Genomic DNA, 72,089 nt, shown 5'->3' on the forward strand with positions numbered 1-72,089 from the left:
AGTTTGAGAACTACCAGCCTGACCCATTTTCCAAAAAGACCTGTCTTCTAGTTATCAGGATAATACCTCGTTTTTTTAATTAAAGCATCTTATAGTCACTTTCGCTTGACATTTAAATTTTAGCATTACCTTCTGATGGCTAGAAAAGTGGCTTATTGAGAGCAATTTATTAAAACCTGTGAGTAGATATGGTTGGCCAACATTCCTACCAGTTTCTCATTGGAGATTTAAAATTTTCTTGGGTACTGCATGAAATGTCAGATACTTACAAGTCACTGTCTTGCTGCAATTTTGCATACCAGGGAGGCTCAAGGATATCAAATATTTATACATAGTCTGTTCAATCATCTGTCTTTCCCTTCAAGAGAGAGGGTGAGTGAGAGAGCTTCTTCCGGTAACCTTACTTCCTCTTTTAACAGAGGGAGAATACAGTGCTTTTTAGAAAGTGCCCTCCCTGCTTCTTCTATGAAAATGGCTATGTCCACAGGCTCTTGAACACTTCTAAGTAGTTATATATTTTTTAGCTGTTGAAATAAGTGTAGGCGTGTGATTTAAGAGAAAGTAAAAAATAAATTGTTCAATTAAAAGTACAGGGGAAATTTGGGGAGAAAGTAATTCCCTGGGCTGGCACCCGCCAGGATGGCAGTTAGTGCTGCAGCCACATTACAGCAGGGACATGGGAAGTAAGTAATTTTCCAGTCTGTCCCACCCCGTCCCCCGAGTCGGAATGCACTGCGTTTATGTTCTTGTTGCCATGTAGAACTCAGATGGGAGAGAAATTTATTGCCAAATTTATAGAAAAAGGCATGTGGGTAGTTTGTACCTTATAATTCAAAAGCCACAGAAGCTAGAAAATGTCACCAAACAGAAATCATTTCCCTGTCCCACGATACGGGAACCCGTCAGGCTTCGTGTTCTACACTATCTACTAGACACGAAAAATGCTCCATCGGTATTCACAGGAAATAATGCATGGTTTTATATCGTTATCACGGCAGGCATAATAGCCATTATGCCATCACTTCAGTGCGTGTTATTTCTGTCATCCCCACATTGCTGGTCATTGATCTCACATTTACTCATCTTAATTTTGTCATTATATGGCAAAACTAGCTACTTTTTGGTTCTAAGAACTGTAACAGCAGCGCAGCTCTGTGTGGTCACCCTTCCACCTTCAGGAGGGGAGGGTTTATTGAGCCCCTTCAGACACCCCTGAACCCCGCCATGTGTGTTTTCATAACTATGCTCTGAAAGCCCCAAATCCCTAGCAACCATGCACGTGTTTTCCAACACTGTGATTCTGTCTTCTGGACAATGTTGTGAAGTGGAATCACTGGATGTGTAGCCTCTGACGCTGGCTTGGTGCACCAGCTCAGGGAGCAAGAGGCCGGTCTGTGCCGTGTGCATCAGTAGGCTGTGTTTCAGGTTATCAAGCAGTGTTCCTTCCTACGAACGTAGCCCGTTTCGAGCATTCATTTATTCAAGGGCCTTCGGATGGTTTCACAGCTCGGTCAGGAACCCAAAGCCGCACTATGTGTTTCTTTTTTTTTTAGCCATTTTATTTTTTTTAAAGCTTTTTTATTTATAAAAAAGATTAAAATAAAAGAGGACATAACAAAACAGGTCAGAACAGAACAATTTAAGCAACATAGTGTTTCTGATGTAACAACCTGATGTAACAGTAGCTGCCACAGTGTCTCTTTCCTTGAAATATTTGAGTACACCTTCATACACTATAGTATCAAACATAACAAGACAGTGTAGAACCATTCAAGAGAATGAAAGTATTATAGGCTATTCAGAACCAACTAACAGAAAATGAACAGTGGTTACTATATTTTATCTCCTTGTCCATAAAAAACTTTGTTTATACTATCACATATAATAAAATCCAGTAAGATACAACGTGATAAAACCGATGGAGACAGAAGAACAAAAGTTTGGTGGGACTTCAAAAAAAGATGATATTAAATCAGCACTAGCTATTACAATGGCTTATTTTCTTCAAAATAGCTGTTCATACCATCATAGACAATAGAATCAAACAACTCAGAATAAAACCATTTTAACTAATGAATGATAACATTGTAAGACATTAAAGCAATATAATGGGGAATCATGATCACCACATAATTTTATGTATTCTTACCATTTCATACATTAGGGAAACTATTCAGTATTTATACATGTGAGTTTGATTTATTTTGCTTATGAGTATGGTCTCAAGCAGTGTCCACTTATTTACAAATATATCAATGTGATCATTCTTTATAGGTGAGTAGTATTCCATTGTATGAAAATACCACATCTTTTTTATCCATTCCTCAGTTGATGGACACTTAGGTTGTTTCCAAGATCTGGCTGTTACAAATTGTGCTGCTATAAACATGGGTGTACATATATCACTGTGGCATGATGTTTTCAGTTTTTCTGGGAATATGCCTAGAAGTGGAATAGCTGGAACAAATGGGACTTCCAATCCCAGCTTTTTGAGAAATCTCCAGACTGACCTCCACAATAGTTGCACCAGTCTACACTCCCACCAACAGTGCAGGAGAGTTCCCTTTTCCCCACAGCCTCTCCAGAATTTGTTGTTGGTAGTTTCTTGATCCTGGCAATTCTTTCAGGAGTGAGATAGAATCTCAGTTTGGTTTTAATTTGCATTTCTCTAATGAGTAATGATGGTGAACATTTTTTCATGTATTTATTTGCCATTTGTATTTCTTCATCTGAGAATTGTGTATTCATCTCAGATGCCCATTCTTGGATTGGATCTTTGAATTTTGGGGGTCTGATTTTTTAAAATTCTTTATGTTTTAGACATAAGTCCTTTGTCTGAGGGACAGTTCACGAAGATTTTTTCCCAGTTTGTGGGTTTAATTTTCACTATGCTGAGATTTCTTTTGACGTGAAGAAACTTTTTAATAAGACGTGATCCCAGTTACTGATTCTGGGAAGTATATCCTGTGCGGTTTGATTCCTGTTCATGAATTCTCTACCTATCCCTATGTCTTCAAGGTTTTTACTCAAATTGTCTTTCAATAGACTTAGTGTTTCTGTTTTAATATTCAGATCTTTGACCCATTTAGATTTTAATTTAGTACATGGTGATAGACATGGGTCTAGCTTTAGTTTTCGGCAAATGGAGAGCCAGTTTTTCCAGCACCATTTATTAAAGAGACTGTTGCCCTTCCAGTGAACCTGCTTGGCTCCTTTATCAAAGATAAGGTGGTTGAGTGTGTTTGTAGTTGTGGTTGTGTCTTCTAATCTATTCCATTGATCTTTGGCTCTGTTTTGATACCAGTACCATGTTGATTTTACTACTGTTGCTTTGTAGTATAACTTCAAGTCAGGGATTGTGATGCCTCCTGCTTTGCCTTTGCTGCTTAGAATTGCCTTTGCTATTCTAGGTCTCTTCTGGATCCAGATGAACTTTAGGAGTGATTTCTCTAGATCTATAAGGTATGTTGATGGTATTTTTATTGGGATTGCATTGAATCTGTATAGCAGTTTTGGGAGAATGGCCATTTTCACAATGTTTGTTCTTCCTACCCATGAACAAAGAATGTCTTTCCATTTTCTGAGATCCTCTTCGATTTCTTTTTCAGGCTATTATAATTTTCCCTAGGTAGATCTTTTGCTTCTTTTGTGAGATTAATTCTTAAGTATTTTTTTTTTATTCTAGTGTGAAGATTGTGGCTTCTCTTATTTCTCTCTCAGTGATTTTGTTGTTAGTGTATAGGAATGCTATTGATTTTTGAGTATTGGTTTAGTATCTAGCTACATTGCTGAAATTATTTATTATATCTAGGAGATTTTCCATGGAGTTTTGGGAGTCTTCTATGTAGAGTATTATGTCATCTGCAAATAATGATAGTTTAACTTCCTCTTTTCCTATCTTTACCCCTTTTATTCTCTCTCTTGTCTAATTCCTCTGGCTAGTATTCCCAGTACTATATTGAATAGGAGTGGTGATAAGGCACATCCTTATCTTGCGCCTGATTTCAAGGTAAAGGCATTCAGTTTTTGGCCATTTAGTATGATAATGGCTGTTGGTTTGTCATAGATTGCCTTTATTATATTGAGGTAAAGACCACCTATTCCAATTTTCTGTAAGATTCTTATCATGAATAAATGTTGGACCTTATCTAAAGCTTTTTCTGCATCTATAGAAATGATCATGTGATTCTTGTTTTTGGCTTTATTGATATGGTGGATTGCATTTATTGACTTATGTATGTTGAACCATCCCTGCATGCCCGGGATGGATCCCACTTGGTCATGGTGTATAATCTTCTTGATGATTTGCTGCATCCTATTTGCCAATATTTTATTGAGGATTTTTGCATCTGTGTTCATTAGGGAGACTGGCCTTTAGTTCTCTTTTGTAGTTGGGTCTTTCTCAGGTTTTGGTACTAGAGTAATAGTTGCTTCCAGGAATGACTTAGGAAGGATTACTTCCTTTTGATTTCATTGAAGAGTTTGAGGAGTGTCAGCATTAAGTCTTCTTTGTATTTCTTGTAGAATTCTGTGGTGAATCTGTCTGGGCCTGGGCTCTTTTTTGTAGGTAAGGCCTTGATTACATTTTCAATTTCACTAATAGAAATTGGTTTATTCAGCAGTTTTACATCTTTTTGACCTAGCTTTGGTACTTCATATGTTACTAGGAGTCTGTCCATTTCTTCTGTGTTATCGAACCTATGAGAGTAGAGGTTTTCAAAATAGGTGTTGATAATCTTCTGAATTTTTACGGAGTCTGCAATGATTTTGCCCTTTTCATTCCTTATTGCATGAATTTTAGCTTTTTCTTCCCTATTTCAAATAAGGTTGGCTAGGGGCTTATCAATTTTATTTATTCTTTCAAAGAACCAACTCTTCGATTCGTTGATTCTTTGGATTGTTTTCTTAGTCTCTATTGCATTAATTTCTGTTCTGATTTTTATAATTTCCTCCCTTCCTTTGGCTTTAGGCTTGACTTGCTTTTCTTTTTCTAGAAGTTTGAGATATAGCATCAGGTTATTTATTTGTATTCGTTCTGTTTTCCTGATGTGGGAACTCAGTGCAATAAATTTTCCTCTGAGGACCACTTTCATTGCATCCCACAGATTCCAGTAAGTTGTATTTGTATTTTCGTCTGCTTGTACGTGTTGTTTAATTTCTTCTTTAGTTTCTCCTGTGGTACACTGATTGCTCAAGAGTGTGTTATTCAATTTTGATGTGTTTGTGAGACTTTTGCAGTTTATTTTATCATTAATTTCTAGTTTCTTTTTTTTTTTTTTTTGTCTTTTTCCTTTTTATCGATACCAGGGATCGAACTCATGACTGCCTGCTTGCAAGGCAGGCGCTTATGCCGCTGAGCTAAATCCCCAGCCCCCCACGGTGCTACGATCCAATAACATGCATGGGATAATTTCAACTCTTTTGCATTTATTTAAATATGTTCTCTGGGCTAGTATATGGTCTATTTTAGAGAATGTCCCATGTATTGCTGAGAAGAATGTGTATTCTGATGTTGTTGGATGGAACACTCTGTATATGTCTATCAAGTCTATTTGTTCACAGGTGTTCAGTTATTTAGTTCTGTTATTTCTTTGCTGATTTCTGTCTGATTGATCTGTCCCTTGGTGTCAATTGTGTGTTAAGGTTTCCTGCTATAATTGTATTATTGCTTATTTGATTTTTCTTTTCTATCAATGCTTGCTTTGTATAATTGGGTGCTCTGGAATTTGGTGCATATACATTTAAGATTGTTATCTCTTCCTCTTGAAGTTTTCCCCTAACCAGTATGTAATGACTTATTTTATCTCTTCTGATCATTCATGGTTTGAAGTTCACGTTGTCTGCAAATAGAATAGCTACCCCCACTTTTTAAAAGGTTCCTATTGCATAAAGTATTGTTTTCCATACTTTGACTTTCAGTCTATGAGTATCCTTTTGGGTTAGATGGGTTTCTTGTAGACAGAATATGGTTGGATGTTGTTTCTTGATCATTCTGCCAGTCTGTTTCTTTTAATAGGCGAATTGACACCATTTACATTAATGGTTATAACTGTTATATGTTGGTTTATTATTGATATGTTATCTTTCTGCTGTTGCATGTTTCTCTTTCCTTTCTGTTTAATTGTCTGCTTTGCTTAGTGGTTTTTTCCTAAGTGTACCTAAAATGTGTTTCAGTATTCTTTGCAGGGTTGACTTGGTGATCATGAAGTTCTTCAGCTGTCTTTGTCATGGAAGTATCTTATTTCTCCATCCATTTTGAAGGACAGTTTTTCAGGGTACATCAGTCTAGGTTGGAAATCATTTTCCTTTAGGATCTGAAATACTTCACTCCCTGCTCTTCTTGACTTCATTGTTTGTGCTGAGAAGTTTGCTGTGATTCTGATAGGTTGTGATCTGTCTTTTCTCTCTAACAGCTTTTAATATTCTATTCTTATGTAGGATTTCTGGGATGGTGATTATTATATATCTGGGTGTAATTTTATTTTGGTTATGGCTATTTGGAGTTCTATATTCTTCACTGATCCTAATGTCAGTTTCCATTCTCATGTTTGGGAAATTTTCAGCTATTACTTCTCTAAATATCCTCTTGATATCATTTGTGTTGTTCCCTTCTTTTTCATTTATCCCCATCAGTCTTATGTTGTTTTTCTTTGCATCATGTTGCGGCTGTTGAATTGTTATTTCCTGATTCGTTGTTATTTTTAAAAGATCTTTCCTTTCCTGTTCACTAGCTGCAATCTTGTTTTCGAGGTCTGAAATTCTATCTTCACTTTCATTGAGGCAGTTTTGACAACTTTAAATGGAAGTTTTGATTTCCTGTATATCTCTTTGAATCTGCTTCATGTATTCTGTTAGTTTCTTATATTATTTATCCAGGGATTCCATCTTTTTGTTTTGTTCCTATAAATTTTTAACTGTGTCTTCTTTAGATGTGTTCAGCATCTCTTTCATTACTTTTATCATTTCTTCTTTTACCTGGGAGATTATTTCTAGTTTGAATTCCTTTAAAGCTTCCCGGAGTTGCTTCTTTATTTCAGTTGCTATTATTTCAGGTATTTCAGGTGTATGGCATATATTTTCTTCTATGTACATAGCTCCTAAGCTTTCTTTGGATGGGCTGGAGGTTTGAGATTGCATTTTGGTCTTTCACTTTGTCATTTTCCTGTATTTCCATGTTTCAAGTGTTGTTCCAAGGCTTCCTGTGTGCCTCCAGCTGCCCAGTTCCCAAGATTGAGAGAGGGTCTCTCTCTCACTGCCACTGGGGGAGGCACAGGCAGGCTGAAATCCTATGGAACTGGAGCCAGTTGAATGTGGCTGGAAGCTGGGAGGTTCCTTGATCCCTGGGAGTGATGATCTTAAATTCCCAGGGCTTGGGATGGTGCATAGACCCTCATCTCTGGCCACCCAAGTCCCCTGCTGATTATGTACTTTTGATTTCTGCTTTTGTAGGAAAAGGCTGATTTGTTTATGATTTTCCTTTTAAATAAGTACAGTTAAAATATAGTTAGAAAATTAAATCATATATATGATATGTTATATATTATAATATGCATTGTATAATGTATAGCAACTTGCAGCCAGATACATGCATGTGTCAGTTTTTTAATCAGTGTGTTTGGGCACTTTAGTTTATTGTCATCATAATCATTGGTGCCAGGATTTCAATTCAGGGCCTCACCCTTGCTAAGCACACACTACTTCTCAGCCACACACTTACCCAGTTGTATGTTATTATTGGCATGTTGGTTTTAGATCTACCATTTTATTATTTTTTCTTATTTTTGCTACTTTGAGGATTTGTTTTTTTGTTTGTTTGCATTGCCTTTCCCTTCTTGCTTTCCTGTGGGTTATTTGAATGTTCTGAAAACAGTGGTATTTTCCAATTTTGATCATGTTTAATATATATAATATATACATGGGTTTTTTTTTTTTTTTTGGTCTGAGACAGGGTTTCACTATGCAGTAGTATAGACTGACCTTGAACTCACAGCAGTCTTTCTGCCTCAGTCTCCTGAGTGCTGGGATTACAGATATGTGCACCACATCCAGCCTTGACTTTATATTTTCGGTCAATGCCATTTCTGTCATTGAGCTTGGCTCCTGAAGGTGGACTGAAACTTATGGTCCTGTGGGCCAGAGCAAACCTCTCCTCTGCCAAGCCGAGGTGTCACATGTTTTGTCCTGGCAAGGGGAAATTAACTAAGAAAATCATGTAATTGCCCCATTCATATATTGTCCAGTTTTCCATCATAGTAAGTATTCCATTAATTGTTATGCGGTGAAGAGAATGAGTATAGATTAATTTCAACAAAAATATCCAAAATGTGCTTGAAAATGTGCAGTAAGTTGACAAAGAAATAATCCTATATTTATAAATGTATTTTATATTCAACACCTGATCCCACTGAACAAAATGCTTAAACAAGGAAGTAGCAGAAATCCGTAAATCCATAGGAGTCTGCTCTGCAGGACCGTGTCACATGCGGGCTGGCATCTGTTCCCATGTGTCTGAGAGGAGGGAGACAGACGGGTGCCTGAGCTCTGCCTGAGACCATCGTGGCGTGGAGAGGCCCCCAGCAGAGTGGCCGGCAGACCCTGTGGCAGGGGATGCGGCTGGGAGGGAGGAAGGACCACTCTTCACCAACATGGATGGCGGGAGATCCCGCAGCCTCCCGGTCAGCGTGTCCATGCCTTTGCCTTGGGCCTCTCTGTTGGTTTGGGCGCCTACATCAACTATGGACCAATGCGACCTTCATTTTATTATTCTGCATATTAAAATGCTAAATTTCCAACACGCGGCAGGTGTTTCTCCTTCTATTTGCAAAATCAATAAAAGCAAGCATTTGCATCACTTGTAATGTTCTCATATGTTATTAGGCTCAGTGAGTTTCTGAAAGGTATCAGTGAGTTTTTCTAGCTCTAATGAAAAAGATCTCATGTGCAATTGGTGACGTTAACCCTATATTTGTAGAACAGAGCAAATTATAGAGCAGGAAGATTAACAGTCATTAAATTTAATTACATTCTGTGTCATATTTCTGCACTCATTAGAAATAGTAACAAACACACCATAGCTATCTAGAGTATTCTGTAAAGACTGAGTAATGTGCCTTGTTTCTTTAAATATATAATGCTAAATGTTTTAATAATTCTAAAAGAAATGAAAGCAATATTGATTCTTCCAAGTTATACTCTGTGTCTCTTTTTCGTCCCTGAACTCACGACCACACAATTGCAAGGCCGGTGCTTATGCCGCTGAGCTAAATCTCCAGCCCCTCCGTGTCTCTTTTTACTAGATATCTTTGGTTCACTGCTGAGTTCAAAGAATGGGCGACACTTCAGTGTTAAACGTGTTCACGGATTACATAATTCTTACTTTTTAGGTATGAATTAGTCTGACTTGGCCACGGCTTGTGGCAGACTCCTAGTAGGAGTATATTTTGGACAAGACAGTTATTTTTTTCCTTTCCCTTAGATCACCCTCACCAGTGTGGTATGTGCGCTGCTTCATAGGGTATCGCACAGTAGCTCCCTTCTACCTGGTAGCCCCCATGCACCAGGCCAGCTGCACTCTCTGTGTGGCCCTCCTGGTCTTCTGGGGTTGCAGATGACTGGAAGTCTCCACATTGCACGGTTTCACGCTGAGAATTTGTGTCAAAGGGAGAAATCTGCTGCCTAACTCAAGCCTTAGAGAGAATTTCAGTTACCTTGTGTCCATGCGTCTCTGCACCCTTATTTTGAGTGGAAGATGAGGTGGGTGACCCAAGTAGACCCACAGGGACTGTGAAGATGGTCAGCCCCAATTAAACCACACTGGTGGGCCACTAGGAAGAGGGAGTTGTTTGGTAAAGCATCGCTGCTGGATGAAAAGAGAGGAAAACAACCAGGAGGAAAACAATACATTTACATTAAGAAGTGTTACAAGGATGAGTTTCCATGCCAAAACTTCTGTAAATGAAATTTCTAATAACTCTCATCAGAGGTTAAATATTTTACTCTTTTGTTTTTTAGCAAAGGAAATGTCAGATGAACAAATCACCTGAAATCACAGAGACATTGTAAAGAGAGAAGAGCAATGTAATAATCTTGTAAAGGTAGAGATTACATCTTGGGGTCATTTGGGGAAAGTCCTTCCAGGGCTGGTAATAAGAGGTCAGTCTTGATTCGGTTTCCTGAGGAAATGTCTTCTCTGGGGAGTCAGGAGAGCCTGGGGGCCAAGGCTGCGAGGTGGACTCTTGGATGACACGTGACAATGTTTTCACTGACACTAGCACTGCGGGAAAGGTGTGATCAGCTCTGAGGGAGTTCCAGAAATCTGAGCATGAGCCACAAAGGTTTGAATCACAAAACAGAGGTGCTCATCTGCCTAAGAACATCCAGTCCTTGACAGCGACAGTGCACAGTGGCAAAAGCCACTGAATGCAGTTCCTTCTCCTGGTGCACAGGAATTGTTCCCAAAGGCCCTGGGTGTGAGGGGCAGGGCACTGTCGTCCTGCTGCTCCTCTACCCTGAGGCACTCTGGGCTGTTCACCTGTCTTGCAGGAGCTGTCATGGGAAGTGCTATCGTTTGAAAACTGGTGGTCAACTCAACACCAGCTGGATTACATCAGCATGCATTGAGAGAAGATGCTCCACCTGAGGAGGGTTGTCAGGGATAAATAGGTGGGGAAGAAGAGAGGTGTTGGGAGGGATTGAGGTGTTAAGGAGGCATTATGGGTTCTCCTACGAGTTGCTGTCTGAGCTGTTGGTTCTGGAGAACCTCTGGTCTTCACATCGAGCACTGCTTCCTGGCTCCGGAGGGGAAGACGTGCTGCCTGGGCTCCTGGATGAACTCGTCATGCTGCTTCATGGCACTTACCCGACTGTGCTTGTCGTCGGAGGAGCTTGAGGCCTCCGTGTCACTGAGGACAGCTGTGGTGCCCTTCAGGGTAGCCCTGGTCTTTGTTGTGAGTGTGACTTCTTGGCTCCAGCGTAGAACCCTCATCCCACTAGCACAGCTCCTTCATCCTGCTGGCATAGACTTTCTGGCTTCCACCGCTGACCCTTGGGTCTTCCCGGCACGAATCTGTAAAAGAGACTGGCGTGAGTCCTTCTTGTGGGCTCTGGACTTCCAGTTGGACTCATGGAGGCATTGTCCTGAGCTCTGGGTTTTTATCTGGACTCATGTGGGACATTGCCTTGGGGTTTAGACTCTTGACTAATTAATCTATGTCGTTGGTGTTGCGGATAGATTTCCTGCATTCTCCTGTGTTAACTTCCGGTGACCATTATAAAAATATTATAAACTCCATGTCCTGATCTGAATTGTTCTCTGTGTACAACCTCTGACTACAACAGGAAGGAAGCAGGGATGGAGGGAGGAGCAGTCTCTGGAGCCTGGTTGGCTAAGGACGAACGCAGTCTTCCCTGTGCTGAAACTCGGCCATCATGGTGAGGGACGCTGCTGTCAGCACCGACTGTCCATCGATGGGGGAAGCCCTAGACACAGCCTGGCACCATCAGGAGGTGAGACTCACCGCTCCAGTCGGCTTTTCAGCATCTTCACTCTGGGGTTCACAGGTCCAGGGGTATGCACCTGTCCCCACATACCCTCGTTTAGCTGCGAAATTCTCCTCCTCTTCTCCCCCCTGCTTTCTGGTTCGTTTTTCTTGGGAAAAAACCCTCTAAAATATTTACTTTCTCTGTCTCTGTCTCTGTCTCTTTCTGTCTGTCTTTCTCTCTCAGGCTGGGGATGTAGCACAGAGCCTCACTACCATGAGGAAAGTGCTTTCGCATGGAGCTGTGTCTCCCAGCCCTGAAACACTTCTGCTGTGTGTTTAACTCTCAGTTGTTGGAAGCTGACCAGGGCAAAGGCAACAGAGAGCTCTGGGAAACACCTGCTTCACTGGACTCCCCTCATTCCACCACTCTCCCAGTCCTGTTTCTGCTCCCACACAGTAATCAAGAAAGTCAGCGAATCCCGTGGTCATTAAGATGTAGGCAAGGAGACTGGGAAATTGTATGCTGGCTCCTAAGGTTCTGCCTGGTTTGTACGGATGTTACTGCTTTTCCAAAATTCATTACTGGGCACAGAAAATTACATGGTAGTGTGCACAGCAGGAAAGTGTCAGCTACAGAATGTTCAAGGGGACAGAAACACTGGAGTATTTGTGAGCTGTTATGAGTCCTTCCGCAGAACTCAGAGGGACTTATGAATAAGTAATATGATTTAAAAAATGAACTGACAGATTGTGAAACTCATTTGATCATTAGAAAACCCCAACAGAAGTAGTCGCTTGAGAGAGTGTAAAGCAGTTCATGGGAACAGCAGACACTGGAAGGCAGGTCCAGGTGGGCTGTTTTTAAATAAAAGGTTTCACAAGATAGGAAGGAAGGAAGGGACCTTTTCCAGGGAACAGGGAACGTGAGATGGGGGAGCGGGAAGGGAAGGGAGGGCAAAGTGATAGAACAAAAAGAGTAAAAGGAAAAGTGATGAAAATAAGGTTCGCAAATGGGGAGGAAACCAAGCCCCGGAGGAAGAGAGTGGGGTTGGAGGGAAAAGGAGAATCAAGATGCGTTACATGCACGTGCCAGTTCTCCGCAGTAAATGTGATCAGTATATAAAATGGGGCCTAACAAAAAATATACAAAACCAAGTTTATGGTAACACAAGCAAAAGGAGCTGGTGTCTTGATTCAGAAAAGTTTAAGTTCCATGTTGAAAAGGTCCAGTTAATTTTGATGATGAACAGTTGTCAAAATACCGAACTTGAAATGTCCCTCAAATTGCTTTGAAATTTCTGAATTTTAAAGAAAGCTAAATAAGATGAGTGTGTATGAAAGAGAATAAATTTGGGGGAGTCTGATTTTTTAAATTCTTTATATGTTTTAGACAGAAGTCCTTTGTCTGAGGGACAGTTCACTAAGATTTTTTCCCAGTTTGTTGGTTTTCTTTTCACTGTGCTGGAGATTTCTTTTGACGTGCAGAAACTTTTTAATAAGACGTGATCCCAGTTACTGATTCTGGAAAGTATTTCCCGTGCGATTTGAGTCCTGTTCATGAATTCTCTGCCTACCCCTATGTCATCAAGGTTTCTACCCAATTTTGAAGGTTTTATCTTCCAATAGATTTAGTGTTTCTGTTTTAATATTCAGATCTTTGATCCATTTAGATTTTAATTTAGTATATGGTGATAGGCAATGGGTCTATTTTAAGTTTTCGGCATGTGGAGAGCCAGGTTTTTCAACACCGTTTATTAAAGATGCTGTCATTCTTCCAGTGAACATGTTTGGCGCCTTTATCAAAAATAAGGTGGTTGAGTGTGTTTATACTTGTGGTTGTATCTTCTAATGTATTCCATTGATCTTTGGCTCTGTTTTTATTCCAGTACTATGCTGATTTTACTACAGTTGCTTTTTAGTATAATTTCAAGTCAGGGATTGTGATGCTTCCTGCCTTGCCTTTGCTGCTATTCCACTTCTAGGCATATTCCCAGAAAAACTGAAGACATCATACCACAGTGATATATGTGCACCCATGTTTATAGCAGCACAATTTGTAATAGCCAGATCTTGGAAGCAACCTAAGTGTCCATCAACTGAGGAATAGATAAAAAAGATGTGGTATTTTTATACAATAGAGTACTACTCAGCTATAAAGGATGATCACATTGAGATATTGATAAATAAATGGGCACAGCTTGAAACCATACTCATAAGCGAAATAAATCAAACTCACCTGTATAAATGCTGAATAGTTTCCCTAATGTAAGAAATGGTAAGAATACATAAAAGTATGTGATAAACATGATTCCCCATTATACTGCTTTGAAGCCTTATGTTTTCATTAATTGGAATGGTTCTATTCTTGGTTGTTTGATTTTATTGTCTGTGATGGTATGAACAGTTTGAAGAACAAAACCCAATATAATAGCTAGTGCTAATATAATATCTTATTTTGAAGTCCCATGAAGCTTTTGTTCTTCTGTCTCCATCAGTTTATCATGTTGTATCTTACTGGATTTTATTATATGTGATAGAATAAACAAATTTTTTATAGATAAGGAGATAATATAGAAACCATTCATTTTCTGTTAGTTGGATCTAAATACCCTGTAATGCTTTCACTCTCTTAAATGGTTTTACACTGTCATGTTGTGTTTGATGCTATAATATATGAAGTTATACTCAAATATTTCAAGGAAAGAGACACTATGGTAGCTACTGTTATGTCGGGTTATCTTGTGGTGAAACAGTATGTTGCTTAAATTGTTATGTTCTGACCTGTGTTATTATGTTGTTATGTCCTCTTTTATCTTAATCTCCTTCTTTCTTTTAATTTTTTAATAAAAAATTAAAAAAAATAAAGAATAAATTATATTGTGAACTTTTTGAGGGGAAAACATGAAAATAATATAGAAGGTAATACATACAGACATAAAAAGGATGAAAGTCACACACAATACAGTACTGTGCTAATTTTTAAAAATTTATTTATTTATTTTTTTGGTGCCAGGGATTGAACTCACGACCTTGCAATTGCAAGGCAGGTGCTTATGCCACTGAGCTGATTCCCTGGCTCCCAATACTGTGTTTAGATCCATGAACATTTTCATTAAATAGGCCTATTGTTCAAACTGGATGTGTTAGAGAACAAATTGATTTCTCACTTATCAGAAGAAGCTACATTAAAATTAGCAACTATGCTACACATAATTTTAATTCAAATGTAGTTGGTTTCAATTTGGAATAATTAACAAATTACCCAGAAGAATTACAAAAAGTTAATGGAAGGGTGCAGAGGAACCAGCACCACTGAAGGCGAATCATGTGCTGCAAAACTGCCGAAAACAAGGAGAACGATGTTGTCATAGCAATAGAGCCAAGTCAGTGATTAAAAACAAATTCCAGGGGTGAACAAGAAAGTTTACATATAAAGCTGCATATAAAGACTTCATGGCATTTGGTTATAAGGAAAAGCACAATTGTGGAAGCCAGTAGTAGCACACCTTTTCTTAATTTTTCCTGTGAATAAGCTCTCCCTGGGGGAGGTGCAGAGCCCCCCCAGTTAAAGATTAGACTTTGCAGGTCACAGGCGTGGCCATGTGAATAGGGAGCAGGTCCAGCAAGGGAGGAGGAGAGAGCACAGAGCTGCGGTGCTGGGATGGACCCCTGTGAATCTGGCCCTCGGGAGGCTGGGGTGAGGCCTCTCCTGGTCCCTGTCTCTCTGTGGCTAGGAGCTGATGAATCAGAAGTGGCAGGGATTTGATGGAAGTGGCTGGGCTGTTGCCTCTTATCTGAATTAGGCTGAGTGTTTGCATCTCTTTATTTCTATAGCTCAGTTTGCCCTTGAACTAGTATAATATTCAATTGAATAAGTGCTGTAGGCTTTTTACTTGGAACAAGATGGAGGTACATATTTCACCACAAATAAAAATGCATTTCTATTATTCAAAATAAACATCTAATTTAAACAGAAAGCTTAGAAAATATTTGAGTAACCTTCAGAAGGTGAGGTGAAGTAAAGAATCTCTGCTGAGCAAATTTTAAAATCCCAGCAGTCAAAAAATGTTGGAGTGTTTGATGACACACACATTGAGGAGTCTGAGCCAAAGGAAAACAAAAGATGCTCAAACAAAATTCAAAAGCTACTTGTAAAAATAGTGAAAAATATTTGGAGAAAATTAATGTGTTTAAAATGCAGAAGTGTTTTTTTTTTTTTAAAGATGAAGGAAGTCTATGAATCGTTAGCCAGGGAACAAAGAAGAGAGAGACAGAAATTAATATCAGAAATGAAAGAGCCCATCACTGTGAATCCTACAGTTATTAACAGGATGATAAAGGGATTTCACGAACAAGTTCATGACCACACATTCATAGGTTAGGAGAAATGAACCAATTTTTGAGAAACATTAAGTGTCACCTTTTGGAGTAATAATAACGATGAAGTCTAGGCTGATTAAAGAAATACTGAAACCAGCATCTGTGTTTGCTGGCCTTTCCGTAGATACAGAACCAACAAGCTGTCTACACTGAGAGAAAGACTTTTGTACAGAGTTGGTTCACATTCCGAGATGCGTATTCATCCCAGCTCGCTTCCAGCCTGAAGGCTGCAGACTGGGGACCTGGAGAAGCTTTCAGTTCCACTTCTGCTTGAGGAAGGGTGGTGGCCTGGCTCCGTGCTCAGGCCCTCTCATTCGTGGGAAGGCCAGCCATTCTGTGCCAGTCGGACTGGGCCGTCCAGTGTCTGGACAGGGACCACTCAGTTTTAGGGACAGTTTTAGGGACGGTCACCCATTTTCCTTAGCCTACTAAGCCAAGTGTTAGTCTCAGTGTGAAGCACCATCACAGACATGTGAGCAAGAACGCCTCTGCGGTGCCTCGGCCTCTGAGAGCTGCCAGGGAACCATCGCAGCCTCTGCTAAGGAAAGTGCCGGGTGGACAGGTTCGGCGGGGAAGTCTGTCACACCATTAGGGAAGACACAATTCCAGCTCTACACGCTGCGCCACCAAAGTTTGATTCATGAATGGAAAACAATGACAATTTATACTTTTTTACATGCAAAACATACTTAACTAGGAATTCAAAATGTACAATTTCTTGCAGCTCTCAACAAAGAAAACCACATAACTAAGACAAGAGCCAAATTCCAAACACACAATTTCCAATGTAGGTCACACAGGTGGTAAACAAGAGTACAAAAGATGTTCAACCCTGTGTAGCACTAGGAAACTGCTGTTAAAACAACAGCTAGCAGATGAACAGAATCCACTGAAACAGAAAATACCAAATGCCGGTGAGTCAAGGAGCCATGGGAACGTGCCTCCTGCCCTGTGGCTGCAGGACAGAGCGCTGCTTTGGGAGGCAGTTGGAAGTTTCTCATAGGCTAAACGTAATTTTACAATGCGATTCAACCATTACACTCTCAGTATTTACCCAAAGGATCTGAAAACTTACATCAACACACACTTTTCAGTGGTTCCATTGGTAACCTCAGAAGACTGGAAGTACGCAGGATGTAATCTAACAGATGCGGATGTAAATAATATGTGACATACTCCAACAATGAAATGTTACTCACCGACAAGAAATGAGTTTCTAGCCGTCTAGAAAGGTGAAGACAGCTGAGTGCTTGCCTTTAGTGAAAGAGGCCAGTCTAAGAGCTAAACTGTGGGATTCCAACTGCACAAAACTCTGGCAAAACAAACCAGTAGAGAAAATGAAAGGATCCGTGGTCAGGGATGCCAAGGGAGGACACATGGGTGAAAAGGTGAAGCCCAGGAAAGCTTTAGGACAGTGAAATTGTTCTCTATGACACTGTCTCATAAGACAGTGTCTCTGTAACACTTCATCACAGATTGTAGCTAAGCCATTCTGTAAAGGTGGATACATGGCATTATGTATAATTCATACAACTATCAAAATTCATACAACTGTCAACACTGAGCATTGCATTGAAGTGAAACAATGTGAATTACAGGCCTTGTTTTACAAAAATGGGTCTGTATTGGTTCATTAATTGTAACAAGTGTACCACAGAAGGCAGGAGGAGCTAGGTGGCTGGGGCACATGACAGGCCTGTGTAGGACCCTTCCAGTTCTGTACAAATCTTAAATCTTTACATTGCCTATAACAACATCACCAGGATGCCAGCAAAGACTTAAAACATTTTATCATCCTAGAAGGTTCCCATCTGTCTACTACCATTTAATAGTAGCAATTCTTTGGCTGTTTTTGAACTTAATATAGTCTCTTTCTCTCTCTCTCTCTCTCTCTCTCTCTCTCTCTCTCTCTCTCTTGCTCGCTCTGTCTCTGTCTCTCTCACTCTCTCATTTTTGCACTGCAGATTTTAATTGGCTCCTCTGTCTCTGTCTCTGTGTATGTGTGTGTGTGTGTAAAATAGTGCCACCTCTTGTTTTCAGAGTTACTGTGATTCTAACTTCTAATGTATTATTCTGAATTATAACCTATTTGTCTAGTTCTCGGAAAAAAGAAGCTGATAGTAATTTCATTAGAATTGCATTAAATTTTTAAATAAACCCAGAGTTAGTTGATAATTATGATGTTGCTTATTTTTATGCCATAGTGAACTTTTACTTGACAAAGTCTATTTTGTGTACTGTCTATAGCTTTATTTTCATTTTTCATATCTTTCTTTTTCTATATATTTATATTCTATGACACATAGTTTCTCCTACTGACTTCCAGTAATCATTTTCAGATAGAAATTCTGCCTACTTACATGTGTGAAGTGTGTATTCTTACACTTACTTAATTTTCTAGCTTTCACAACTGTATTTTGTTAACATTTTTAATAGAACACTTACACAATTACAGTGACTTCTCCATGAATCTCCTAGATTTACCTTGAACTTTAAAATTTTTGTATTTATTTAATGGTGGTTGGTTATTTCAACTTAATGTTCAAAGGAGATAATGAAACTCTGCTTCCTGTTGCCTGCTGAACAACAGCACCTCTGTGGTTTCACACCGCATGCACCGATACAATGACTGTGCTAAAGAAGTTAGATAGCTCCCTATTTTATTGAAGACCTTCACACAAAAGAATTTGCAGTGTTACCAAGTGTCTTATAAGATTTGAGAAGACGTTCCTAATGCTTTTTGTCTTTGTATCTCTTATAATGATGGACTATATTAATGGTTTCCTTATTGATCTATTCTTGCATTCCTGGAAGAAACCCCTCCTGATCTTTATATATCAATTTTAATATGATGCTGGATTTACTTGGCATTGTTTTAGGTGTCTGCTTTAATATCCACAAGAACAATTGATTAGTAATGTCCTCTCTGAGTGCTCTTGTCATGGTCTTGTATCACTGTCATTTCAAATTTGTTCCATAAAGATAATTTGCAAGTTTTTCTTTTTCTCTCTTGGAACAGCTTACATGGTGATAGAATCACTTGCCTTTCAAATCCTGGTGAAACCAATTTCACCTTTCACTTTCTCATGTTTTTGGCCTGAGAAGTAGGGAAGCCTTTTACAACTTTTACTATTGTCTACTAAAGTCGACGTTATAAATTATTTTAAAACTTTCATATATTTGTGAGGTGACCTGATGTGACCCCGTGAGATCTACCTCACTAATGCTGTGATTAGATCTTCTCTATTCTGAGTCTATAGTTCCCTCACTTCTCTTGTCTTTGAGCAAAAGAAGGTGCATTAGCTACTTTCCTTGCCGCTGACACATGATACCAGACACCTGTAATTTAAAGGAGGGGTTTTTTTTTTTTTTGGCTTCTGTTTGAGTCCCTGGGTGGGCAGCCCAAAAAAGCTCCAAAGAAGGAATAACACTGCAGGGGAGCATGGTGGAGGAAAATTTTCTTATCTCATGGTGCCCAGGAAGTAGTCAAGGGAGAAAGCAGCTAGAGAGATTCACCCTTCCAGCCAGGTTCCAGGGCCTGTTCCTTCCAACCACCCCCTCCTAACACAAAGTCAGCCCTCAGCCCCACAGTGCAGTAACCGTCTGAAGTCTCATGTATGAGTGCACAAAACTCTTACAGGACATCTAGCTGTAAGTCATAGAATTCTGCCCCTCACCCCCCCAAAAGACACATATCTGTTTATACAAAATTCACTTACTTCGTGTCTAAGCATCTCCAAAGTCTTATTAACAGTTTTGGCATTGCTGAAAAGTGAAGTCCATAGTTTTCTCTGAGGTTTAAGGCAAACTCGTATCTGTGAACTCCTATAAAAATAAAAAAGAAGTTAAACCCAGCTAACATACAGTGTCACAGGGAAATCATTTCCATTCCAAAAGGGACAAATACAGAACAGAAACCAATGGGGACCAAAGCAGGACTGAAGCCCAGCAAAGCAGACCTTAAATTTGACAGTCAAAGGTAAGTTGTGTTGGTGAGAGGTAAACCCAAAGGCTTGGGTGGCTCCAACCCTACAAATTTGCAGCTTTCACTCCACATGTCCTCTCTCTCGAGGGCGGCTCCACTCACAGGGCTCTGCAGTTGATGTTCCATGTTTCTGGCAGATTTGCCTTCCTGGGCACATCTGCACATCTGGCTTTACTCTCACAGCTTCATCTACTGCTCTCGGGACATTGCCTATCTTTCCAGCCTTCCTCTGAATTCCAGGTGGAAGCCTCCATGGCCCCACCACTATTGTGTTCTGTATTTCTGTAATACCTACCAACACCATATGGATTATATCAATGTTTTCTGATAGTTTGAACAATAGCTGGGTCCCTTGACTCATGGTGGCAACAGCTTTGTAGTGCCTGCAGAGCTGAGCACTGTGAAATGGATCTCTGGGAACCAAGTTACTCAGGTAGACCTTTCTTAGTACAGTGCCCAAGTGCTGTCTTGTCAAATGAAAGCTTCATAGCCTTGCACCATTGAGCCTTACAATGGGTGGGGTCTTGCTGATTCCTGAGATATCCTCAAGGCATTGCTTCTATTTCTTGCCATGACATACTCAGCTTCTTTTTAATGTTAATCTTTTCAGTAACCAAGCTCTCCTTGATCTAAACTTTACAGGATGGCTATATTACAGGAGCCTCCTTTCTGATGAATCTCAAAACTTTTAAAATCACTCAGCTGCAACATTTGCACTTGGTTTTCAATGCAGAGATGTCTAAAAGTCACCAACTGTACCCACACCATGGCCTGAATGTTCCGTTGAAATTTTCTCTGCTAGTTTTAATCTGTCCGCTATCCTTAATCTCAGACTATCACAAAGCCTCAGAGCATAAAGAAAATGTAGTTAAATTTTCTGCTAGAGTATAACACACATAGTCTGGAATCCTTGTTCCAATCTAAAACTTCCTGAGCCTTCCATTTACTGTTTGAATTCTGCCAGAATTTTGATCTGAATTCTGAATGGAATTTCCCAACAAGCTCAGCTCACAGAAGTCTAGGGATTTTTCTAATTAGAATCTCCAAACCTTTCCAAACTCCCATGAACCACTTCCAACAGTTTCTGAACCACATTTTCAGGCAAAGTCACCACAGCATTCTCATTCCGTACAAAAGCCTGTTACAGGTTTTCTTTATTTCTTTCATGCCCACAGTTTCTGTTACATGAAAGCTGATACTCTTTCACCCCACTGATAAGTAGCAATAATTGCTATTTTTCATAGTAAATTTAAATCTTAGCATTTAATGTGTTTATTTTCATTTTTAATATTTTGTTTTTATTCTAAATTTTATTTTGTTGAGCAGCCAGGCTTTGACTCCTGATTATTATTATTTTTTGCACTATATATCTTTATCCATTTAGCTAGTACTACTACATATGGCTTACAATTAGATTTTGTTTTGTTTGCATATAGAAAAACTTATTTATTCTTTTAATTAGATATATTATGTCAAGTTATATTTGCAGAAATGTTAAATATAATACAATTTCACTCAACTATGCAATATTGTTTTCATTTATTGTGAACTTAAGGCACACACATATGTGTGTATGTGTGTGCACATATCTATGTGTTCCTACTGTCATGGAATTCTGGACCCTCCCCTACCACATTGTAACCACCTTCATATGACCTGTTTTGCCTGCCCCTACCTTGAATCTGATCAACTATTTTGAAAATAACAACATGCATTGCTAATCTCCTATTAGCTTGTTTTGAAATCCTATATCATTTCTATTGTTTGGTTTGGTTTTCTTTTAATCTTTTTAAAATAAAAAAATTTAAAAGGAAGCAAACTTCAGTTCTGTTTTCAATCAGTTTTCTCTGTTTTGGGAATCCTAATTAAAAATAGATTGCTGTCTTTTTAATTTTTCTTATTATTTTAGTTTCCCTATTATTTTCTTTTGAATTTTTATTATTTATATTTTACTTACCAATTTTTGATTATTCAACATTCTGCTTATTATCACTAATAGTTTTTAAATGAGTTCATTGTATTCATACTATCTTTACTGTTCTTGATTTATTTTTCTTCATAATCACTTCTCTAATTTCACAGATGCAATGGTGCTTGCCTCCTGTTGAAAAAGTTAGTTATTTCCTAATTATATTTCTTCCTTGTCCTCTTTTTCACCATTTATCTATTTCACAGGGTTAGACTCCTCTTAAGTACTTTTCCTTGAAATCACAATATTTGTTTGCCTTCTACAAGCACAGAAACTAGCTTGTATTTCTGTATTCTTAAAGGATATCTGAAGATCTGCTCATCCTCAGATCTAGCTGGAAGGAAAGTTTGAATTGAAAACTTCCCCTCAGATTTATGAGGCTCTCATTGTAAATCTAGCACACCAGAAGCCAGAGAGTGTAAAATATGGATTATGTCTCTTTCATGAAATTGCTTTATAAACTTAGTTCCGTGGTGAATTGGAGAGGTCATGTGGTCCAGAATTGAAGCTGGTGTCCATTGAATTTGAAACTTCAATATATTTTTGTTGATTTTTTGCATGTTTGTCGAAGTTTGAAATGGTAGTATTTCTTGATGAATGAGAAAAAAAATTGCTGACTGATGTGTTTTCCTGACAGGTTGACTGTCCACCTTCACCTCTGGTGCAATCTAGGTTTCATATAATGCGTACTGTAATAATGTATTCCACATATTTCTGGGCAGGATATTCCTGCTCAAAATAGGAATTTTGATTCAATCTTTGCTTTTTTCACTGGGCCACTTGACAATTTTGCTAGTGACATACCTCTTTTTTATTTTTATTTTTTTTTAAAATTCTATATGTTTTCTTTGGTTTCTGGTAGGAAAAAACTAGATTTCAACTACCACTCACAAGTTCTAACCAATGAGTTAAGAAAAGTCTCTGAAGTTAGTGATGGAAATATGTGTGATAATACATCCCAGGTAGAAGTATGTGCACTTTTTCAAATTTATTTTTAAGATATCATAGTTTAATTGGAATATCCCATGTATAGACTATAGGAGGTGAAGATTGTAGAAACTGAAATTACAAGTAGTATTACCAAGGATCTAGGTAAATTAGCAAGTCACAGACACACAAGCAATAACTGACATTTTTCAGAAGAATGAATGCGTGTGCTGTAGGTCACCTTTGTGAAATACTATAGGAAAATTGCCACCTCCTTTGAATAGTGCTGAGCCCAGACCATGGCCACTGGGCCTTGGAGGTAGATGCCCATCACCTCATTTGGGTCTTTTCCTTATAAAATTTTATTAGTGCATGTTTGTGACACATAATGAATACGCTCGTGTGTGGTGCGGAAATGCATGCGTGATCCTTCCTGCTTCTCTTTCCTCTTCCCTGCGGCCCACCTTGGCCATGTCCAAGCTGACCAAAGGCCCCTGGATTTGCGGATCATACTGTGTGTTTTTCCTCATCTAGTGTAGAGTTGCATTAACATCATTGGTCAATGGCAGCCAATTTCTTCCAGGTATTTAAGAAAAATCAGCCAATTAATTTATTTTTAGGGTTGGTAGGCCACTCTTCAATAAGAAACATAAAATATTCAAAGCAGAATTCATATGCCTATATGGAAATATGGAGTTTATGAACCAGTATGCTCTGACTTTTTCCCAAATCATGGGACTTCAAAAAGCTATAAACTCATGCTTATTAACCAAATGTGGATCATACTTGCACTTCTTTTCAAGGTTACTGTTTTAACAAACTATAAAAATTACAAAACATAATTCCTATTCTACAATTAATTTTCATTTTCTATTCTTATTTTTAAAATTGTTTATTGGTATATTTTAGGTATACCGAATGATCACGCTCATCATAGTGGATTTGTACCTGTACATGACACAAGCTCTGTTTCCATTCCCCTGCCCTCCCTTATCCTCTCTTCTCCTGTTTACAAAGGCTTTGTTTACATTTTTCCTTTTTTTTCTGGAACCAGGGATTGAACTCTGACCTCACACTTGCCAGGGAAGGGGCACTTATGCCACTGAGCTAAAGGCCTGGCCCTAGTTTTTCCTTCTTTTCTCATTTTTTTCTTTTCCCTTCCTTCCTTTCCCCATCCTTCTTCCCTACTTCCCCTTCCTATTTGAACAATTTCTTTTTATTTCTATTATCTATTATACATTATACATTTATTTCAATATCTATTATACATTTGGGTCCTTGGTTATACTTCCAATTTTCTCACTCCAGAGAACCAGTGCGGTATTTATATATGTTTGTCCAATTTATTTCACTTAACAGTATGATCTCAAGGTGCATCTATTTCCTAGAAGTATCTCAAGTTTATCCTTCTTAATTTTGCTATTCTTAACCATAGATTTCTGTCTTAATCTTTTATGGGAAAATAAAACAAAATTTCATCACAAAATAATAGGAGAATAACAACAATTAGTACATTACATATTGTTATCTTCAAAGTAGTTACTTAGAGTATAAGATATATGCATAAAAATTCCCCAAATGATGTTGACACAAACCTTTCTTTTCAGTGAACTAAGAGAAATTAATAATATAGCTGTCTTGTATTTTTCTTCCTTTTCCCTTCCATCCTTTTCTCTTTCCCCCATCCTAGTTTTTCTTTCCTTTTGAATAATTTCTTTCCATGTCACAATATCTATTGTGCATTTTGGTCCTTATTTACTCTTTCAGTTTTTATGCCAGGAAGACAATATGATGTTTATACAGGTGAGTCTGATTTATTTCACTTACGATTATGGCCTCGAGTTGCATCCATTTGCCTATAAATGTCTTAAAGTTATTCTTATTTGTGGCTGGGTAGTACTCCATTGTATAAAAAGACCACATCTTCTTTATTTATTCTTTGGTGAAGGCATTTGTGTTGTTTCCAAGATTTGCTATTACAAATTGTACAACTGTATGCATGGGCGCACATATGTCACTGTGTTCTGATGTTTTTAATTCTTCTAGGAAGAAGGGAAATAGCCGGGAATGCTACCCATAATCCTACTTTTTGAGGAATCTCCACATTTATGTCTACAGTAGTTGCATCAGTCCACACTCCTACCAATCCAGGAGAAGGGTTCGTTTTTCTCCACAGCCCTGCCAGCATTTGTTATTGATTCTTGATGATATCCATTTGTTTCTGGGTCAGTGTTGTTTTAATTTGCATCTCTCGAATTACCAATGATATTGAACATTTTTTCATATATTTATTTGCCATTTGCATTTCTTCATCTGAGAAGTACATATTCATCTTTGATGCCTATTTTTGGGTTGGATTTTGTATTTGTGGACTCTGATTTTTTCTTAAAGGAAGCAGTTTTTTCTCAGACCTAGAGAATTTTAGGTGAGAAGACACTTTAGAGACCATCAATTTTATTACAAATGAGATATTGTGTTTAATTGAGGAATGAATTTTGGTTAGAAACTTGTGTCTTTTTGTTTAAAAAAATTCCTTAATAAAAAGAAGTGGAAACACAAAATATACTCAGAACTACGTGTGTTAATTGATGTGGGAAACACTCTACTAAGCAATGTATTAATTCCCATTCTTTCCTTTGCAATTTTCATAATTTTTTTAGTGCCAGCTAAATTTATTTAAAGTTCTAGATAGATTTGACTTTATCTTTTATTAACACATAATGATTTGCAGTACATATGTTTACATCTATTTTAGTTCAGAAGTGTATGGATATACTTTGATATAAAATGTCATGCCTTAATCTGCAGACATCTTCTTGTGGTTCTGGAAGATGGAGAATGCATGACCCAGCTGTGACCAAACCTCGTGTGTAGTGATGGCGGCTCCTAGCGTGCAGGAAGGTACATTGCTGGTTGTGTCCCCACATGCAGAACACAGTGCAAACAAGCTTTGCAACTCCTTCCGTGTGAAGGCCTTAATCCTGCAGAGGGCAGAGCCAGCTCCTTCCCAATGGCACCATCTCCAGAGACCCTCATTCTGGAAGGAGGCTTCACGCCCTGGATCCAGCAGAGCAGAAGGTGAGCAGTGCAGTCTGTAAATGTGAATTTAACACTACCACGAGACTAACCACTCTGTGGAGATTACATTGCAAATAGCAATTCCTAGAAACTCTCATTCAGTGTTACCCTGTGGGGCCAGAGCCATCATGTTTATTTGACAGATTGCAAACCTGCGGCAAAGCATCAGGTACGCTACTGGTCTCCACTGGAAAGAAGAGCAGCAGAAGAAGCGGGACACAGCTCCACAGGGGAGATGAGCAGGCTGCCCGAGGGCGAACTGCAGACCTGGCCTTAGCGCACTGACGTTAGGGGAGATGTGCTGATCAGTAATTAACTTACTGAACTGAGGCCATTGGTAAAACTGGGTTCACAATATGTGAACAATTCCGAGAACAGGGAAGCATTTTGCCTTGTGCCAACTCTCTTTCTGTCTCTCTCTGTCTCCGTCTCTTTCTTTCTGTACTTGGGATTGACTACTTTATTGGTGACTTCTGCTAAAAAGGTAACGGAGTTACTAGAATGTTGCGTTTGTACAGTGTTGTACAGTGTGGATATTACACACCCCATATACTTTTACACACCCCATGTACCCCATGTACATGTGTTTGCAAAGTACTTCTAGTTTCCTGTTAGCTGGATCGGCTGACCAGCTAACATGTGCAGGATTGCCCGGGGTAGACAGCACACTTGCAGTCTTTTGGATAGCTTGCAGTGCTGCTTATAATATTAGAGACTCAACAGGACAGCTTGACTTGATCACTTTTTTGGGAAAAAGTCTCACACTTGATAATAATAACTGAAAAACACAGGAGTTTCAAATTTGACAATGTATGGGCTTTTATTTTGCTTTTTAGTAATAAATAGGACTATGCTATTTTCTATTCACAATTGCGAAGGTAAGATATTTTTAAGAATTGTTGCACGTATTGCACATATTAGTTAAGCTACTGGTTAGTATTTCAGGTAAACACTGGCTTGTTCTAAAGGCCTTTGAACATGTTTCTACATCCCCTTTTCTCTGCTTTCTGGGCAAAGAAGACAAAATTCAGTAGCTATATTTTTATTTGTGAAACTAATTAGTATATAGCTGAAGAATTGTATTGTGCTGCTTGCAACACATGTTAGTGCCTTTGCCGCTTTTTCAAACATTAATAAACATTTTAATATTTTATAAGGCAAGCTTTAAATTATGGAAAATAAATCTGAACTCTATTAATACCCAGTGGGGCACATTTGAAAAGGTGGACAGCGTGAACTACAGTGTAGCTGCATGAACTACAGTGTAGCTGAGTATTTAACTCAGGAAATTATAATTTCTGATACTGGAGACCTCAGTGAGGCTCATGAGAGTGCTCGGGCCTTGTAGAAAGCTGGTTTGTCACGGCGCCTGTGAGCACTGTGGAAAGGATCAACAATCATGCTCCATCCAGCTCCCTGGTGCGTCGGTGATAAGCAGTCACAGAGTCTGTCCGAGAGTCACAGGGTCTGACTAATTCTGTCTTGTAATCCGTCACTTGCCAGGATTTTCCCTGAGGCTTAATACAGCATCCCTATTCTCAGTCATATCTTGACAAGTGCTGGGAAGGAGGGCAGCTCATGGACTGAAGATGCTTCAACATACATCTGTTTCCAAAAGGCAGATAGAGAGCTGATGAGAGTGACCACCCTTTGCGCATCCATCAGCCCTCATTCCCATCGGAGGACTTTGTGCGAGGTGAACTTGAATCCGTGTGAGGATGATGTGTAATCAGTGGGCTGAGAGTGAATATTTATGTGTGTGGGAACCAACGAGGCTCAGCTCTGTGTGAGAAATGCATAGAAAATGGTGAGGTGATTCTTCTGTCTCCTTATAATAAAATAAAAGCAGGGAACAATCAGTGTTATTGATTTCATCCGCATCTACTGGATCCAAAAGAAAAGAAGGCCATCCTGCCCTTCTGGTATAAAAACAGAATAATATTCTAGCAAACAATGTTAGACACAAAAATTATGGAGTGGATTTTGCAAATTTTTTCTATGTTTATCATTAGCCAGATCATTTTTATAATGTACTACATTTCTTTTCCATGTTCTTCTGATAATGGCATTTTATAAAAGGTGTATTCGAGTTTTTATTATTTTGTAACTCAAAGCATGCCCTAAATAATATTAGCCAGGTGTGTAAGTAATCCAACCAGATGCTCAGCTGCAACACTCTGGCTTGCCCATAGTCCAAGATGCACATGTGGTTTCTCGTGGAGGCCTTCGTGCTGCTCTGACTCCTGCTCCATTTTTAGAGGCAAACTCTGAGATCTGCTCTGCACTTGCCACAGGGCAAGGAGGCTCTGTGTTCACCTTCCCAAGACTGCTCATGCTCACGGCTGTCACACGGGCATAGAGCGCTGGCAGTCTGTGCGTGCAAGGCTGCTGCTTCTTCTCCGCTTTGCTGTCTCCCTCAGCAACGAAGGCTCCAGCAGAAAGCAGGTCAAGCTTCCAGGTTTTAGCGTCACAGTGTCACCTCTACTGAGTTCACCTAAGATGTTTTGTATCACCATGAGTCTTTCCTTCACAACCCTTGAGCAGCTTAGCAGTCAAAACACACACATATATATGATAATTTTATTTCTCCTCATTAGATTGCATCATAAGGGCAGGACTGTTTCTTGATTTTTCTCCGTCTTGTGCTTCTAAAATTTAAATTAATGAATAGCATTTAGAGATGATGAATAATTTTATTTTATCAGTCAGTTAAACGTATTCAGTGTGCTGAAATTTACTCAAGATAAAAGCCACATTTGTGTGACATTTAATTAGTGTGAACTTCTGATTTTGAGCTGAGTAGAGAAATTCACTTTCTAGATTAGAAAAAAATTTAATTTTTTAAAATTAACTAGGCCATTTTAATTAGAAATTCTATATGTCACTAAATTTTTTCTTTATAAAACGATTCATAGTCCTTAGTCTTTAGGAAAATGAAAGAAGAACTTACAGATGAATTATATATTAATTTAGACTGAATTGTTAATGAGACTGTAAGTGTATTTAATTATATAGAAATTTTAATTTTCCAAAGTATATTCCCTATATTATAGCAATTTATGCTATCAGTCAGATATTTTATACTAGTGATTTTCAACTACAGGTATACAGTGGAAAAAATGAGGAGGTTAAGAAGGTCTTCATGCCTGGATCTTACTCCCAGGAATTCTGGTTGGCCTGGTCTGGGATGTAGCATGGACATTTGTATTTTACATTTCAGTAAGTGATTATAACATTTAACTGAGGTTAAAACTCCAGCTGTGGTCAGTTTTTTTCATCTCAACCCTCCCTCTTTGGCCTTGATTGTTTATATTTTAAAAAATCCCTACCTGGCTCTATTTGTAGTGTGGCTGAGAATTACTTCTTCAAAGGATGTTATTTGCCTGTGAAAATTGCCTCATAACAAGTGATCCTTCATTTTACATCTTTTGGAAGTCATGTTTTCCAAATAATACATTACATGCTTTAACAAACCTACTTACTTGGTAATATGTATTTTATATGATCACAGTACCTCTACTAGACGTTCAATATATGTTTTCCCCCATTGGTAAAATTAAATATAAATCAAATCAATAATCACATTCTTAAAATTACTTGTTTTCACTGCAAATGCGATGAATATACACTTGTACACTGATGGATCACACAGAACACATAGAATAACTGTGGAGACTCACATTGAATTACCTGATTCAGTAACTGAGCATTGTGTCAACTATATTTTAGTTATACAAAGTAGAGAGTCACACATGTAATGTAACCAGAAAGGACAGACATTCCCAGAGATGACAAACAGATGCGGCCATTTTTTCAGAGTCTGAACTGGAAGTTAGTACTTGTCATGGATTCCTTTGTTCAAACAGTCACAGAACTCAGAGTAAGGTGTGTCTTGGGAGATATTTTACCTCTTAATGGAAAGACTGTCAAAGTTTCATATCCATTTTAGAAATTGTCGCCGGCTCGTCCTGAAAGGGTGCATGGAAACTATTGCTTTCCATGCTATATGGCAAACCACTTACCAAGACTGAGCTCTTACAAAGTCAACTGCAGATCTGGACGACATAAAAGAACATCTTATAAACTTGAGATTGCTGCTGAGAAATAATCAGGATGAAACGTCAGTGAAAATGGAGAGCTTGAAAAAGAAATGATTGCAACACTGAAGGTGGGTTTTGAAGTATTTTTGCAAACCTCAGTGTATCTGGGTTTCATGAGTCTAGAAGAAAGGACATAAACCCAAGATAGGAAAACGCACAGGCTACTGAACTACTCAAGAGATGCCTGACAAAATCACCCATCACCAATGTAGATGCTAACTGGAGATTTAAAACAATTAATCCTGATGGTCTGAACTCCCAGAATTATAATTACCTGAAAATGCTGAAACTTTCGTGGGTAAGCAAGTCATAGAATGATCGTAGATTTTTATACAAGTATGATAACAATGATAACAAAAAGCTACAGCTATACTGAACATGAACAAGTAAATTTAGAGAAAGAAACTCTATAGCAGTTATGTGAATTCTGAAAAAAGTTACTCTGTACTGTGTTGTTAAGGATGTGTGATCAACTGGAGCAACCAGAGAAAATCAACTGTGAGCCCATAAAAATACAGAAGGCTAAAAGCCATCGAGGCAAATTCAAAACCTTTACTATTGACTTTAATTCCCCTTTGTTAGTCATTGGCAAATCAAAAGATGAGAGAAACACAGTGAGGCAGCTTGACTCGAGCTCTTTTCACAGGGCAAAAACCCCTCATTGATGCTCTTCCTCCTTATACCTGTGGCTAAAGGGAACTCAACAACTTTTTAATCTGTGACACTGAGATGCTTTTGGTATATTGTTCTGGTTTTTAAAACATAAAAGAACAGAAATTTTTAGAGTAAAGATGAGCAAATATTTTTAAAGATGAGCAAAAAATTTTCTCATAGATTTAAATTCCTCATTATATCACAATAAAAGGTAAAATCTTATATTTTACTTGGAAAAGTGATGGCTGTGGGAAGAAATAAATCTCTATAACCACATATTTCTTGGCTCTGCAGCCACCCCAACATCCCTTCCAGAGAGTAATGAGGACTGAAAGTCCTGACATTTGTAGGGGAGCCCCAGATTGGTGAGATGCAGACCGGATGAGCCCTTGGCAGGGGCTCAGCAGTGGATTGTAGCACATAGCCCTTGCCAGTAAGGCAAAGGCTTGCAGTGTTTCAGAGCAAGCAATACCCTTGGTTGTGTGGATTTTGCTCTTTAAAAATGTGCAAGAATTTCCGTGATAAAATAGAAGGTTGTTCCCTTGGAAGAAGTGCCTTTGTTTTCAGGTGTTCTGCCTTTTCCCCCACAATGGACTTTGAGCCTGCAGATAAATGTGCAGGGAATGCAGGTCTGTCCTTAAGCTACAGTTTGGAAGAAGCTTGGTGGTGTCTGGGAGACGCCCTCACAACTTCAGGGAAAATCAACATTCATACAGGAAGTTTTCCAGAAATGACAGGCAACTAAACAAGCACATGAGAACAAAACAGTGGAAAAAAGTAATGTAGATGAAAATATATTGTCCCAAGAAGGGAAGAAAATTTTCCAAGTATGTTTTGAGCTATAAAGGACTTAATAAAAACACAAAATCAATAAAACACCAGGTCACAGACAAAGCACTAAACAACAATAAAATGAAAGGAGAAATTTCAGAGCTAGTAAAACAAATCAAGTTCAGAACATCAACATTTATGGCTCCAATAAATAAATTAGAAACAAGGAAAGAGAGAGAGACTACGATATTGAATTTCTGTCCTAGGGGAAAGACTTGAGATAATAAATTCAATGAAGAAAAATAAATAAAGAGATTTAAAAATCACTGAAGATGAGCAATTTGGTGGCCAAAGATGATCTAATATGAGAACAACTGTTATCCTTGCAAGAGAGAATCTTCAGTGGGAGCAAAAAGTTATTGAGGTACAAAATGAAGAGATAGCTCTCAAATTTGGACAGATATTAAGACAGATATGTCTTAGTTACTTTTTCTTGTTGCTGAGACAAAATTCCTGACATCCAAGGTTAAAGGAAGAAAGGTTTATTTCACTTCACAGTTTGTAGAGGTTTCAGTCTATACCTGGATGACTCCAGGGCAGGGTAACATGGCAGGGGGGCATTACAGAGGAGGAACAGTCCATGGCAGGCAGAAGAAACAAAAGCAAGCAAGTGACAACACAAGCCTTTATCTGTCTCTTACATCTTGTCTGTTACTGGGGGGGCAGCATCCATGCCCTGAGTCCTAGCATTGCAACATGAATCAATTCCGGTGTCACACACCCTAGATTCAGCCACCTCTGAAAAGCCCAATCTATGACTTCATGAAGCTTTGGGGGGACATTTAGACACAAGCCATAGCATTATCCTAGGTAAATCATTAGCTTATTAAAAAGAGAGACTTATTTAGACATCCAAGCAAGAAAAATTCCTGTCTGCTGCAATGAATGGGAAGCAGGAAACCATAAATATCACAGAGTTTTCCATAACAGCTTTCAATACCATCTGGAAGGTTTTTAAAATTCTGAGGGAAACAAGATGATCCAAGGGTGTTTATCCAGCCAAGTTATCATTTATAGTGACGGCAGGTCTTGGCAGTGACTCTGGGACAAGAAAGAACCCCAAGACTGCGGCCCCAGTGATGCTTCCTTCAGTTGCTCAGTGATGAGGTTGCAGTTTTCAGTAAATGAGTCACATAAAGAAGGAGCCAGGAATAGACACAGTGAGCAGCGAGCATAGAAGGCAAAATCCAGCACCACCCGGCGTCTCGTTGCCCATCTGATGAGCTTGCCATGTCCGCTTCCCTTTGCGCGTGGGCCGCAGGCTGAACGTGATCAGCTCCTCCTGCCCCTGCAGCTCCCTGTGCCCATCCGCTTTCTGTTACTGGAGCAAACACCCAGGATAAAAATGTCTATTCCGCTCAGGGCTGTGAAGGTTTTCTCCCACAGCCAGGTGCTCTTCTGCTTAGGTTCTGTTCTGGGGCTGGGACTGAGCGGTGGCGGAAGCTGCTCATCTCAATGGCCCAGAAGCATCAGGTGGAGAGGAGGAGCCAATGACCTCTTCAAGGGCGCGCACCCCCGGGGCCTCACACCTCCCTGTCCCCGCTACTTCAAAGCTCCACCGCAGGCTGGAGAGCAAGCCGTTAGCAGGGGGTCCTGGGGAGCAGGTAGTTAAACGTGTAAGACACTCATCACTTTGACTTTGCGTTACTCCAAAGGGCACCTAACTGGCGGGGCCTGCCCTAGAGGGTGCTTTAGAGACTGTGAGGTTTCAGAGAGGCCTTCTGCGAGGAGCCCAGAGGAGTCAACAGACTGCGATGGACGATTCGCTCCGGAGAGGAGAGCCAAGGACTGGCCATCAGCTGGAGAGAACGAGGGGACCGGAGTGCCCAGGCACTGTGGCCGGTGAGTCCTGTGGGGCATCGCATGTGCTGAGGGGAGGCCACGCCGCACGCGAGGCGGGAACTGGGCAGCTGCCCTGGACCCGGCTTGGGAGAGCCGGGTGGAGGCCAGGAAGCCGCGCCTGGACGCTGACCCGCGGTGCGCGGGAGGAGAGGTGCTCGGGCTGCTTTGCGCTGCTGCAAAGCGTTAATTCATTATAGCAGTAAAGACAATAATAAAACAGGCTCTTAGGGAGAGCATGAAGGCGAAACATCACCTGGAAAACTGTGTTTAAAAATATAACAGCAGTACGGTAAAAGGTGAGAGAGAAAAAGCACGGAACTTACTGGAATGTAGTTGGAGCTCACAGGAGGAAAATAACAAAAATCTTTCTTTGGAAGCCAGGAATATTCAAAGCTGTCTGTAATCAGAAATCTTGACTAAACATGGTAACTCTATATTTTTAAAATTTCTGTAACGTAATCCCTAAAGTAAGCAGATTTTTTTGGAAGTGTGTCCTTCTATGGTTCCCAGGACATAAAGGATCATGTATATTGGTTTTTAAATCACATTAATCTACATAGATAGATCTGGAATGAGTGAATACAGTAGTTTCTGAAGGTGCTTTCAACAGTGGACAGCATGTAAGTTTTAGTTCTGTTTTTCTTGATATTTTTGAATAAGTATATATTAGTTTCTATAATATAAACATTATAAAATTAAATGCATTAAATATAATGAAAATGAAGTTAGAGGAAGAAAATAGCCCAGGAAATGTTCTTATTAATCCCATGTTACAGATGGAAACAGGATTATTAAGATTAAGTTATATTGCTAATAAGTGGACAAGAGATCTGACCAAAAAATTAACCTTATGTTATCTGTAGACACAAAATATGAAATAAATAAGAGAAATGGACTGATGCTCTTCACATGAGAGAGTGGACCCAGAAAGCTGCTGTGTCCGCTCACAGAGGAACCTGTATGAACATCCAAAATGCTTCTGTGTGTTTTAGAAGCTTCTAAAGGCAGCACTTCTGACTAGGATATTGGCCAAGTTTAAGTCCAAACCTTTTTACCAAACTTTTCATTATTATTCCAATGGATTGTTTTTCCATGAGAGTTGTACAAAATACTACACCAAACAAATATTTGAAGAATTTGGAAACAAATAGATGAAGAATTTGTTTAACTTTTAGCTGGACATATTTTTGCTCTGTTTGTTTTTGATGCTACAACACCAAATCAGATTCGTGTCTGCCCTCCCTGTTGCATCCACTAATTCATCCAGTTCCTAAGAATGTTGCCATGTTGTGCTAAAGACTGCAAATACTGTGGTGCGTAAATCCAACAACCCTGCTCTCCTAGGGTTTTTTTTTTTATTTAAAGAGAAAAAAAAACAGAAAAAAGGGTAGAAATAATACATAATTTCAGAAAAATAAACAGTAAGAACAGTAGTTGATAAGTTACATATTGTCATCTTAGAAATAGCTGTTCAAGTTATGAAAGTAAAGCATACAAAGTGATACTCAAATAGTGGCACTGCCAACAGTTCTGCTCAATGATCCAACAAAAACTTAGTAATATGGTTACCAGTCCTACACACTTTTTTTTTTTATCTTAAAGAGGGTAAGATTAACCATGTCAAAACAGAACAAAAAATTTCATAAAGAAACAATTTAAAGAAACACAGATTTCAAAGCAAGTCCACTGGAGATCTTCACGGTCTATCTTATTGTCTCTAGCTTTCTTCCAAATAGTTGTCCCCATCTTCACACACATTGAATATATACAGAACATTATAGAACTAATCAAATCATTACAGGATGATGAAGGTTTTTTAGGTCTTCAAGACCTGACTTTGGGGAAGTCAATAATGACTATTATAATGTTTCTTATTCTCTTCAAAGTAGCTGTCTTATCTTTATGTATGCTGAAATTGAACAAAAGAGACTAGAATAATATCACTCTGAACAGTGAATAACAGTATTGCTAGATTTTATATCATAATGCTACAGAATTAGCATTGGGTTCTATTGTCACTTCTTCAGGGTATCTATTCATTACATCGTGTATTATATAATCTGTTCCTGTGAATAGTTTAGAAATCCTTCGCGTGTGTGAATCTCTACATGCATATCTATCCTTTCTGTATTTTAGGGAAAAACAGATCAAAACAAGGCAACAAAACAAATTCCTAGAAAAACATGAAATGAAAAACACATATAAGACCACAATATTAGGTAATCTACAGTAGTTACTATGCTTTCTCTTGTTATTTTCAATAGAATTGTCCACATTATGAGGCATTATATAGTTAAGCATAGCATTACATAGCTAGTTTTATAAAAACACAACTTTGAAGACATTGTAGGACTTGAAAACAGTTAATAATCAAAACTGGAATGGATATCTTTTACATCTTGTCATCTTCAGAGTAGTTGCCTCTACTCTTAGACTTGATACTATAAAGCATACCAAATTTGAATAAAATCATTCAAGGCAAAATAGTGGTCTAACAAAACAGCTTCAAATAAGATCAGTCATAGTAAGACAATGTAAGTAATACAGGGTTTCAGTTTAAGTTAATGGGAAATTAAGGATAGTTACTGTGGTATAACCTGTTATTTTTGGGTTAGCTCTCTGAGCCCTCAAATCTCATATGAGTAGACAGACCAGAACAAAATATAATCAAACCAAACAGAGTGATAAGACTACTGTGGCTTTTAAATTCTGATACACTTTTGACAATGTCCACTGCCTTCCTTTTTTAGGCAGTTTCTCATCTTTCCCCTTCTTAGGATGCTTTGTATATTTTGGGTCCCACTAGCTCCTATAGTTTTTAGATTAGGGGGTCAACCTGTTATCTATCTGAGTGTTGCTGAACCTTTTTACCCCTGAGCTTAATCTTGAGCTGTAATCCTTTACTTACTAAAGCCACAAAGGTTTTCCTTAATTCTACACTGCACAAAAATGTCATAACTTTCCAGCCTATCTGTGGCTGCTGGACGAGTTGTCCCTATTTCTTTCTGGTTTCCTGCCACATATAGCATTGTTTTTTCATCTTTTACTCTCAGTTTATTAACCCTCTTTCAAGTTGAGTGTATTTCCTATTCAGAGCATCTCGATGGATCCTCCTAATCTACTCTGCCTGTGTTTCTTTTTTGTTAGTGTATCAAGGCTATCTATATTAAATATTATAGCTTACCGTCCCTGCCTCATCTCTGCTATTGTATTCTTCTGCTATTATTTGTCCACTTTACTCCTTTATTCCACTGTCTACCCCATTCATTGAGGCCTCTTTGCCACTGTTGCTGGAATCCTGGTATTTTTTTCCCTCTTTCTCTCTGGAAAGTCTGTCAGTATTTTTTATAGGGTTGGGTTGGTGGCCATGAACTCCCGCAGTTCCTCCTTGTCTAGGAAATATCTTGTTTCTCCATTAATTTTGAGAGAGAGAGTTTTTCAGGGTACATCAGTTTTGGTTGGAAGTTATTTTCTTTCAGGACTTGGACTATTTCCCCTCACGCTCTTCTCAATTTGAGAGTTGGTATTGATAATCTGTTGTTATTTTTGTGATTTGTCCTTTGTAGGTGATCTGCTTCTTTTCTCTGGCTACTTTTAATATTCTGTTCTCATGTTGGATTTCTGGGATCTTGATTATTATATGTCTGGGTGTTAATCTGTTGTGGTTGTAGGTGGCTGGAGTTCTGTATGCCTCATTTATCTGGATATCAGTTCTTTTTCCTATGCTTGGGAAGTTTTCCTTAATTATATCTATGAATAGTCTCTGTAGTTCATTTGTGGTTACTCCTGCTTCTTTGTTCACATTTTTTATTTTTAAGTTATAAATCCTCTTGTCGTTTTCTAGCCTTTGAATTGTTTCTTCCTGGTTCCTTGTTATTTTTAAGAGATCTTTTCTTTTTTAAAATTTTATTTAAAAGGAAAAAGAGAAAAAACAAAACAAAACAAAGCACTGTAAGGGTACAAGTAATACAGAACTACAAAAAAAAAAACAGTAAGAAATCACTAGTTAATAGATTACACATTATCATCTTAGAAATAGTTGCTCAACTCACAGTATCAAAGCCTAAAAGTGGATATTCAAACAGTGAGACTGCAAACAGTTGTGTTCAATGATCCAACCAAAAATATTAGTATGGTCAGCTATTTAACACCCCTAAACACACTTGCAGTTGTATCCTTTAGAGCACTTTTTTCCTTCTCTTTTTTATAACAAAATTTACATATTTTGGGTTTTATTACTCCTTAGTTCTTATTACTTTTTTTTTGGAAGAGAACAAAGTCAAATATGGCAAAACAAAGCTGTCAGTCAAAACCAAAGATAGACATAGTACATGATGTAAAAATAGAGTACAAGGTTATCAACAATGGTTACCATAATGCCTCTTGCTTCCTTAAAAAGGAATTGTCTATCTCATTAGGAATTATAAAGTTGAACAAAACAGTAGAGAACAAGACCAATAACACTTAAACATTGTAAACATTACAGGACTTCCAAAGGAGGTAATAGTCAAACCAGATTGGGCATCTTAGTGAATCTTATTGCCTTCAAAGTAGTTGCCTATACCCTCAAACTTGATACTATCATACATAATGGAACATAGTCTAATCAGTCAAAACAAGATAGTGGGAGTATTACAGGACTTCAAATCAAGTTAATAGGAAATAAAAAAAAGTTACTATTATATATCCTGCTAATTTTTAAAATTTTCCCCATTAATTAAAAAACCATAAAAAATAACTAAATAATTCTTTTAATGAATAAGGGCGAGATTGAGATAAAAGAGGACATAACAACATAACAATACACGTCAAAGCATGACAGTTTCAGCAACCTAGTGCTTCACCACCAAATAACCCAACTTAATAGCAGTTAAAGTGTCTGTCTTTTTCCTTGAAATATTTGAATATAACTTCATATACTATAGCTTCAAATATTTCCATATCAAGAAGCCCAGAATAAAGCCATTCCAATTAATAAGTGAAAACTTTATAAGGCTTCAAGGCCACATAATGGGGAATCATGATTACCACATACTTTTATATATTTGAATCATTACTTACATTAGGGAAACTATTTGGTATTCACACATGCGAGATTGATTTACTTCACTTATGAGTATAGTCTCAAGCTGTGCCCATTTATTTATCAATATCTCAATGTGACCCTTCTTTATAGCTGAGTAATACTCCATTGTATAGAAATACCACAACTTTTTTATCCATTCCTCAGTTGATGGACACCTGGGTTGTTTCCAAGCTCTGGCGATTATAAATTGTGCTGCTATAAACATAGGTGCACATAAATCACTGTGGTATGATGCTTTCAGTTCTTCTGGGAATATGCCTAGAAGTGGAATAGCTGGAACAAATGGGACTTCCAATCCCAGCTATTTGAGAAATCTCCAGACTGACCTCCACAATGGTTGTACCAGTCTACACTCCCACCAACAGTGTAGGAGAGTTCCTTTTTCCCCACAGCCTCTCCAGCATTTGTTGTTGTTGGTTTTCTTGATCCTAGCCATTCTTTCAGGAGTGAGATGGTATCTCAGTGTGGTTTTAATTTGCATTTCTCTAATGACCAATGATGATGAACATTTTTTCATGTATTTATTTGTATTTCTTCATCTGAGAAGTGCGTATTCATCTCAGATGCCCATTTTTGCATTGGATCTTTGAATTTTGGGGGTCTGAGTTTTTTTAATTGTTTATATGTTTTAGACAAGAGTCCCTTGTCTGAGAGGGAGTTCACTAAAATCTTTTCCCAGTTTTTGGGTTTTCTTTTCACAATGCTGGAGATTTCTTTTGACATGCAGAAACTTTTTAATAAGAAGTGGTCCCAGTTATTGATTCTTGGAAGTATTTCCTGTGTGGTTTGAGTCCTGTTCATGAATTCTCTACCTACCCCTATGTCTTCAAGGTTTCTACCCAATTTGTCTTCCAATAGATTTAGTGTTTCTGTTTTAATATTCAAATCTTTGACCCATTTAGATTTTAATTTAGTACATGTTGATAGGTATGGGTCTAGTTTTAGTTTTCGGCAAATGGAGAGCCAGTTTTTCCAGCACCATTTATTAAAGAGACTGTCGTTGTTCCAGTGAACCTGCTTGGCTCCTTTATCAAAGATAAGGTGGTTGAGTGTGTTTGTAGTTCTGGTTGTATCTTCTAATCTATTCCATTTATCTTTGTCTCTGTTTTGATTCCAGTATCATGTTGATTTTACTACTGTTGCTTTGTAGTATAACTTCAAGTCAGGGAATGTGATGCCTCCTGCCTTGCCTTTGCTGCTTAGAATTGCCTTTGCTATTCTAGATCTCTTCTGGTTCCAGATGAATTTTATGAGTGATTTCTCTAGATTTATAAGGTATGTTGATGTATTTTTATTGGGATTGCATTGAATCTGTATAGCAGTTTTGGGAGAATGGCCATTTTCACAATGTTTGTTCTTCCTACCCATGAGCAAGGGATGTCTTTCAATTTCTTTTTTCAGGGTATTATAATTTTCCCTGTATAGGTCTTTCACTTCTTTCATAAGAGTAATTCCTAAATATTTCATTTTTTTGCTTGCTAGTGTGAAGAGTGTGGTTTCTCTTATTTCCCTCTCTATGATTTTGTTGTTTGTGTATAGGAATGCTATTGATTTCTGAGTATTGATTTTGTATCCAGCTACATTACTGAATTGATTTATTATATCTAGGAGTCTTTCAATGGAGTTTAGGGGGTCTTCTATGTAGAGTATCATGTCATCTGCAAACAATGATAATTTAACTTCTTCTTTTCCTATCTTTATCCCTTTTATATGTCTCTCTTGTCTAATTGGTCTGGCTAGTACTTCCAGTACTATATTAAATAGGAGTGGTGATAAAGGACATCCTTGTCTTGTGCCTGATTTTAAAGTAAAGGCTTTCAATTTTTGGCCATTTAGTATGATGCTGGCTGTTGGTTTGTCATAAATGGCCTTTATTATATTGAGGTAAAGACCACCTATTCCAATTTTCTGTAAGGTTCTTATCATGAATGAATGTTGGATCTTATCGAAGGCTTTTTCTGCATCTATAGAAATGATCATGTGATTCTTACTTTTGGCTTTATTGATATGGTGGATTGCATTTATTGACTTATGTATATTGAACTATCCTTGCATGCCCGGAATGGATCTCACTTGGTCATGGTGTATAATCTTCTTGATGATTTGCTGCATCCTATTTGCCAATATTTTATGGAGGATTTTTGCATCTGTGTTCATTAGGGAGATCGGTCTATAGTTCTCTTTTTTAGTTGGTTCTTTCTCAGGTTTGGGTACTAGGGTAATATTTGCTTCCAGGAATGACTTAGGAAGGATTGCTTCCCTTTCAATTTCATTGAATAGTTTGAGGAGTGTCGGCATTAGGTCTTCTTTGTATTTCTTGTAGAATTCTGCAGTGAATCCATCTGGGCCTGGGCTCTTCTTTGTAGGTAAGGACTTAATTACATTTTCAATTTCATTAACAGAGATTGGGTTATTCAGCAGTTTTACATCCTCTTGATCTAGCTTTGGTACTTCATATGTTTCTAAGAATCTGTCTATTTCTTCTGTGTTATCAAACCTTTGAGAATAGAGGTTTTTGAAATCAGTGTTGATGATCTTCTGTATTTCTGTAGAGTCTGTAGTGATTTCACCTTTTTCATTTCTTATTGCATGAATTTGAGCTTTTTCTTCCCTTTTTTTAAATGAGGTTGGCTAGGGGCTTATCAATTTTATTTATTCTTTCAAAGAACCTACTCTTTGATTCGTTGGTTCTTTGGTTTTCTCAGTCTCTATTGCATTGATTTCTGATCTGATCTTTATAATTTCTTGTCTTCTTTTGGCTTTGGCCTTGACTTGCTCTTCTTTTTCTAGCTGTTTGAGGTGTAGCATCAGGTTATTTATTTGTATCCGTTCTGTTTTCCTGATGTGGGAACTCAGTGCAATAAATTTTCCTCTGAGGACAGCTTTCATTGCATCCCACAGATTCCGGTAAGTTGTATCTGCATTTTCATTTTCTTTTAGGTATTTTTTAACATCTTCTTTAATTTCTTCTGTGACCCACTGATTACTCAAGAGTGTTTTATTCAGTTTCCATGTATTTGTGGGATTTTTGCAGTGTCTTTTATCATTAATTTCTAATTTCAGAGCGCTATGATCCAATAACATGCAGGGATGATTTCAACTCTTTTGCATTTGTTTAAATATGTTCTGTGAGCTAATATATGGTCTATTTTTGAGAATAATTCATGTACTGCTGAGAAGAATGTGTATTCTGATGTTGTTGGGTGGAACATTCTGTATATGTCTATCAAATCCATTTGTTCGCAGGTGTGACTCAGTTCTGTTATTTCTTTGCTCATTTTCTGTCTGGTTGATGTGTCCCTTGGTGTCAATGGCATATTAAGGTCTCATGTTACAATTGTGTTACTGATAATTTGAGTTTTCATTTCTGTTAATAGTTGTTTTATATACCTGGGTTCTCTGGAGTTTGGTGTATATATATTTATCTCTTCCTCTTGGAGTTTTCCCCTAACGAGTATGTAGTGACCTTCTTTGTCCTTTGTGATCATTGTTGGTTCAAATTTCACGTTGTCTGCAAACAGAATGGCTACTCCTGCTTTTTTTGGATTCCTGCTGCATGAAGTATTGTTTTCCTTCCTTTGACTTTCAGTTTGTGAGTATCCTTCTGGGTTAGATGGGTTTCCTGTAAACAGCATATGGTTGGATTTTGTTTCTTGATCCATTCTGCTAGTCTGTTTCTTTTGATTGGTGCATTGAGACCATTTACATTAACAGTTGTAACTGTTAATTGCTGGTTTATTGTTGACATGTTATCTCTCTGCTGTTGCCTCTTTTTTTTTTTTTTTTTGGTCTTTTTCATTTTTACCGGTACCAGGGATCGAACTCACGACTGCCTGCTTGCAAGGCAGGTGCTTATACCGCTGAGCTAAATCCCCAACCCCCTGCTGTTGCCTCTTTATCTTTCTCTTCTGTTTAATTATTTGCTTTGCTTAGTGTTTTTTTTCCTTTGTGTATCTAAAGTGTCTTTCAATATTTTTTGCAGGGTTGGCTTGGTGTTCATGAAGTTCTTCAGCTGTTCTTTGTCATGGAAGTATCATATTTCACCATCAATTTTGAATGATAGTTTTGCAGGGTACATCAGTCTAGGTTGGAAATCATTTTGCTTTAGGATCTAGAATAATTCACTCCATACACTTCTTGACTTTATTGTTTCTGCTGAGAAGTCAGCTGTGATTCTGATAGGTTTTCCTTTATAAGTGATCTGTCTTTTCTCTCTGACAGCTTTTAATAATCTATTCTTGTGTTGGATTTTTGGGATGGCGATTATTATATGTTTGGGTGTAGTTTTATTTTGGTTATGACTATTTGGAGTTCTATATTCTTCACTGATCCAGAGGTCAGTTTCTGACCTCATGCTTGGGAAATTTTCAGCTATTACTTTTTAAAATATCTTCTTGACATCCTTTATGTTGTCCCCTTCTTTTTCATTAATCCCTATCAACCTTATGTTATTTTTCTTTGCATCATCTTGCAGTTGTTGAATTGTTATTTCCTGATTCCTTGTTATTTTTAAAAGATCTTTCCTTTCCTGTTCACTAGCTGCAAGCCTGTCTTCAAGGTCTGAAATTCTATCTTCACTTTCATTGAGGCAGTTTTTACAACTTTCAGTGGAGTTTTTTATTTCCTGTATATATCTGTGCATCTGCATTATGTATTCTGTTTGTTTCTTATATTGCTCATCTAGGGATTCTATCTTTTTGTTTAGTTCCTCCAATTTTTTAAACTGTGTTTTCTTTAGATATATTCAGAATCTCTTTCATTTCTTTTATCATTTCTTCTTTTACCTGGGAGATTATTTCAAGTTTGAACTTCTTTAAAGCTTCTTGGAGTTGCTTGTTAATTTCAGTAGCTATTATGTCCAATATTTGAGGTGAATGGCATATATTTTCTTCTATATACATCACTCCTAGGGTTTCTTGAAATGGGCTGGAGGTTTAGGGTTGTCATTTGTTCTTTTGTTTTGTCATTTTCCTATATTTCTGTGTTTCAAGTGTAATTTGAAAGCTTCCTCAGGGTCTGTTGGAAATCCACTTCTATGTTCTCAGGTCCTGGGACTCTGGCACCCAGTTCCTCCAAGCCACTGAGCCTCTAGATCCAATGGCCCTCTTCTGCCTGTTCAGAACTCTGTAGTTCCAGTTAAGCTGGGCTCCAGGGACACTGTGCACCCACCTGCTTGCTGGAAGCTCCACAGTTCTCCAAGCACAGCCAGAATGGGGAGGTGGATGTAGATGCCTCAAACCCACTTGTGCACTTCACTGCACCCAGAAGTCTGGAGGGTCCTGAACAGTCTAGGCTTGGGGCAGAATGCACTGAGCACTTACCACAGGCTGTGGGGCCTCTGGAACTGGTGATGATTGCCTGCTTGCTGAGATATCCACAGTCCTCCAGACACACGGGGAGGTGGATGCAGGTGCCCCAGATCCGCCCAGCCCTTCCTCTGCACCCAGACAGTGCAGGAGTCCCAAATACGCTGCGCTCCCAGGATAGTGTGTGCCCACATGCTTGCTGGAAACTCCACAGTTCTCCAAGCGCAGCCGGAATCATTAAGAGATATTTTCTTTCACGATCACACATCATAAATCTTTCTTCAAGTTTTGAAAGGCTAGCTTTAGTTTCTGTCAAGGAATTTTGCCAGCTTTCAGTGGAGTTTTTAGTTTCCTGGTAATCTCTTTGGATCTATTTTATGTCTTCTGGGTTTTGTTTATATTCTTCATCAAAGGTTTCTCTTCCTTTTCTGAGTTCCTCCATTCTTCCATCTGTGTTCTCTTGGGAGGGGCTTATCATTTCTTTAATCTTTTTATATCTTGCCTCACTTGGATCAGAAGTACAGTTTTAAATTTATCTATGAGGTCATGAAGGCATTTCTTTATGTCCATGGATGCTGTGTCCGGTGTTGTGTGATTACTGCACTGATTTTCTTCTGTATTTACCTCTCCTGGGCTTATTTTCCCAGGATCAGAGGCTGGAGGGTTTTTTTTTTTTAATTTCTATCTCTTGTCACATTTCTGGTTTCTTTCACACAGGGATGTCCTGGGTGTCTCTGGCCCTCTCCATATTGCTTAGGGTTTCTCTGAAGCATGCTGACTGGGGTTTTGCTGCCCTCCCCAATTTGCTATTATCTGAGGTACAGGCAAGGACACAGGATGGTGTATGCTAGCCTCAAGTCTCCGAGCCAGTTGACCCACAATTTCCTTCAGCGACTTAGGTTGTACCTTGTGGACGTCACAGAGTCATGACCTTTTTGTCCTTGGCTACTGGGTCCTAACCAGAGGTGTAGCTCAGCCCCAGCAGAGCCCACCAGTCTTCTCTACACCAGGGGTGGCAGACTGATGCCTCCGCAGTGCCAGGCTTTGCTCAACTCCAAGATGTTCTCCAGCCAGCAACAGCAGCCACAGGACCCAATGCCCAACACTCACTGGGAATCAATCCAGTTTTTCCTCTTACCTTCACTATACCCTGCACCATGTCCTCCTGCCAAGGGCTCTGGACCCAACAATCCCCATTATCGGCGGCCATGGCTTCAGCTCGACCTTGAATGGCCTGACTCCATGGCGCTCCCAGTACAGTGTGGACTGGTCTGAGTGAGGGCGCAAGGCTCCAGCCCTCTACTTGCCTTTTTCCTTCCTCTGCAGAGGTAGATTCTAGCTTGATGTGGTTTTTCCTCATCTAGATCAGCATCCTGCTTCTTCAGAAAACTGCGCAGTGCCTGGCTTTGGCACCCAGGCACATGGTCCTCTCCATGGTCTTCTCCGGTGTGGGGCCCTGGGACCAATTTCCAGTACTCACGAGAGCCAATAAAGCTCTCCCCATGGCTCCATTCTGGACTGCGCTGCATCTTCCCATCAAAGGCCAGGGACTGATGGACTCCCGTTATTGGCCACGGTGGCTTCAGTGCAACTTTGGATTGTCTGACTCGAGGGCACGCGCAGCACAGTGTAGAACGGGTCTCAATGAGCATGTTGGGCTATAGCCCTCCACCCACGCTTTTCCTTCCTCTTCCTAATTTTATTTTTCTCTTCAGTTTCCTCCTGGCTTAATAAAAACATCCTCCAATTGTCTGCCCCACTCCATGCTATCAAATTCTAGCATCTCTGAGCTGCTTTCTCCATCCAGCCCCCTATCAAGCCGCCATTTTTTCCCCTCCTCTCTCCTAGAGTTTTAATTGTGCTTGAACAGATAAACAACATGAAGGAGCAAACAAACTACATGTAGTTTGGGATTCCTTTTCGTAAGTTTAATAATGGGTGTAAGAAATGGTTATCAAGGGATCTGTATTAGGAAGTTCCACTTAAGCTGAAACCTAAAGCAGGAGAAGTTAGTTGCAAGGAGAAGGAGTGACCTGATTTAGAGTTAAATATATTGGTACAAAGAAATCCCAATGCGCAGAGGTCTTGAGTTTGGAAATGTAGAGAAGTCCATTGTGACCTAAGGCAGATTCCAATGAAAAATAAGAGGTGGAGGAGAATAGGTAGCAATTAAACAGTGCAGAATATTACAGATCACAAACAAGGTAGTGAATCTGGCTGGGAACTCAGTGAAAAGCACCATTGTTGTTTTAATTCACAAGGATGACAAGGTGTGCTCTTGTTTAATGACAAGTCCTGTGCTGTCCACTGAGGAGAAAGCAAAGGGAGTGACGATGGCTGACCTGTGAGGCAGGCAAAGACAGGCACAGACAGTGGACTGAAGATGTGTAAGAGACGTAAAGGTCACAGGACTGGCTTTGGGTTTGATATAAAAGTAGTATCCGGGAGGGTCAAGCATGGCTGCTAGGTTTCTAGACTAGGCATTAGGTGCTGCAAGTTCCGGCAGAGGAAAAAGAATGAATCCAGGGTGAAATATTTTAGAAAGTGTGGTTTGGACATTAAATTTGAGATGTCTTTGAGTCATTAAAGAAGATATTTAACACAGCAACTAGATAAGTGTATCTGCCCTCAGAGGAAATGCCTTGCATGGAGATGTGAGTTTGGGCTTCGGGATGATACTGACATGTATTTTGACTTTGTTTTTGGAAGAGGTCACGAAGAATTGTTATCAACTTTTTAGACAGTAGAATTCAACACTAAAACCCTTTGGCCCAGTGCTTTATTTTTTCAGAGTTGTTAAGTTACTGTTGCAATTTACTGAGGAGACTTGGACTGTCGGATGGTCCTTATGCTTTCTTAGGAATCAGCCCGTTTCTTCTGTGTTATTGAACTCATGGGGATAATTGTTCAAAATTTTCCCTTTTTATCTTTTTAGTGTCCATGGGATCAGTTCCTGACTTCTCTTTTATTCCTGGTATTAGCAATTTGTATCTTTTCCTTCTTTGTTGATTGACTGGAGATTGTTTTTAAAAAAGTCTTTTGGAAAACATGGCTTTTGGCTTCATCAAGTTCCTCTAAGGTTTTCTCTTTTCAGTTTATTGGTCTCTGCTGTAGTTTTTATTATTTATTTTCTTCTGCTCGTTTTAGGTTTATACCACTCTTCCTTTTCCAAATCTAAATATAGAAGTTCGGATAATTAATGGTAGCACTTTCCTTTCTGTCATATATGAATTCACTGTCATGTGTTTCCCTTTACTTACTGTTTTTGGTGCATTCTAAGAGTTTTGATACATTCTGTTTTCATTTAGTCTCAAATGCTTACAAGTTGTTTGAGACTGTACATTAAGCAGTATGTTGTTTCATTTCCAAGTGTCTGGAGATTTTTCAAGTTGTTATTAATTTTCAATTCAATTCCATTTGAGTTAGAATATGCACTATTGTGTTATATGGTTTTAGTTCTTTTAAACTTGTTAAGGAGAGTTTTTCTTGTTTTTATACTTCTTTTTTCCCTGTCTTCTCTGCATTGAATGTTATATATGGTTACATGGTGATTTCTCTTTTATCCTAATAATTGTACTTATTTCTAAATGTTAACCCTCTTTTTCCAATATTCTCAACATATAATTGAAATAATCTGAATCAGTTTTGAAATGCCAACCTGTCAGTTGTGTGCAGTAAAGAGATGCTATAACAAAATATTCCCCAGTAAGAGCACAGAGGACTCCTAACTTTAGAACCTTGTGGATTTCCTCCTGGTGGTGGGATGCAGGAATTGTTTGATTGTCATTTATTACCATTTATTACCCATTTATTATTGCTGCCATTTTGTATCCTTTTTGGTTTTTGTTTTGGATACGCAGATTTTGGTTGGATATTTCTGTCTTCAGAATTTAGGGTGACAGGTCGCTGTGCAATTTGTTTTCTAGTAAGTTCAAGCAAAATAATTTCTATTCAGCTTGTTCATCTTTTTCTGTTTGTAAGAAGCATTTTACTAATAACATTCACAACCAGACTGTCTGCTGCTCAGTGGTCAATATGTAGGGAGCAAGAGGCAGTGGGAAGGATGGGAGGGCCAGGGTCTTGGAAGATGGTGAGGGCATTGATCCCCAAGCTCCATCTTGGGGGTTTAGGGATGCAAGAGGCTTCTCTCTATAGGGTGAGAGAGGTAAAGCAGGACAGATGGGCAAAGCCTTTTGTCTCCTTCTGTGCATAAGACAGTGGAGCTCCAGCTCCTGGGCTGGTCTCTGTAACTCCATGTAGACTACTTTTGTGCAATTAAACCATACAGTGGTTCACCTGCATTGTGCTTGTTAATGTGCAGAACTAAAGACAGAGGTGGAGCATTGCACAGGCTACCTGATGTCCTGGGTTCTGTAAATCTGAAGAAATACACAGCAGTGAAGATCTGGATCTCTTCAGGGGGTTCTCTTTAGCACTTAGTTGGTAGGGTTAAAGGGGAAGACAGAGAAGTCATCAACCCCACAAAGGATCAAGAAGGCAAGATGAGTTACACTTGCCTGGGACAATTTCTGAAGGAGTTGCCTAGCTATGGAACGAAGACGTCCACTTTTTTTTATTTAAAGAAAGATTAAAAAAAAAACAAAAAAGAGGTAGAAATAGTACATACATTCAGAGAAAAAAAAGAGTAAGAAATCACTAGTTGATGTTGTCGTTTTACAAATAGTTGTTCAAGGTACAAAAATGGAACACGTAAAGTGGAAATTCAAACAGAGAGACTGCAAAAAAGTTCTAATCAACTGTCCAACAAAAGCTTAGTAACATGGTTGTCAATCCTATACATTGAAACATACATGCAGTTATCCATATCTTCATTTATGTTTAGATTAAACAAACTAAAGCAGGTTAAAATCATTTTGAACAAAGAATAATAGTATTGCTGGATTTCACTTCATGACACTCCGTGATCAGCGTGGGTACTGTAGTGTCTTCTTTTTAAAACTGAATTTAAAGAAAGACAAAAAAAAAAAAAAAACCAGAAAACGGGTAGTAATAATACATACTTTCAAAGAAAAATAAACAGTAAGAAATCACTAGTTGATGATTACAGATTATCTTCTTACAAATAGTTATTCAAGACACTAAATTGGAGCATATAAAGTGGGGATTTAAACAGTGAGACTGCAACCAGTTCTGTTCAACTATCTAACAAAAACTTAGAAATATGGTTCTCAATCCTTTACACTTAAACATATATGCAGTTACCCATATCTTCAACTATGTTGACTTTCAATAAACCCAAGCAGGCTAATCTCACTCTGAACAAAGAATAACACTGTTGCTGGGTTTCGCATTATGACACACCAGGATCAGCACTGGATATTTTAGTGTCTCCTTTTCTTCAAAGTATCTGCTCATTTCATCAATTGTCATAAGATCAGTTCTCATAAACTGTTCATAGATTCTACACATGCATGGGTCTTAACATCTATTTTTTTTTAATGTTGAAAGTAGCAATTATGCAACAGCGTAAGACAGAACAAAGCCAATCGAGACAATGCTGTGAAATTGGTACAGGATTTCTCAGTAGGATACTGGGATGGTAGTACTAAGTACTATGGTATATCTCTTTAATTTAACAATAGCTATCCAGCCAATTACGTGTTGTTAAATCAAACCAAAAATAGAACATTGTAAAACGAATTGAGAATACTGAATAGAGCGAAAGAAATATAACAAAAAGTGAAAACAACCTATGCCTTCAAACAGAAGATAGAAGAGAATCCCCCAACTTTGCTATACTGCATGTGGTCATCCTCCCAAGAGATGTTGAAATATCTATCCCTAGTAGGTAAGGGGCGAGGGGGCAGGTGGGAGAAGGGTGCTTGATTTTCAGCTCCCGTGGAAGTTGGCTCACAGGTAATGGTTCTCCTCCAGGCCCACACTGCAGGTGCTTATCAAGAGGGCAGGTGAATAAGCTGCCCAAATCCCTCCATAGCCGGAACTCTGGAGCTCTGTTCTCCTCCTGGCCCACGTTGCATACGCTTACTGAGAGGGCGGGTGAATAAGTTGCCTGAATCCCTCCATGGCTGGAACTCTCAGACGTCCACTCTTACCTCTCATGGCTGAAAGCAGAAGTCTTCTTTATCTATAAAATGTGAAGACACAAACATCAGCCAAAGAAGAAAGAAGCCATAAAATTCTAGCAGCCTCACTACTCAGGTGTCAGTGCACGAGGAAAAGCTGGTAGTGGATAATAAGGAGTAGATTGTTCAGAGGTGAAAAAAGCACTCAGAAGACAAGAAATCAAGAAGTGAGAAGAGTAGGAATTTAAAGACCAGGATGAGATAAACTGGCCAGGTGCTGCTGACCAGGTATAAAAGGCCAAGAGAGACTGGTGTGTGGTTGGTTTAGCAAAAGAGAAGTCATAGTTGAGTTCAATAAGGGCAGGCATGGTAGAAAGAAATAGATGGAGTTTGGTATGTGCATGTTAATGGACAGCGGAAGTGGGACGGGAATGAGTGGAGGAATCTGCTGTAAGCGACAAAAGCATCATGGTTGAATTCTGTTTTCAAAGATAAATTTTCAGCAAAGGACACTACCTGTAGCCTTGAAACATACAGAAAATTTGAAAGTGTGTTAAAATCTGTTATTTGTCTCTAACCTAGATGTGAGAAACAGGAATCATAGGATCAGCAAATCAGATAACTTATACTATTAATGTGCTAGTAATAACAGTAAATCATGCCTAGAACTGGAGTAGCTGAATTCTAGGTCTGTGAGAAAAAATTGGGTTGTAAATTTAGAAAGTCTTCTGCAGATAATTAAGAATTTTTCAAAATACAATTGCCCCTTGGTTAGAGGGAAGAGCTTAATTTTGGGAATCATTTTAAAATGACCCCTATACACACCAGGATACTGAAAAGAACTAGTAACCAGGTGTTATTAACTTTAGGATCCACCAGGGAGAAAGCACTGCTCCTTTTGTGGACTCTGTGATTCTTCCCATCCCACTATTCCTGTTTGCATTGGGGAGAATGAGTTCCACATCAGGGTTAGAACCTGCTCTTGAGACTGGAATTTCCTCAGGCGTTCTGAGGATGCAGACTGCATTCAGACGAAGGTGCAGGTCTAATTGCTTTCATGTATGCTTTGTGTAGTGTGCCTGTTGCCCCAGTGTGAGGTTTCTCAATTAAAGTGAAACGGCTTAGTCTGGCAAGTTGAGTTTCCTAAGGATCCTTTGAGGCTTCCCTTCTCAGCATGAGTCTAATGATACATTATGGAACAAAGTCATCATTCATTAACTCCACATCAAATCATTTTGGTTGTTTTTTTAAGCCCAGGAGCTCTGTATGTCCAAACAGAGCCATGTGTGTTTTCCTGAGCTACAGCAGCTTTGTGATACAGGAGGCAGATTTCCAAAAGTCCATACTGCACACATTCCTACTGATACCCAAGGTCAGTGACCGATGTCTGCTGAGAGAGTAGAACACGGCAGAGTGTGCCAGGGCCACGGACGATGTGATCAGCTGCCCTGAGCTGCAGCAGGGCTCCTGAGCCACAGCGTGAGAGCAGAGATGGCAGATAAAGAAGTGAGCAACTGCGGTGAAGATATTCATAATGCTTTCCACTTTTATGCTGAATTTTCCCTTCTTTCTTAACACAGAGCCTTGAGTTTTCTTTATGTCAACACTCAGCCTTGAATTTGAATGGCTCCTTCTTTCTATTTTAACACATATCAGGATAGTTTCTCTGTCTCTGTTATCCCTTAATGACTTTTCCAAAGAGAATTTTTCACAGATAGCTTCTGGTCCTTTCTTGTCTTCCTTTTCTTCCATTCCCTTTACTTTCTTCTTTGCAAGGGCTTTTACTTTTTATTAATGATTATGTAATAGCTTTCCTTTCACTTTCTGCATATGGGAAGGAACTAACACAAGTACTTAGTTCTGAAGAAGTACTAAGAAATAGTTCCTCTTAAAAAATTCCACCTGAAACATAACTCTGAAACAAGCCATGATTAATCAATCCACTGTGGATATCTAGGAGATGGAAGCTCCCACACAGTTCTGAAGAGAGGAGATCCAGGCTTCATCCCCCAGGGAGGCAGAGGCCCCTGGAGGAGGGGGGCTTTGCTGAGTCCAGGATGACTCACCGGATGAAAAGGCAATTTTATTTCAAGGAAGTTGGCCAGGTAGAATATTTTATTTCACTTACCATTTTCCACCTGTGGATTGTCACTGCCAACCTAGATTCTGTGGGATGGGAAAGGTGGTCCCTCCCCATTTGAACCCTTCTCCACTTTTTGTTCACATCTAAGCAGCCATCATGTCTGCACTTACACAAATCTACACCATTGGCAGTTTCAAAACCAAAGAGCAAACAGCTACAATTCAAAGACCAGGTTTGCCTTAAGGGGGAAAATCAGGGGAGTACAAACAAAGACATTCTGGTTTTAGCTGTTTGGCAAGCATTCCCCTCTCATTTGCAGAAAATAAAGAATTAATATTTCATCAATGTCACTTTTGTAATGATAAATTTTAAAGGCTATTAAGCAACCTAGTGATGATTTTTAAATCTAGCTGTAAGTGTGCCTGCCAAAAATAGTTATTTTAATTATGAAAGGAAATAGTTGAAGTAAATGACAAATACCAGCAATGATACAATAGTAGTAATTTCACAATGCAGACAAGTTGTGTGAAAAATAAAAGTAAAATTACTGCTTGTTTTTCCTTTACCATTCCCACCATTTATTTTCTTTTTTACAGAAACAGGTGAGCCAATTTCTCTCCAAATTTTCTTTGGTCTGAATGCCCTTTGGCATTTAGTGACATCACCTCAATATTAAGACATCTATCTGAGTATCCAGAGTGCACTTTTCATCCCGCAAACCTTCACAACTACATTCATAGTTTATTTGTTAAATCATCCAAGATAACTAAAGGATAGAAAACAACTTGTCTCTCCAACTTTATTTTTGTTTATTTGTTTTTATAATTTGCAATGTACAGTGAGGTAGTTGTGAGTTATAATTTTCTATATACAATGTTATAGTTGTGAGTTTGGAAGTTATTTGGTGGAACAATATTGAAATTCATGGAGGTTCTAATGTCCAATCAGAGCCTGGATTAAGACCAGAAATCCTAGCTTCCAGCCAAGAGAGCTGTTTATTATTTCTCTCAAGAAGCATAAATAGACCACATTTACTAAGTAACAGAAAGTAATTACAAAGGAGTAAAGTTATGTGCTTTCCTGAATTGACTCACACTTCCATGATGCTTCCTTGGTACCAGATGCATTTTATATTGTAGTATATCTTTTCCAGTGTCCCACTAACCATAAATATTTCAAACAGAAATGTTAATATAATACTCTTTATATGCCTAAAAACTGTCACAATAAAGGGAGTGCCTGCATGGACAAATATGCAAACCAATAAGAACCGTGGAACAGACCATAGTATTTACATGTGCTATCTTACTTGCAATATTTTTGAGTTTCTCATAACAAATTGCTGAAACTGGCATTTCTTTGTGTCTTTTGACAGATGAAGGTCATAAGAGTTAATGACGAAAATGGTGGAATGACCCTGAAAGCCCCACGACCAGTGAGCCAGTATCCAGCCCTGCATCTGACCGAGTCAAGCTTCATGCATTCTTTTCTGACATCATCCGTTGGGATAATCATGAGTGCTTATGCTCCACAGCTACCGACTTAATAATTGTCCAGGAAACACATATGCCTTTTCTTTTTTACAATTCTAAAAAAGGTGGTGCCATTGGTAGCATCATTTTACAGATTAGGACTAGGATTTAGAAGATTAAGTTTATCTTCAGTCATGTGGGTTGTAAATGCCAAGCAGATTAAAATACAGATCTGGCAACCTTAAAATGAATATACTTAGAAACTAAGTGAGATACCAAATGAATCTCTTTTGAAAATAAACGAACAGTAACAAGGACACCTAATGTGGGTGGTGCTTGTGCTGCATTGTGGTCCCTCATTTCAGCAAGGCGTGCTGGACAGCTCCCGGACCTCTGATTTCGATATGCTAGTGCTGGACAGTTCCAGCCCCTGATTTCAGCACTCAGGTTCTGGACAGCTCTCAGGCCTTGGTTTCAGCACGCCTGAGAGCTGGACAGCTCCCGGACCCCGTGATTTCGACATGCTAGTGCTGGACAGTGCCAGGCCCTGATTTCAACACGCGGGGGCTGGACAACTCCCAGCCCCTGATTTTCAGCGCAGATGTGCTGAACAGCTTCTGGAACTCCGGTTTCAACATAGAAGAGCAGGGCAGTTCCAGGACCCATGATTTCTGCGCTTGCAGGAAGGCCGCCCAGTCCTGTCAAGGGAGTCGCTCTGGCACAAACCAGTGTCTGCTCAGGGGTGCCCGTGTGATCTGTAAGGGGTGGAGGATTAACCCTCTCCCCAGTAAAGAGGGTCAGAAGTAGTGGCTAACAGGTCCTGCTACTTAGTGGGGATAATTCTCATAGTCACTCTCCATGGTTTCTCATGGAGCTCCTGGGGGTGGAGCTAAGGTGTCCAGAACAGGAAACAATTCATGGAACAATCCCTGACGGGTTTTTCTTTCTTTACTCAATCGATTTTTTACTTCCTCACTTCTACTTCCTCCATCACCTCTTACATAACTAATTGTACTTAAGTTCTTAGTGTTTGCTAAATTGGAAGGTCAGACTAAGACTGTGATCTAACAGGAGAGGAAAAATACTTTTACATTTGATGAAATGTTTCATAGAGTTCACTTGAAAGTAGAGACATGATGGGCATTAAAAACAGCTGAAATCAGATGATATGCATCTGTATGTAGATATACACCTAGATGTAAGCATAGATACATAGATAAAGACAGGATGGTACAGATTCACGTGGTCTATTTTTCCTCATTACGAATTCCTATGCTATCTTTATGTTATCATTTGAATCTTAAGTGACCCCAAACACTCATGTGTTAAAGGCTCAGTCCCCAGGGTGACACTATGAGCAAGTGGTAGAAGTTTTAAGCCGCCAGGGGTGGTCCTTAGTTCCCTGGCTGTGCTATTAAAAGAGAGCATGCTACCATCCCTCCTGCTCTGTCCTCACCCTCTTTCCCTTCCTGCCAGGTGGTGAACGCTATTCTTTGTCAGTCTGCACTGCTGCATGCTGCTGCCTCATCACAGCTCTGCGCAAATGGACTGACCAAGCATGGACCACATCCTCCAAAATATGGGGCATACAAATAACTCTTCTTTGTAAGTCAACCATCTCAAGTATTTGTTATAGGCTGGAAAACTGACAAATTACTTTTTAAAGTCCTCTTGATTAAGCTTAAGAATAACATTGTAAGCCAATGTTTCATCAGCCACCACGTAGGTGAAATTAACAATTTTGTGTAAAAATAAATCAGAATAAGCAAGTAAATGCATAATATTTGTTTTTGAATAAAATAAGATGTAGGTCAACTCTGGAGATGAAAGAAATTCTGTGCAACTCCTAGCCACAACTCATCCCCAGATGCATGTGTGCATGCACACTCACACACACTCATACACACACACCACTCATGTTTATAATTTGTGAATGAGGGAAATGGAATAATAGGTTCCTGATGGCAGAGAGTTGGTCTGTCTGCTGCAGTAGGCAGCAAGCATTGCAATGTACCAGTCACAGCAAAGGCATCAGCATGAACACTGACCTTTGTCATTCATTGCAGTTTTCTCACTGCTAAATACTCCTGACCCAGGTGCTCCCAGACACACAAGCACCAGGCTCATTTTCCAGTACCAAAGGGAACTGGGTGAAAAGGGTGCTCTTAATGACAGTTGTCTTCATGCTCTTCTTGGGTGATTTCAAAATTCAAGGTCATGTGTAAGCATGGTTTCACAGATGTAAAAATGTTGAAACTCACTGAAGAACTCACTCACTTTGGATTTCAAAGCTATTTCTTAACAATTTGGGGAAGTTACATGAGACAGGGTTAGTTAGGGAGGCTCATCCAAGTTATTTCCTGCCAAAAACAAACTTGTTCCCAACTGTTTTAAAGAAAAAAAATAATAAATTGAGTCACATTTACCTCCTTGTTGTTCTTACAGAAAAATATTAGAAACAATGTTACAGAAATATATATGGGCTGCATAAGACCCCAGAGGCAATGAACCTGTGGGTTTGTGAGGTCATTTCCTCAGCATGGCTTATGACATAAAGATACTAAAAAGTCTTCCTTATGGGTAAGTATCTGTGTCCTTCAGGAAATTACCTCTTAAAAATTAGTACAAAACAGAAAATGTTGTCCAAACTTTCTTAAAATGAGACCTCAGAAAATTTACATGCTTCATTCTACAAATGATGTAAAAAAACTTCAGCAATGAAAGCAGAGATGGAGGGAGAGTTAGTTTCAATAGTGTTTTGTTTACTGATAGCCTAAGCACATCATTCTGGTCTCATGGGTTTCCACATAAAATATTACGCATTCTACATAAAAACACACTGAGGGCCTCAGCCACAAAACCGGCGCTTCAGGATCCCTCTCACCAGGTCCTTCTTCTCCAAAATAAGGATTCCCAATGTGCTGTTAGAGTTTTCTTTATGCTCTTAGATTAGCAACTGACTGCAGTTAGCACAACCACCTTCTGATTAACCCCTGTGCAGTCAGTGGTCTCTGTGGCATTTCTGTACATGAGTGATTTGTGGCCTGATTATGCCTGTCCTAGTGCCAGAGGGACTTTGTATCCTTTCTCCCCTTTCTCCTGCTTCCTCCCAATCTCTTTCATATTCCCTAATGTCTGACCTTCCATTCATTATTTTTCAGTTTCTCTTATGAGGCAGAACTTGTGGTGCCCACTGCTCTGGTTGATGTCGGGCTGATGACACTTAGCACGATGACTTCCAGCTCCGTCTACTTTCCTGCAGAACACGTGACTATTGTGACTAATAGTCCACTGTGTACATCTATGTCTTATCCTGCCTACTTTACATATTTATATTCATTTTGAACATAAGGAGAACAGGGATGTCCCAGTATGCATTTGTTAAAAACTCTTAGAGATATTGAAAGAAACATGATCACAATGAAGAAAATTAGTCAACATTAATGAAATGTGAGCATATGCTGAGTATTTAGTATGCATTATTATTTAATTTATTTTCTCATTATAAAAGCTGAGTTTGGAGAACCCACATGTGGTTAGCAGATTGCTGATGATTGAGGGTTGGATTCTAATCCTGAGCTTTTAAACTTCAAAACACACCCTTATGGCAAATGTGAAGGTGAGAGGGGAAAGTTCTTAGCAATAAAATGAATGGTTTTGTAGATGACATTTTCTGTGGATTGAAAGTAGCTGGGCACACGACCATAGCTCTAAGCTCTGGTACATTGGCAAAACCTGACAAATGACCCAACTGTGATTGCATACAACAGCAGATGGGGTGTAAACCTAGCAGTTGGCCCAAACCCTGTGTCTCCATCAACATTATCTTTTCTGCTTACATAAAGCTGCCCAATAGAGCAATTTGCTTTCCATTTGCATAGCCATAACCATTCAATTAACACCTGAGCAGGCAGTGGATACAAATAAGGTGAGTGGCCAGATAGACACCCCCAAACAAGTAATCAGGCAGTCGAAAAATGAGAAACGTGGAGTTAGATTTAATCAAGACTGAAGGTCAGCATGCTGGGCCCCAAAGAGAGTCTTTATTTTCTGAGCTAGAACAATTCCTTCTGTTTCTCTATTTCTCCTTCTAGATTTAATATTTAAAATCTTATTATGTGTGCATATGTGTATTTGCTTGCCAGCATTTTAAAAGTATTATTGACAGATAAAAACTGAATGTCTTTACAGAGGAAATCCCCTTAATTACTGTGAATGCCTTTCTGTGAACATGAGCTCAGCTTCGTAGGTTTTCTGTGAGGATGACCGCACCTATGTTTATCAAGAATATTGCCCAGCAATTTCCTTATGGGTCCTTCTCTGGCTTGGATGTCAAGGTCATGCTGGGCTCCTGAAATGAGTTCAGAAGTGTTCCCTCCCTTTGTGAAGAGTGTGGCATCAGTCGGCCTGGAAGCCATTTGGCCCTGGTCATTTTCTTGTTGGAAGGATTTGGATTAATGACACCATGTCCACCCTCCTTATTGTTCTGCGCAAGATTTTTGTGTCTTTGTAGTTCAGTCTCAGCATGTTGTGTGTTTGTAGGAACTGATCCATTTCTTCTGGTTTCTCAACATCTGTCGTGTAAGTGTTCACTGCAGTACTGAAGACTCCTTCGCTTCACAGAGGCATCAATTCTGCTATCTTCTCTTTCACTTGCAACTTTATTTACTTGAGTCTTCTGTCTTTTCCTTTCAGTTTAGTGAAATGCTTGTCAATTTTGTTTATCTTACCCAAAGACAAGCTGTTAGTGTCACTGTTGTTTTCCTATTTTCTGTTTCTTTTAATCTGCTCTTAATATTCCCTTGGTTCTGCTGAATACAAGCCTCTTTGTTTCCCCCCAGTTCCTGATGTGTATTGTTAAATTGTTCTAAAATATTTCTTTTTCAGTGTAGGGATTTATTAGTATAAGCCTCATGTTTTTTCTGCATCACATAGGCTTTTGTATGTGATCCTTCCCAATTTATTTAATTTTAAGATTTTTAAAAAAATTCTTATTTCTCCTTTGATCTACCAGTTATCCAGGAGTATGTTAATTTCCACATTTTTATGGATTTTGTATGTTTTCCCTATTACTGATCACTATCATAATGTGATCAGAGTAGATACCTGACAGGAATGTCAACATTTTGAAATTTGTTAATGGGTTTTAGTGGCCTCACCTCTTCACCGTAATGGAAGATCTCCCATGTGCTTGCAGGGATGTGTAGTGTGCTGCTCTGGGGGTCAGCAGATGTCTCCTGGCCAGCAGTGCTGTTCAAATCTGTTGTTTCTCTACCAGCATTATCATGAGTGCTGTATTCATCACTGAAAGTGGACTACTGAAGTCCTCTATATGAACAGGAGTTTCTCAAAGGAAAGCATTTGGTGGCCAAACAGCTCTGTGGAAAGATCCTCGGCACCACTCCAGAAAGACACCAGTGAAAACCAAACGAGACTGTGGGAATGCCCTGACCACAACTGGACAGGCTCTGCTATCAAAAACATGTAAGACTGTCCATGGGAGGTTTACATTTTGAAGATGCAGTCCTCATACACTATTGGTGGCATTGTAAATTAGGTGTAGCTATTGTGAAAAACAGGATGGATTACTCAAAACATTAGTAACAGGGCTGCCATGTGACTTAGTAATCCAGTGCTAAACATGTAGGCAGTGAGATCAGCCTTCAAAGAAACACACTGCTGTGCTTATTGCATTCACAATAGCAAATCTGTGGACTCACTGAAGCACTCATCAATGAATTGATGAATTTTTAAAATGTGCTATCTATACACACTGAAGTGCTATTCAGCCATAAAAAGAAAGTCTTACCTTGTAGCACTATGGGTAAGTCTGGAGCACGTGATGCTGGATGAAATAAGCCACAATCAGAAAGTAGACCCTGTCTTATCTCCCCGGTATATGGAATCTGAAAAAAGTTGGCCCCATAATACAGCAGACGCTGGCCATCAGGGGCTGGGCATCTAGGGAGGAAGGGTGAGGGGCATTGTTTATAGAACCCAAGTGTGAATTAGTTAGGAGCAACGTGTGCTCGAGTTCTGTGGTCATGTGGTGACCACAGTTGACATGTCAAGTTGAAACTGCTAAGGGAGCGGAGGTGAAGTATTCCTGGCACAAAACCATAACTGAATATGTTAATTTATTGTATTAGTCACTCCACAATGTATGAATACTTCAAATTAGGGTGTCACACATGATAAATACACACTATTACTGATGGAGTTTTTTTTGGCTCAATTGAGAGACAAAGGGGGGAAAAGATACCTTTCCTGGGGGCACAGGGGGGCTGCAGAAGATACCTTTCCTGGGGGCACAAGGGGGGCTGCAGAAGCAACGTGGGCACCTCTGTGAGAGCAAAGCGCTGACAGGCATCCATTAGCTTGCATTTGGGAAGGGTGGGGGCTGGATGAGGGCGCATGTTAGTGCTGGATTGGAGGTTTTTTGGGGTACATGGGACCAGAAACAGAAAGTTTATTTTGGGCAGAAGGGAGAAGGGGGAAGTCAGATAAGTTGTCCCTTTTGGTTCTTTTGCCATCTTGGGCTGTCTCCATGACGACTCAGCAAATTTCACTTGGGCTGCAACCTGTCAATTATGTCTAGGAATTTAAAAATTCTCGTGTGATTTATCGGACACTGGTACAGCGTTAGTGCATTTTAATTTGTATTCTTTCCTTTATAATGCATTTCATAATGTCACACACGCTCAAGTCACCAATGAGAGTGCTTCCCTTCTGCCTTCAGTGGCTCTCACTATGGCCCTGTGTAGTTCAGGGGAAGAGTGTGTATGCAAGCTCCTGGGTTTGGCTCCTGGCACCGAACTCCTTGGCCTTTTGGATGAGCTTCTGCTGCTCTGGTTGGTCTGGGGAAGGCGGGGCACACCTTCGTCTCTGTGTGACAGCTGTGCTTGCTGTAGGACTCTTGGTCCTTTTAACATAAATCATTGTACCCTCTTGGTTGACGAGCTTTCTGCTTAGACTTGTAGTGATGTGACAGGTGGGCTTCCTGGTATGCAATGAAGTTTTCGTCTTGCTGCCTTCAAAGTCCTTCCGCTCTCCTGATGGTTTGTTCTAATGTGTCTTGGTAAAGGTCACTGTATTTAATCTACTGGAGGTTTTAGGCTTCATGACTCTTGATGTTTACAACTTCTGCAGGTTTGGAAAGTTCCTTGTTATTGCTTATTTAAACTTACCACATCTTCTCTCTTACTTCTGGTGTTCTATATATATATATATTTTTTTCTCATTTGATGATGGTTTCCCATAATTCTCATAACTTCTCTTCAATTTTCACTCATTGCTTTTTATTCTTCTATCTCGGTATCTTAGGGGCTTCTGTCCACCTATCGTTCCCTCCCTCTCTCCACCACCCCCTATCTGTGCTGGGACTGACTCCAGGGCCTTGGCACGGAGCTGCATGCCCAGCCCCTTGCTTTTTATTTTGAGGCAGGGGTGCACTTAGTCCCTGAGCTGCCTGGACTGGGCTTGAACCTGCGATTCTCACATATCAGCCTCCCAAGGTGTGCACTCCCAGCTCGGGCTATTACTTCTTTCTTCGGTATGATCAAGAATGCTGTTCACATATTTTCAGTTCAATCTTTAGCTCCAGAATTTCTTTCCTTTTTTTAATCTGTTGAACTTTCTGTGTTTCTGCCTATGGAACTTCTTACTTTTGGATATTGCTCTCCTAATTTAGTTTAATTATTTTTCTATTTTTTCTTAGTGCTTACTGAGTTTTTAAAAATCATTAATCTGAATTCTGAGTGAGGTGTGGCCTGGGTCTTTATTTCTTTGAGGTCAGGCACTGATCATATGTTTTGTTGTCTTGGGATTCATTCTTTCCTGTTACCCATGATCCTGTGTGCTGTCTTTTACATGCAACTCCACTCTTCCCCTTGTTCAGCTGTGTCCTGTCTGCTCATAGATTGGGCCCAGAGCCTGTGCCTGTGGTTATCTGTACTGTCATCACACTCCTAAAGAGAACCTGCACCCCATTCCTGGAGAGAGCCTGTACCCATGCATGGTGAGGAGCCTGGAGCTGGGAACCTTGTGTGCCACAGTTCTAGGAAGGTGTACAGTCTGAGGAGAGCACTGAGCTCTGGATCTGCAGGGGCCAGCTCAGGACCTCCAACCTGGGGCTGAGCTGGAAGCTGTGTCTTTGGGGCCTGCTCTGCAGGGGAGGGTGGTGAGGCTGCTGATGCTCATTTGGCTCTGGGGCTGTAAACAGGACAGAATGAGTGAACCCAGGTTCACTTGTGTATGATAGCAGAGGTAACATAGTGTAGTTCTGGTGGGCTGGTCATTTAATAGAAGGCATAAAAGTTCTTTGTGTACTATGTTACTTTAAATAATTAAAATGCGAATGACAATTTTTAAATCTATAGAACTAATTTCTGTAGAAAGGTTGAGCTGTTCTCTTAAATTGCTTTTAAAATGTATCTTTATATTGTATATATTCACATGTAAAATTTTATAATAAAACTTTTCTCATAAGTTGATAATTGTACAGCAAACTTTGAATTTTATAAGCATATTACTTATATTTTAAGTGCAATAATTCATAAATGTAATGATTAAAAATCATGCTGGCCAAATAATTATTTTTCTTTTTAACTGATGGTTTGAAATAGTAAAGCCAGATGTTTGTCTAACAACAGGCAAGGCTGCGATGTAAACAGTTTTTGAAGTCTGCCCTTTCACAAGAGCCTCTGGCCTTCCAGTGCCCCTACACAGATTTGGGTTCACTCTCCCTTCTTTCTAAGTAAATGAAGGAAATGGAGATTTAGCCGTGAATGTTTGCATGTGCTGAGGTACAGTGGACCAGAGATCACGAACAGTTTCACTCCACTGTGCTGCCTCACTGTGTGAGGTACATCACATCACACAGGCACAGGGAGCAACGTGGGTTTCCACTCTCCTCCGTGGGTGCCCGCTGTGCCACCCCAAGACCTCTGACCTGACCAAAGGCTGGTCTTTTAGCAACTGACTTTATATGCCTCCTTGGAAAACAAATACCTGCTCTCTTGTCTTATGCTGAAAGGAATTTTTTTTACCGTTTACTTTTACTTTTTCTTTTTCTTCATCACCAGCTAAGTACACATGAGTTGATCATTCATTATAAAGGATTTCCAAACACTTCATTTTCTCTGTAGACACTTACCTGTCAAAATTCCTTCCAGTACTTGGTATTCAGAGCGAATGTGACCAGCCATCTTAGTTTATCTCTGTTTCACCTTTGTTTAAGACACTGACACTGTATTTCACGTATTTTGAATTCATGTCTGTTGCTGATACCGCTATGCTAGGAACCATGTAATCATCTGCTGCTGAATTTCAGGTCAAGTAAGACGTCTGCAGTCTTCACACAGTGTCAGGTGCATGGTTCTTATCCAGACTGCATTGGCCCTGCAGATATTTTTCCCCCGGCTTTTACTTTTATTTCCATTCACTTTTCTTTTGTGATATGTTATCAAGATTTGTATCAGCAGGAGTATGTGATAGCAGGAAAAATGATACTCTGGAAACTGACTAGAGCACAAATTTAAGATTTTTCTTATGTATTCTGTATAATCCATCAAAATAATTTAAATCAAATGGTGTTTGCAATGTCTGCTGAAGTTCTGTTCAAGAGCAAAGAGAACCGCTCCCCTTCTAGGAGAAGGATACCCAACTACTCTCCTGCCCTTCGAGGTCCAGGTCTAGAGTGACTTTTCTGACCACTGTGAGACACAGTTCCACAAAGACCACCCTGGACATCCCATAGCCAATACAAAATGGAAGACTAACCTTTTATAGAATAGCTTTTGGTGGAATAATCTATGTGTGACATCAAAGCATAATCTCTACCAAAATTTAAGTATGAAGAGCTGTTCCCCAAAAAGCAATGGTTGCTCTCCAACTGGATTTGAGGCTATGTAATTACTGCTGACTTTCTGAACAGAAGGAGGAGGAAGAGGAGGAAATGGGGGGGGCAGGAGGAAGAGGAGGAGGTGGAAGAAGAGGAGGAGGAGAAAGAGAAGAAAGAGACACTAGAAAGGTAACCTCTTCTACTTCCATCACTTCATGAGAAAGAAAAATGGCTTTGATTTTCTTTCTGCACTATTCTGAGACACAGTCACAAAGGATAAAGCTGCTCTGTGTGTGGACATTGCCAGTGCTCATGGCATGGAACCAGGGCTATGCTCACCACCACGATTCCAACATAGTTTATTCTAATCAACTCTGTGTCACCACACAAGGAAACTTCATATTTCAGAGAAGCGATTTTAAGCTCAGAAGGCCAAACATATGTGTTGTTATATAGAAGACAATGATGATTATTATAGGAAAAATACAAAATAATCTTCATTTATTTAGGATAGTAGGTTGGAATCACAGGGCAGCTTCATAACCATAGTTCTTATTTTTTTTCTATATTTAGAGTTCAAAATTTAATGCTTAAGTTTATTTGAATTTGTGAAACCATTCTCTACAGAAATAGAATATATAAAAGTTAAGACAATTATAAATGAGGTAGGATTCATTTCAAGAAACTGCTTTACGTTTAAAAATAACTGCTATTGTGTATTTCAACCTTAGGGCCCACAAAAATGTATGTCTAACTGCTAACAGATGCCAAACTGCATTTTTGATAAACTAAAACAACTGCTAACTGCCACTTCTTTCCCTAAGCTGCTCTTCAATATTCTATCTGAACAAAACTGCTTTTGCCCTGAGTTGATTAATTGCCAAACTTTTTTTGATCCTGGGAATTGAGCTCAGGACCTTTAGCATTCCAGGCAGGCACTGTGGCCACAGAGCCACTGCCTAGAAAATGTCTCTGCAAACGCCAAAATGTTAGGAAGAAAATCCTCCACTCCACTGGACCAGCATTTGCAGGTGCAGAGGGAGTGGACTCGCCTTCCCCACTCAGTGGCTGCTCCTTCCCCCTCCAGGCAGTCAGGCAGTGCTTCGTCCACACTTTGACCGCCCAAGCCCACGTCCCTCTCCTGGGGAAGTCTCCCCTCCTGGGAACCAAGGTCATTCCCAGCCACACCCATCGCAGCTTCAAGTCCTCACCAGAGATGTTCCCCTTTACCAACCCAGACATCGCCTCCGGACTGACTCTTCAATCATAATCCTGCAAATGACTTTCATAAAATTGCTTTTTAGCAAAACATATTTCTTCTGGGCTGTGTCACTCATGATATGACGTGGCATCCAATTTAAATATTGGCTGCGTGATAAATTCTACTTGGTTTCTTCCCTTTCACACCAACCACACAGTCACACGGACCGACGGCAACTTCTCTAGTGATTCTGGTAACTGGTCAGACCTGTGTTGGGGAATTTCTTTAGATTAAGGTGGAGAAATGTGGTGACCTTCACTTCAGCTTCTCAGTCTGCGCAGCCTCACTTCCTGTGCCCCAGACTCTCCGCCACTGGGGGCTTGCATTTGCCTCTTGCTTACTCAGTGTGAAGTTTTCACCCTGAGAATGCTTTGACTACAGGGAATACAAAGATAGTCTGCTTAAATGTAGCACTTTCTTCTTTCCTTTTCATTGTTCCCTAATTTCTTAAATTCATGACATCATGTGTTAAGTTTGGAAGTATTTTTCAGTTAAATGGTTAACAAAATAATTTTGACTGGGCTACTAATTTTGTAATAAATTCTATTTTTATTCATAGATATTAGTGGCTATTAGAGACATTGGGAAGAAAGGGCCATTTCCCCAACATGTTAGTTCCCATTAATTGATTTCCCTTAGTACATACTTAATCTGTCTCTTATTCTTATTAGACCAAATCTTAGCACTTTGTAAATCCTACTTTATTTATCTGTGCAGCAGCTTCTAAGTAGATGTTCCTCTAATACCTACTTTGCAGATGAGAGCACTGAGAAAGGCTGATGTCACTTGTCTGAGGCTTGCACGTAACACTGGAACTTAGCTTCAGGGACTTTCCCATTCACAACAGGGCCTCCGCTTCGCCCTCTAAATCGTTTTATGATCAGTAATCCTACAGTAATAAGGAACTTTAAATCTGAATTAAATATCGAATGTACAGTAAGAACATATAATTCTTTACATTTTTATCACATAAAAGGCAGCACGTTTACTAAAATGGTATAAAATTTCCTAAAGCCTTTAAACCAAAGTTATTTTCTGTTAAGTGTAATCTGTCTTACATACTCTCCACCTATATAAAGGTAGGTAGGGGTGTTAGATGTCTTCTTTATCACTTTACAATTTTTTCAGCATTTTCCTTTGGGAGAAATTATAATTTCAGCTAGGTGAATGTGAACATACTGTCTTGGTGTTCTTGGAAATGATTCTTATTAAAATTGTTAATACAAGGGAAGACATTATTTTTGAAATTTTTTTGTTGGTATATCATATTTCTCTTTGCTTTTAAAACAACTTTCATGAGTTTCTAGTGCCATACTAAAACAATTTTGTGTCTGATTCATTGCACTACAATAAAACTCAACCTGACCAATAGAAAAGCCTGCTATACATAATCCATGGCCACATTATCATTTCATTATGCATCTGATGAAATATTACCTTAAGGAGAGACATAATACTGACAGTAATGAAAAACAAGACATCAGAAATCCCATCTAAGCGCAGGTGGCAGAGCTATTCACAGCCACCTGTCCTGTTCCAGCTAGGCCCCGGAACCCACATGCACGGAATAAATTCTCCTGGGCGTGACAGTGGGGGTGGTGTCACACTACTGGAAAGTTTCTCAGAACAGCCAGGGAAGGCTGCTTCCCTACTTTGGCCCAAATTGTATGCAATTTAAAAGGCAGAAGACATCATTATAGCAAAATAAGAACTCAGGAAATTCAAGCAACCTTCTTGTGCAATTCTTGCTAAGTGAGGTTTCCTTCTCACCTTCCCTTTCCGAAAGCTAGAACGTCACAATGATTAGCATCGTGAGGATGGAGCTGATAGAGTCTTATGTTTTTCTTTGTTTCTCAGTTCTATGTTGAGAGTTGGTGTCCTTCTCTGAAGCGTGGCCCTGACCCCTCTTGCTTGCCAACCATATTAGTAATCTTAGGATGCCAGACATCTTGCTAAGCAACTCCGAAGGATGAGATCACCCTCAGAGGAGACAGATGGGGCCCTGGAACGGTTCATGAGACAAGGGATAGGGAAAGCCTGGGCACAGCAGAGCTAGAGTGTGCTCTGCTACTCATCAGAGGCAGCAGGAAGAAGTGCGGTGTCAGGTGAGCTGTGAACACTGCACACACCAGAGCCTCAGGGCCCAGGAGCAGGCAGTGGACAAGAAACCCCCTGTGTTGAGATGCTGGGCCTGGGTGCGATCCAGGAGCCACAGGAAGCTGGGGACCCACTGCCTGCAGATAATTTGAAACTTGAGGGACCTGAGAAGCTGACCATGTCTAAGGGGGAATCCAGGGTGCTTGAGGCTGTCTGGACTGAGGCTTCTGCCTGTGTACCCAGCCGGCTCAGAGAAGTTTTCTGTGGGGCTCCAGGAAGGCTGGGGATAGTAGGCAAGTTGCTGACTCTGTGGGTCTTCGCAGAGACCAGGGGTTCTCTGTCGGCCCAGGGCCATATCTCGAACAGCCTTGGGGCAGCCCTGATGGAGTCTTCATCCTGTAGTGCCTCTCGCTAGACCTGCTTGTGCTGGCCCTCCGAGAAAACAAACAGAAGCAAAGCATCCAAACGAATCCTGTGTGGCTGTAAAACCAATTACTTCAGAACAAAATGACTCATTTTTGTGTAATTTATCGGATTAATTCACATGCTAATATAATTGTAGTTTTTTTAAACTTTAAAATGGAATTATAATACGTAGTGTTTTTCAAATCCTTTGGACTAACACTTTTTTTCCTGAGAGGCCTTATTAGTCCCCAGATCTATCGTTCATTGCGACATCCTTGAAGAGATTAGGGTAGATTTTACTCAGAATTCCTGCCTGTTCTCAGAGGATGATGGGTAAAGGTAACACAAAGCCACATGGGAAACCACAAATTTCCCAAGGGAGCGCCTGCCTGGGTCACCGGGGTTAGGGCTCAAGGGTGGCTAACTGACAGGGCAATATTTTCCTGGAATAACTGTAGTGTCAAGGCAAAAGTCAAATTTCCTTGCTCTTGACTGATTCCCACACCTCAATTGCTGTCTCCTGGAAACCTCTGCCTACTGCTCCAGCCAAATTCACAGCAGTGTTCCAGGGCTTTCCACACACACACATTTCACCTGCTTTGCATACGATTCTGCCTTTCCTGCTGCAGGGGACTCTTGTTTAACTTCAGGCCTCTTCCCTTTTAAGAGCCGGTTGTTGTCAGAGGCTTTCCCTGGCCGGTCTACTTGCTGGTTGGGATTTGCCTGCCTGTCTCCTGAGTTTTTAAGGACAGTAAGAGCACTGTGTCATCCTGAGTCCTTCTCTAATGAAATGTCTCATTTAGGGACAGACGAATGGCACTTGCATTTTTAGTGATGTAGCTCATTTCAATATACTACTACAGACATGGAAATTTTGAGAATGGATTCAAACTAGCATGTATTTACCTGCCAGTTGTAGCAGGCTGAGTAACAGCTTCATAATGATGTCAATGTTCAAATTGCCAGAAATGTTCACTATGTCACCTTGAACAGCAGAAGGAGGTCAAGGATGTTGAGATGAGAGGATTCTCATGGTCTGACCAGATGTTCCCAGTGTAACCATGGAGTCCCTTATAGGAGAAACATGGTAGCCTTCCTGTAGAGGGGAAACTGTCCTTGTGGTGCAGTGAAGGAGACGGGGCAGACACGGCTGGGCTGGGAATGCGGGGAGTGTCAGCTTCAGAACAGAGACAATGAACCAGCATCCAAACCATTCCTGGGGGCAAGGGCTACAGTTCCATGTCATGCTCAGGAGAAGAGCACGACAATATATACAGCAGGAGGTTTCTTTATTATGGTCTCATTGGAAAACTAACCATCTTCCCTGGCAGTCTTCTGAAAATGCAGTGTGCATCCTACCCATGTGCCCTGTACCTCGGTACAGTTTGGTAGGGTCATTCCATACCACAACGTTGGTAAGTTAGTGAGCCTGCGTTCCCACAACATGGACTTGTTTGGAATATGATCTTGCCAACTTCTTTGGGTGACATGAATAAACAAGCTTAAACTTTTAAAGGCACAAATTCTGTGATAAGTTAGTGGATGCGTATGACAAGAAAAATGTATGTGTTAAAACAAAGGAAACATTTTCAAATGCCAAAGAAGTACAATTTCGGAACACATTACAATGAAGTTCTTACATGGTCTAGTGCCTACGATATAACAGGCATTCCAATCGGTTATTAATTAACCAATCCACCTGAAATAAGGAGGAAATGAGAAAGGCTCCTCTCCACTGCATACTGGTCTCTGAGCGCCTGTGGCGTGCTTTGCTCCTAGACTGGGGTGTTCTGGGCCTTCTGTCCCACAGATTAGTTTTGGGTGCTTTTGCTTGACTGTTGCTTATCTGTGTTTTGAGAGAGTAAATCTTCCGCTCCTTAGCACACTTAGATATGCACACTCCATTGTCTGGGTGTGGATATACCATCACTTCACTCCTCTCAGAAGAGGGGTCAGACCAACTACTGTTTCCTTGATAAGAGTAATGTTATCACAAGATGTTTATCACAGGAGCATCTTTGTATGCTTGCAGGATGATATTCATGGATTGGACTCTTGAACCTGGGGTCCTAATTGGATACATCCACACCTCAGAGCTTTTGATAGCTGCCATCAGAATGCCTTCATGAGAGGCTGCAGTTTCTTATATCCACAGTGAGTTTATAAGAGTTTCTTTTTTTCCTTATCTTGTTGTGGTCCTGGTTATGCAAAAATCTTTAAGGTTTTCCAATGAGATAAAATTCATATAAACCAATGCAAGTTTTCTGTATTTTGAGGCCAACACAGCCCTCCCATTTTGGTTTTGGTATGCTACTTAGTTTCACATTCCAGTGGTTACTGGGGAAAATAATTCATACACACAGCAGATATGTAACATATGTTCATATATACAGCATACCCAGCACATGTAATATATATAACATATGTAGCAAATGTGTAATTTATGCGCACACAAATAGCTTATCTATAGTACCATGTAAGGAGGAGATACTGCATGTAAAACACTACAGACCAATGCCAGTCGGTGAGACTACAGTACCAAGTCCCTTCAGAATCCAGGAGGCAAAGCAAGGTAGTCCTGGCCAGGCTGGAGAGAGTTCGCTGGCGTCCTTGTGCATGATGAGCTGGGTGCAGGGTGGGTACAGGAGGAGACGGATGTGCCTGGCAGCAGGGATGAGCAGGCTCACGTGGCTGACACCCTGCAGGTGCACAGGGTTTCTCTCCCGTTGCCACGGGGATGCTGCCACTTGCTAATGAATTTTTATGAGGATGATAAAGAAGAACTTTCCCTGGCGGCTTAAATCTGGAGTTCAAGCCTTCAGTGTTTAATGTGGCTGCCAAGCTTCCATTAATTTGTAGGAGTACAGGAAGGAGGTCAGAGGCACTGGAGCTGCCGCCGTCTGTCAATGAGAGCTCAGGTGACAGCAGCCACACACATTCTCACGACGTAGCCCCAAGCCATGACTGCCACTCCCCAGGAGCAGCTGTAACTCTTCTGTTCCAATTCCGGCCTTCTGTTCTGTTTGTGCCTGAAAGCAAAAACAACAACAAAGCCTGAAAAGGATGACACACAGAGAAACACAGCCACATGCAGCTCCCGGCACTCACAGCATATTTGGAATGAGAATGTGGGAATAAATCACACCCAAAGTTGCTAGTTCTGAGGATCAACTTGAAGCAGATGCACTAAAACCCAGTGGAAACTTGGTGCGCAACTCCCAGAGGGAAAAAGCAGGCAGACATCTCTGTCTTCCGGCACCAAGCTAAGCAGCATGGGGACATCCTGTGTCACAAAGGGAACAGGGGCCCTGGACTTGAGGAAAACCACACATGAATAAGAATCTCAGCTTCCATAACCAAGTTTCCATCTTGCAAACAGTGGTTACATCTGGGAAAGAGATGCATGAGACCTGGCTGTTGGATAGGATATTTCCAGTGGATTTGTCCACAAGCAGCCGCGTATCCTTGGTGCACACACACAGATGGTACGCATGTGTGTGTGCTGGGCTGTGATTTATCTTTGAGAGCAGATATCCAGCACCGGAGCTCTTCTTGCATCCTTTGAGCATACGCATCTACCTTCCTTCAAGGGGGCACTGACATTTCTGTGTGTGGTGGCATTTGTGATGCCCCAAAAGAGAGCTCCTGAAAACTTTTTGAACCCTGGAGAAACCCTGACTCCCATGTTTTTTGTTTACTCTTGAGTTTCTGCTGACGTTGTTGAATGGTGGCCCTGTTCACTGTGTCTTCACTGTGGGGCGAGTGTGTTGGGATGAATCTTAGTGCAGAGGACAGGAAGGTGACACGAGATCCATCAGCGAGAGCTAAGCAGGACCCTGCTGTAAGGGAAGACAGCTTCACAAGTGCTGCAGTTCAGGGTGTGAACCTTCGCCACTGAGGGATTGCTTGAATACGTCAGGAAAAGGTGGAAAAACATGAAAGAGTTGTGTGCTCAGGGTCACATTCTGAAAACTGAGTCTTGTGAGAAGTCAAGTTTGGTGTTGCTCTAAAACCCCAGATCACTGGAGCATCACATGATTTATTTTTAGTTCAGGCAAGCAAATATGTGATGGACGATGTGTAAACCACATTCTGAGAGCTCACGGCACCTGGGGCGGGAATCGGGGCTCGCACCCTGCTTGCCTGATTCCTGGGTCTACATAGGTATCTGAATGCACCTGGAACTCAGGTTCTGCTTCTGAGGGTTCTGTGATAGCAAATAAAGTTGACTGACAAGTAAAGGCTCAGAAAGTCTCTGTCTCACAGCCAGGAGACCATGAGCTCTGGACAGCTCTGTGGTTCTGGTTCCAATGTGCAGCTCTGGGTCGGAGCTGACGTTCTCAGAGAAGCCATCTATAGACCGTCGATGATAGCCCGGTGCAGAGTCTTATCTGAGACATAAGTTGAAAAATGAGACATGTTCAGAACCAGGGTTGGTGAGGAGTAATTGCTTAATGAGCCGGTATTATTATTCTTACTCTTCATCTTTCTGCTCCTGAGTGCTCACTGTCAGTCTGTGAATACAAATGAGTGATTCTCTCCCAAGCCTATGACTCGGTTTGCTTCTCATCCAGATTAGAAGGCAGCAGCCTGCAGTGTCAGCACCGCAGGTAGGCAGATAGCTTTGTCCTGGCTATAAATCGCTCAGAAGACAGTTTGGCACCCTCTCCCCACTTTAACAAACCTTCTTTTAGTTGACTCATGTTTTCTTTCGTGGGTTTTCTAGATCAACTGCATAAACACTTTCCCTTTTTAAATTCAAAGCACAGGGCCTTATTCATGCTCACGTCTCCATCAGATACATCATGGGAAAGGAGATGCAGCTGCTGGTAGCAGGGTTTTCCTCACACATGGTGGCTATTGCAAAGGGTTTTAGACTGGCTGAGTGTGTGACCCACTGAAATCCTCATGGGGCCTCAGAAGTTGCGGACTACACTACAAGTCAGTCTCCATCCACTGGCTTCTTCCCATCAGCACGGCCTCGGCTTCCTGGGGCACCTCTGCAGGCAGGAGTGCAGGACAGTGCTGCCCCCACCACCCCGCCCCACCCTCTGTTCCTTCCCTTCCAGCCCCGAGACTCACAAAGACAGGTCCTGGAGTCCTCCATGAGCATGTACCTCCTGCAGGGCCGAGGCAGGGTCCGTGGGGTGTGCGGCCTGGGCCTGCTGCAGTTTCACACATGAGCATGGTGTGTTTCTCACCATCTTGGTAAGGTTCTGCCCATCCGAAGCTGCAATCAACAATATTC

The 72,089-nt window shown here is 39.9% G+C and overlaps 2 long non-coding RNA genes across 2 annotated transcripts; both read left to right on the forward strand.

Moving 5' to 3' along the window:
* Nucleotides 1–9,501: 9,501 nt before the first annotated feature.
* On the forward strand, nt 9,502–14,281 carry LOC134472629 (uncharacterized). Its single transcript, XR_010042515.1, has 3 exons — nt 9,502–10,946; nt 11,338–11,505; nt 11,725–14,281. It is a non-coding gene; the product is annotated as an uncharacterized LOC134472629 (long non-coding RNA).
* Nucleotides 14,282–32,589: 18,308 nt separating this feature from the next.
* LOC134472784 (uncharacterized) lies at nt 32,590–56,904 on the forward strand. The gene is made up of 4 exons (XR_010042770.1): nt 32,590–33,246; nt 53,141–54,842; nt 55,683–55,817; nt 56,399–56,904. It is a non-coding gene; the product is annotated as an uncharacterized LOC134472784 (long non-coding RNA).
* The last annotated feature ends 15,185 nt before the right edge of the window (nt 56,905–72,089 follow it).

Source organism: Cavia porcellus, unplaced genomic scaffold (assembly GCF_034190915.1).
Source record: "Cavia porcellus strain 051 isolate PalLab524CR breed Dunkin Hartley unplaced genomic scaffold, mCavPor4.1 scaffold_24, whole genome shotgun sequence".
NCBI classification, from domain to species: Eukaryota; Metazoa; Chordata; class Mammalia; order Rodentia; family Caviidae; genus Cavia; species Cavia porcellus.